Source organism: Cynocephalus volans, chromosome 1 (assembly GCF_027409185.1).
Source record: "Cynocephalus volans isolate mCynVol1 chromosome 1, mCynVol1.pri, whole genome shotgun sequence".
NCBI classification, from domain to species: Eukaryota; Metazoa; Chordata; class Mammalia; order Dermoptera; family Cynocephalidae; genus Cynocephalus; species Cynocephalus volans.
The window spans coordinates 161,261,671-161,333,759 of NC_084460.1; positions in this window are offsets into that span (position 1 = coordinate 161,261,671).

The window sequence follows — 72,089 nt, forward strand, 5'->3', positions numbered from 1 at the left end:
TTGCAACTATGTTTTAGCTTAGAAAAGAAACAGAGGTAGAGATATCAAGACACAGACTCAGAGACAAAAACAAGAAGTTGTTACTATTACCGTAATAGTAAAAGAAAGCACTATTGCTTTCCCCAAGGTATTTCTGACTTTATTTCAGATAACGTGCCATTGGAGACATTTCTCTCTGTTCCTTAGAGACTTTTGAAATAATTACATTTAGATTGCCCTTCTTTTATCAAGAGGCTGAAGATGCTATCTATCTATTTCTATTCCATAGAGCTTAGAAACCTTCAGTGGAATCTTGGATGTTTTATAGCAAATATCGTGGAGAAAATACACACCATAAAAATGTTCCTCCATTAATCTTTGCAGTGTTTTGTCCTGGTCTGATCATAGTTCTTGCAGTGATATTACAGTGTGTTTGCTGTTTGGAGTCTAGTTTCTAAAAACTGATCCACAGTATGCCAGGGCATGTGGTAATTCTGTAGATTTAGGGTAAAATAAAATCATACAACATAATGAAACAGTCGGTGCTACCCAGCTAACACACAGAGGAAAAAAGATTACCCTTTGAAGGAAAAAAAAAAAAAAAAAACTTCAAGAAAGTGTTTTATTTCTCCAGTAGAATGGACTCCCTTCTTTTCCAGAAAACTTATATTCTACCACTAGGCACAAAATTTATACAGCATGTATACAATACATTCTAGTGATTAAGTGATTGTGTTGGAAAGAATCTTAGAAGATATCTAGTCTGACCTTTCTCCAAATAACAGGATCCTATATACAACATTGTTGAGAGACAATGATCCTACTTAGACAACGCCTTCCTTCTACTGCTGGGCAGCCCTAACTAAGATAAAGTTACTTGTAGTGAAAGCAAACTTGATCTTCTAATATGTATTTTGTATTTTCTACTAGTCTGCCCCTATCAAACAAGGAGGGGGAAAAAGTCTATCTTCACATTTATACAATAGTCCCTAAATATTTGAGAATAACTAGTACATCTCTTATTATTCTTTAATTACTATGCTAAATATCCCTAATTTCCTCAGCTGTTTCTGTGATTTACAGACCTCCCATTTTCCCTAGCTCTCTCCTCTGGGCAATCTATTCCTTCAGTTTTATCCTTTATGTGTGATGCTCTGATCTGTCCACCAAACTCTCCTTTGGAAGAACATTGCATAATAGGACATTCAAATTACAATGTTAGCCCATATACAACATATATGCAACTAGAAACTCTAGGGCTTTTCACTCAATTAATTGTTTACTTTTGACACCTCCGTGAAAGCACTTAAATTTTTTTCTGGGTCAATTTCATGTTGATTTTGATTCTTGATTCCACATAACAAGTTTATTTAAAATACAGTTGGAGAGGCTATCAAAAACATGCAAACTTGGGCTTGAATACTAACTCCTGAGTTGAGAGTTACAACTCTAGGAATTTGCTTTAACCTACATATTTAATCTACATCTTTATTGTCTTCATCTGAAGCTTGATTAAAATGTTGAAGACAATAAAAATAAAGCCCTTGTACAACTTTGCATATAAACTTTTTAGAAAGATTATCTCCACTAATAAAAATGTTTAGTATGGCCATTCAAACAAGTTATAAATCCACTCACATGTTTCAATCAATTTGTATCTTTCCAACCTGTTTATAAGTTTGCTATGTGAGGTGCAGAATGCCTTGTTGAAGTGCAAAATTACATTTGCATGAAATCGCACAATTTTCCAGCCTCGGAAGGTTGATGTAGCTTGTCAGTTTAACATAGCCTGTTTTTCCTGAACCTGCATTGGCTCCTCCTTTTCAACTTTTGCTCATATAAATGTAAAAGCTATCTGTAGGCTGATTTATAATTTTTCTAGGAATTAATGTTGACCTTCTTGGTTGATGGCTTTCAAAATGTAACTGTCTACCGCTTCAGCTAGCAGGCCAATTTTCTAACTAGACAGTGCTGTACTAATTGCAAACTCTCTATAGCACAGTGAATAAACAGAGTCAAGATTTCTACACAACATATACCCACGCAAAAGTATGGAAACTCCTCAGCATTTGGGTAGCATAACTATAATAAAGATTAACTGGAGTAGGCTGATCCAGATTCAATTATTAAAATGTTTCTATTAAAAATATTCAGTATAAAATTAAATTAGAAAGTATAATTAAGCAAAAATATTAGGCCAATAAGAACATAACTATTAAATTTCCAAAATAAAAGTTACGTTGAATATTGGTCTTTTTACTCTGATTAATGAAGAACTGAGGTTTAAAAAAAGGTAATTTTAATATAAAAATTAAATTTATGATATCTTATTCAAAAGGGAACTGATATTCAAAGATATGCACACAGATGTTCACCATTTGGTTGTTTTAAGAGTATAATTTATTCATCAAACATTAAAGTATGATGTTTAATAAAAAGAAAGTCTTTTTTTGGCTGGTTTATGTTACTAGTAAAGCACAATTATCCACATACTGCTTTTCCCGTCCCAAAATATATATCTCTAGGATTATTTAAAATGCTCTTTATGTGTGCTATAGACACACAGCAATTTCTTTCTGCCCTATCTTTCTCATGCTCAACATTCACACCAAAGAACTATTTATTTAGTAACAACATCTTCACAATAGAGTGAGGAATTCAAGGAGATGAGGTGAGCCACAGAACTTGGCATCTACTTATAGAATCAATTATTGAATCACGGCCTTTTACACATGCGATCAATTTTATTTTAGTGCGGAGAGACCATCATTGACGTCTAAGGTCAGTTTAAGTTTTTTTCCCCCTGTAAACAACTGTTAATTATCATCTGAACTAAGACTTTCAGTGCAATTTGTAAGGACTCCAATACATGCTGTACAGGTCCATCTTTAATTTTGACTAGAAACTATAAAGCAAATTCAGATTAAAAAATGTTTCCAAATGTTTCCTAGATGTGCCAGTGACCATCTATACCAGTGAGCTATTGACATGGGCTCTTACTTCCCTTTGTACATGCAATTCCAGGCAACTAGATAAGCACACATGGTATGAGGCATGTAGCATCCCACATGGAATAACTGGATTTGTTCAAAAGAGCAGACCAAGAGCCTGTATAAACACCACTCATAGACAAGATATAAAAACACATTTTTAGAGGTTTTATTTTGAAAAAACAAAACTCAGGGCATCTTTTTTTTCCCCCTCATCTAATTCATTAATTAAAATTTTTAAAAAACAATGTTCAATATAATTCTTATCTTGGAAATTTAATAGGTATATCCCTTTTGGCCTATTTTTTTCTTAATTCTGTTGTCTAATTCTTCAAAAATTGGGCAAATATTTGTATGGTTTAAAAAAGAAATTTAGATAGCTCTGCTGTTCTATTTTTAACAGAGAATGATTTTCAGATGATTTATAGCACGTTTGCTTTGGTAAGTTAAAGTACTTACAGAGTGAATTAGAGAGGAAATAGAAGAGGAAGATGTATGAGGGGAAATGTATCCTTAATTTGTAACATCAGCCATATGTTCTCATTTTGGAAGAAATGGAAATTGTGCTATGAGATTTATAATGTTTTGGTAAATCATTTTCAAATCATTAATGTAGAAGGTTTTAAAATTATTTTTTGTGTATATCCATCAAATGGATAGGTCTTACATGTACAAAGTAATTCAAGGTTGTGAGTCACTTTTGGCTGCCTTTAAAGGGTTTAATGACAGTCATGTACAGAGTAATGAAATTAGACATGTTTTTCCATCTGCTGTGTTCCAAACAACTTTTTTGGTAGCTGTTGCTTGGTCACAGAGAATAAAGCATTTAAAAAGATTATGGAATACTAATTGACAAAAATAGTTTTGAAGAACTAGAAATTAATTCCTTAATTACTACATTACCATATTTTTTTACACATGGTAATTTACAGTTTTTCCCCTATACTTTTTCCCCCATCTGAATATAATTGGGTCCTTTCAATTTTATATCAACAGGCTATCAATGCAATAAAACTTCACCATTTACTAAAAGAAAACAAAACAAAACAAAAAAAACCTCCAAGGTATTAAGACATTTTTAATTAACATTTTTATTGTGATTTATAGATTCACATAGAGTTGTAAGAAATATTACAGAGAGATCCTGTGTACCCTTTACCTAGTTTTTCCCAATGATAAAATTTTACAAGACTATAATACAAAATCACAACCAAAATATCGGCATTGGCATAATTTACTCATTTGATTCCAATTTCCCCAGTTTTACCTGTGTTTGTGTGTGTGTATTTAGTTCCATATAATTTTATCACATGCTTATCCACTACCACATTCAACAGCTCCATCTTCTCAAGGGTCCTTGAATTGCCTTTTGTTAAAAACATCCACCTTCCTTCTGTCTCCTTCCCATTCCCTAATCAGTGAAAACCATTGATCTATTTTTTACTTCCAAAAGTTTGTCATTTAAAATATGTTATGTAAAGGTAAATATAAAGTATGTAACCTTTTGGGCTTGACTTTTTTCACTCAATGTAATTCCTTGGAAATTCATTCAAGTCATTGCCTCTATCAATAATCTGTTCCTTTTTATTGCTGAATAGTATTTCCTGGTAAGTACATATGACAGTTGGTTTAACCCATTGAAGGACATCTGAGTTATTCCTAGTTCGGGGCTATTATGAATAAACCGTAAATATTCATGTGCAGGTTTTTATGTGAGTATGTTTTCATTTCTCTGGTATAAAAGACCAGGAGTGTAATAGCTAGGTCATTTGGTAATTGCATGTTGTGTAGAAAACTGCCAAACTGTTTTGCAGAGTGGCTGCACCGTTTTTACATTCTCAACAGCAATGTATGTGTGATCCAGTTTCTCTGCATCCTCAAGAACGCTGAGCATTGTCTATTTTACCCGCGGTGATAGGTGTGTACTGATATCTCGTGATTTTAAGTTGCATTTCTTTAACAACTTAGGATGTTGAATATCTTTTCATTTGCCTATATGTCATTTGTGTGTCTTCTTTTGTGAAATATATGCTCACGCCTTTTGCTCATTTTAAAAATCTTTTTGTTTGGTTTACTGTTGTGTTTTGAGAGTTTTTATACACTTTAAGTACTAGACCTTTGTTGAATATGTGGTTTGCAAATATTTTTTTTCTGAACCTGAAGCTTTTCTTTACGTCCTCTTCACATGATCTTTCACAGAGCAAAAGTTTAAATTTTAATATGGTCCATTTTATTAATTTTTTATTTTATGGACTGTTCTTTTGTTTCACTTCTAAAGAAATCTGCCTAATCCTGGATCCTGAAAAATTTCTTTTGTTTTCCTAAATATTTAATAGTTTTACATTTTTTGAAATCTTACTATTTGACTCAACGTTTGTATAAGGTTTGAGATTGATTTACTTATTCTCCTGTGGATGTCCAATTGCTCCTGCACCATTTGTGGGCTAAAACATTTCAATATAAATGTTAATATAAATATTTTTATCCACTGATGTAATACAGATAAACTTACTACCAAGTTGACAAAGGGCTTTAAACACTTTTGTTACATTTTTATTTAGAGCACTTCTTTTAAATTGATATGTCAATCAAGCCATAAGCAGAAATTTGCTAACATACAGTATTTGGTATTATAATGATAACTGCTAAAATTGATGTCTCCTACACCATCTTTATTAATGGGCCACCACAGTGAATGGGCGAGCAGATTGTATCTTTCTTTTATGAAGGTAGAGCACTTAATCCAGGAGGGCTAAGGGATACCAGAATGCTGTAATTAAAGACAGTCTGTGGTATTCTGACCACATTCTGTTGATTGTCTAGAAATTTCAGTCAAGCACCAATGAAAGTGAAGGAAAAATTTGTTTTGAGGGCCATCTGTGTTTTCTAAGCTTGTGATCTTTACCTGCATTTAATACATGATGAAACCAAGGCTCAGAAAGTGGAAGGACTTGTCTCACACTTGTCTAGTCAGTAAATGTCAGAGATGGTTCTACCTGCTGCCAAAGTCCTCGATTCAATGTTCAAAGCACCTCTCACTGGATTGCCTAGTGTCTTTCCTGATTCCTACATGTGCTGCTCTTCATAGTCTATATTTAACATGGTTTTCTCTCTGATCACTGATGATGATACTGGTACCATTGATTGTAATCACATAATAATACTCTAAGCATTGTCCCATTTTACTTTACTTTCCACTAAGATTTTTGATAATGGAACACCCCATAAGCATATGAAAATTCTACCATTCTAAAAGAGATTAAAAATAAATACAAGGTTTTTTTTGTACTTATTCTCAGGTTTATAGTTGCCTTCTGTATATAAACACTCATTACAACAGGGCCTTATTTTTCTCTTTTAATCTTGAAACAATGCATCTTTTATTCCCAAAACACTTTCAAGAAATAAACATTCACTGCCAGAACCTATGCTTTGGCTTTGAAGGCAAGCTTTGTGTATATTACAGCAGCCAGTATGTTAAAGCTCATTATCGACCTGAACTGCCTCCTCATAATTACAGAACATAGTTAGTGCCTTTGTGGTTTCATGGATTAAACATTCAAGAGATAAATGGACTGTGTGGCTCAGAGACATATGGAGAGATGACTGGTACTAAATTGCTGAATTTCGAATGGATTATCCAAAGTTGCAGGATACAGTTCACAAAAATCTGTGTAGTGTGTTTCTTTGGGTTCCTTTATGTTAATATTGCCCCAAACTTGCAACACTGTATTTTGATTCATATTTAGAATTCCTACATTCATAAGGCAGAAATAATTTTACCAAAAATTGTTCATCAGTAGCTTGACCTTTATGTATGATACATAAATTTTATTTAACTTAACATGCTATCATTCACATATAATCTTTAAATGTTGTTTATGTTTTAACTAGACATTTGTGATACTATTATTAACAAAAATATTACATGATTTTTTTTCTTTGAATGGTCTGTTCTTTACTATTCTTGGAGTCACATAGGTACAAATGTAAATCTTGAAATGGATGCTATTATTTGATAAATAACAAAACTCAAATATAGTTTTTGTGAAGAATTTATTCCTATATAAAAATGATATACATGATATATAATGCCCATTTTAGATGCACACATCATATTGTAAATACTTTCCCAGTTTGTGTTCCCCAAAACATTTTTTTATGTATATATAGAAATATGTTTATAGATTTTCCTCACATAAGTTGTATTCTGTCTTAGTCAGTTTGGGCTGCTATGACTATCATAGACTGGGTGACTTAAACAACAAAAATTTCTCATAGTTCTGGAGGCTGGAAAGTCTAAGATTAAGGCGCCTATATATCTAGTGTCTGATGAGGACACCTTGCTGACTGCTCTTTTTTCATTATAGTCTCATGTGGTAGAGAAAGAGAAAGATCATCTCTCTGAAGTCTCATTTTATAAAGGTACTAATCCCATTCATGACAGCTTCACCCTCATGATCTAATTACTTCCCAAGGTCCCACCTCCAAATACCATTGTACTAAGAATTTGGGCTTCGACATATGAGTTTTGGGTGAACATAAATATTTAGTCTATGGCTATATTATAATTATTATTCTGTGGCTATTTTTTTCACTGAAAAATAGCTTGGCCACTTTTTAGCTATCTCTCTGGGTTTTTCATCTGTAAAAGTTAGCAATATCCAACTCAAAGCAAAGTTGGAAACATCATTTATTCATTCATCGAATAAATAAAATTTTTGATGGATTGAGCTCCAACTCTACACTAAGCATTTTCTGCCCTCATGGAGTTTATATTCTAATGGTGGCAGAGGAGATAGTAGAAAAAATTCACTCAAATAAACAAATTAGTAATTATGATTAAAAGTAAAGTAAAAGAAGGGAATAGAAAGTCACCGGAGGAATGGTTGATGATAATATTGTGGACAGGGTCCTTCAGGAATTATAAACCAGATTTTTGATATGATTCCACTCTCAAATACCTCTGCAACCTTAAGAAAAAATGTCTCTTACTATATTGGCTTATTCTTCCTGGAAACAGGAGCTAAATGTTCTTAAGTGTGCTTACAGTGGATGTGCTTTAAGTATTCTCCCCATTCTAAACTTAAATGATTTGATAGGATCAAACTATGCTACTGCTTTACTGTAAGATTTCTGATAAAATGTTTACAACACACTTTCTTCTGTGATAACATGCTGCTTTCTTAGCAATATCAGTATTATTCCATCTCTTCCCACCTTTCCTTTTTAAATATATTTCTTTATGAAAAATGAGGAAGTTTAATTTCTGAGCCCTGTATTTTTATTTCTATACATTTAAAAATTACAATAGCTGCCGCTATATAATTGCATTAAAACATAATTCAAAATATCTAGTAAAATGTCTTCAAATATATAAAAAGCAAACATTAAGCAGTCATAAAGAACATTTAAAAGAAGAGAGCAATTCAACTCTAGTTTTAAGTTCTGTAATTCATGTGTACATCCTTAAACGTCATATTTCTTTTCACTATTGTTTCTAAAAAAAACCAGATGATAAAGTACATTAATTTTGTATAATATCCAAATAAACGTTTTAATTCTGAAAAGTCATGATGAAACCACTTAATTTTTGAAAACCATTAGTTAGCTAGCATGCTGATCAATAGCTCTTGCTGTATATAATTTGCATGTTCTGCTCATCCATTTCAAAGTGATTAACAGTACGTTCAGTTATCTGATCAGATTATTTAGTATGTAAGAATCATTTTCCAATTTCTTGAAGATGCCGTTAAGATCCTGGCACCTTAAATGCAGCTGTTTCAGAAGAGCTCTCAGATCTGAACTGATGGTCTCATTTTTTTAAGCATGCTTGGAATATTTCTATGTCCTTTTCTAGGTCATTAGCCAATCTGATGATCTATCAATGATTAAATCCAACAGCTCTGGAAAGAAGGCTGTGATTAGAGCATTCTTAATGTCACACACACACAATAAAACATATTGTTCACTTTGATGATGAACTGCTGGAAAACAGCCATAGTTCCATTTTTAAAAAATGGAACTAAAAAGTTAGAAACTGTGTTTTCACCATCCAGCACAGTGAATGGTACTAGGGGTTTCACAATAAATGCATGGTGAAATATGGTCAGCTGTTTTACTAGCTGACTTTATTGCTTAGATTTGTGACTGTGATACATTTGTAAACTCATCTCTGTCAGAGCAGTGCTTGTGCTATGTTTGCTAGCGCATCTACAATGCTAGGTATAATGATTATTGCAAGGCATTATTTAATAAGTGTTTGTTGAGGGAATTAGCAAGTGCATATAAAATATTTTCAACATCTTTTTTTCCTCTTGGTTGGTAACAGTGAAGAAAATGTGACCTCAGTTCTATAACCACAAGGAGCTGAATTCCAGCAAGCACGACTTTGGAAGTGGATTCTTTTTCAGAGCATCCAGAATAAATCTCTGAGTGGCCACATATTTTGTGAAACCCTGAGTATTCACTGAGTAGTGAATACTGAGTAGAAAGCCCCATGAACCTAAACTCAGACTTCCAACTTTTAGACATGAGAGGTAATAAATGGGTGCTGTTTAAAGCCACCAATTTTGTGGTACTTTGTTATAGTGATAGGAAACTAATACAGAAAGTGTCTGGAGGCATATTTTTTCTGGTATTTTGATAAAATTTTGTTATAATGTTGATCTTGTTTATATCTCAAAGTCATTACTGAGAATTACATTTGATCTCTAAAATCATGTTAAGAGTGACTTTCATAAATATTCAGTATGAACAAGACAGCATATATTTATGAATGAAATCTTTTAATCTGTTTTGATATTATTTGTGAGCATCTCTCTGAGCAAGTTTCTTAGTGAGAGCAGGTCTTGGTTAGGTGAAGGTTACTCTCATCAGAAATGTGCTCTCTTGAGGGTCATAGGGAACTGGTTAAAAAGTACAAATTATATGTACTGAAAAAACTACCCTAAACTGGTATGTCCTGACATCATATTTAATATTTGAAGGACACATTTTCTATTCCATCTTGCAATTAACTTAATCTAAGAGAAGTAGCAGTAGGAAAATTAAAGTATACCGGTACTTTTGCAGTTTTCCTTAGCTTTTTTTTTTTTTTTTTAACAGAAATGTTCTCATTGTGTTTGAATCTACTCTATAAAAATTTGACATCTTCTTATAAAAAATATTTACAGTATGTCCTAAGCTATTAACTGACGACTGAATTCTCCATGTATAAATACAAAAATGGCATTAATATTGTAGTGAACCAAGCTCTCTGTAATAAGATTTGTACAGCTAAATCCTTATATTTCATAGCCTGGCATTTTGATTAATACCATGAATTCCAGAACACTTAAAATTTCCAGAACATGCTCATGCAGAGAGTTCAAATGTGCATCACTAAAAAAGTAAAAATAAAATTAAAAGAAAAATCACATTTGAATACGGTTCTTAAACATTTTTCTGCATTATTGGGTTGGGGAAAAAGTTTCCAGTTAGTTCGCCTGGTATATGCTGAAAAAAAATGCACAATGATTAGCTTCTTATTTCTTAAAAATTAAGTTGATAGCCTGGCTCTCAAGGAAAAGAAAGCCAAAGTAGATTGATTGAAATGCAAGGCTTACTATTGGTAGGAGTTCTTAACCTAGGTCCACAACACCTGAGGAGTCTATAGATAGAATTCAGGGGTCTTGTGTTATTGGAGAGGGGAAAACTCATCTTTATTTGCACTAACATCTATAAAAGTAGACAACAAGCTACAGACTATTAGGTGTATCTATGGCTTAGACATTACTGGTATTTTATATTACGGTTATTAGATTATACTATTATATTTTATTATTTTCCATATACAATATAGAATATATATTGTATTATTATAAATATACATAAATGTGCACATGTACATACCAGTATATACATATGTACATACAAAAATATATATACATATAATTGCCTAAAGGTGTTCTATTTTGAATATTTAAGAACATTATTTGAAGAACGTGTCTATAAGCTCTACAAACTCTACAGGACTTCCAAAGTTGTTGATGGTCCTAACAAATAAAAACAGATTTACAGCCCTTATCCTATGCGCTATTTTTCTCACATTACCATAGTTATGATCTTTTTCAAAGAGTCTTGGAGAGATTTCTAAAAACATCACCAAAAATCTATATATCCCGTGGGTACATAAACATGATACAAACTTTCAACTCAAAAGTTGAAGTTCTTTTCTGAATCAACTCAAACATCTTTCCCTGTCATTTAGTTGATGTATTGCTGTCTGAAATGTAGATTGATGGTTGACAGAACTGATGTTATAAATTATGCATGCCAATTTAGTGAACACAATTAAACTGAGGCAGTATGGGTAATTTAAATAATTACACGTATAAATAGTATTATTAGTCTTGTCAGAATCCGCACCTATACTAAATGTCAGCATTTAATATCAACAAAGAGTGTTAAGGATTCAGGATTTTGCATAAGTATGGTTGGGAGACTGATTTCAAGTTCAATTACTTGTTAAAATAACATTAGCATACATTTGTCTGACAACTTTTGTTTTTGACTTTTATCTGAAGTTTGAGTAAGAATATAAACTCTAAAATTTTGGTTACTTCCATTAAGCTCAATGGCACATACAGGCTAAAAATTGCCATTTATAATACAAAGGAACTTGCTACTTAAAAGTTATATAGTTCTTTTCAAAATCCATGGTATTTTACCATATATGGGCACGTACTATTAATCATATACCTACATGTTTTGCCATTTCCTTGGACATACTCTTTATTGCTACTCTCCTGAGATCCTCCTATTGTCTACCTAAAGGTGGAGGATAAAGAACTTTTTAGCCAGATTAAATTTACTGTATTTGAATATATCACAACTACATTTTTGAAGAAACTTCTAGATGTGGGTCGATACTGTGAGTAGTAGTGAATCATATGTTTCAATTTTGGGACTATACTTCTAGGTTGTCGCGTTGTGTTGACTGGCTCTTGGATTTGATACTGATTTGGCTTTAATAATGAAGAGCTGTTGTATAGTAGAATATTCTTAAAGATTATTGTAATTAAACAGTTGAGAAAAAATGGCTTAAAGAATTTAGATATTATTGTAGTTCAGCACTAGTTATCTAGGTAAATAATAATAACTTATATTAATATCACACTCCTCCCCATTTGAGGGCTATATAGAGGATATTGTTTTTTAAAGGATTGTTACATATGTCTCTATGCACTTCAATGCTCTAAAGGGCCTAGGACAAGTGTTTATTTTTTATTTACTTTATTTTTAATTTTTTTCAGCTTTATTGAGGTATAATTGACAAAATTTGCATAGATTCAAGGTATACAGAGTGACGTTTTGATGTACAGATGCATTGTGTAATGATTACCACAATCAAACTAATTAACATATCTACCTCTTCACATAGTTACTTTTTCTGATGTTGTGAGAATACTTAAGATCTACTCTCTTAGCAAATTTCAAGTATGTTATACATTATTAGTGTTTAGATGGGTGTTGTTAAAGTCAAGATTCCTAAGCTAGTCTTGAACTATCTGTTCAGAGAAGTTATGTTAAAATTTTAAAAATATTTATTTACCTAAATGTTAGAAACTGACCTCAGATAATTTGGAATTCCAACATCTGTCGGTTTCATTCTGTTTGTCCTGATATATTTTAATGTAAACCACCACAAAGACAATAAGTACTTTTTACATTCTAAAAGAACTTATATAAGGATAAAGACCTTATATAATGATAAAGAATATCGCTTGGATAAAATAAAATTCACTATGAAAGTAGATGACTTAGTAAAAATTTGTTACTAGCAATTTTCATCCATTGAATTGATACTTACATAATGTCAAAGTACATTTTCAACTCAAAGTTTTACTTACATATCAAATAAAATGCCTCTATGCATGTATCTTTACCTTAAATATTACTCATAACATTTTCCATGGTATGTTTTTAAAAATCAGAATAATCCATATTAAAAATGTCTTTGTTAAATATTATATTCTTATATTCTTTTTGATATGCTTTTCAAAGAAGTTTTATACATATTTTAAATTTAAAGATAATAATTATGTAAGCAGCTATGGAAATTATTGTTGCTTAATCTGTCCTCTATAAGACTTTCATAAGTATACTGATAAGAACATTAACATTTCAAATCACAAAGAACAAGTTAGAGGACACTGTTTGAAATGCAGAAACAAGTCCACTAAATGGGAATTTATCAGATTCTTCCTTTAATCAAGGCCCTGAATTATGCCTATCGGGATTTTCTTACAAGTTGGTAATAACATCCATACATAACAGTCACATTTTGTTGCAAACTTGTATATTTAAGTTTCTAAATGACTGATACGGCTATATATATAAGATCTTGAAAAAATAAAGATCAAATGTAATCTGGAAATGGGCTTGACCTTGTAGATGGGTAAACTTTGAAGGAGGAAAGAAGGATCTTTTCTATCTAAAATCCATGCATGATTTTACACACACACGTGTGCATGCACTTAATTTTATAAATATAACATACTATAATCATTCCAACAGATCTGTGAGGTAAGTAAAGTCAGTCAACTCCCTTCAGTAACTAAGTTGGCCAGGACATGAATTACATGGAATTGCCCAGCACAAGTGGGTAGGGAGGGCTGAACATCTTCACGATATACCCTATGCTTTGTCCACCACACAACAGATGAAGAAAGATATAAAGAGAGAACTAGTACAGACTGTGTTTTAAAGAAATGACTTGGAGAAAAATATTTTCTAATGTGGAAAGAACTCATTCAGATTTTTTAAAAATTAATTCATTTATTCAATTGGTTATCTATGTGCCACTACATGCATTAGGGATACAGCAGCAAATGGGAAAGTGAAGGAAAGTCCTTAATATTGTGGAGCTCACATTAAGTGGAGAAAAGCAATAAAAAGTAAAGAAATAAAGAATATGATTTCACATAGGTGTTACACAATGGCAGTCAGGGCAGGGAAGCTGTTTTAGATGGAGGCACATAGTAATGGTAAAAGCCGAAGGAAGTCTGTCTACCACCCTCCCTAGTCCGGTGGCAGATAAAGGGGCAATTGTATCATGTATTGGGGCTTAGTAACTTAAAATGAAGCAGACTCTAAGTTCTGCAAAGTTATAAAGCTGATTTAAAGACTGTTGAAGTCACAGAGTGAATCTTGTCAAAATGCATGTTCTCTAACCATCTGAACACTAGCCTCCGAGTTGATTATCCTGGCTGCTCTCGAGCGGCACTGTCAATCTGACAAAGCCACTAAAACCTGTGGCCATCTCTTTGCATCTGTGAATGGTTCTCCTGTTTTAATAAGTGTACTTTCAACCTGAAGTAATATATCTTCTCACAGTCCATGACAAGCGCTTGCAATTGTCCTTTCAACCCAACAGCACATAAGAGGAAATAACCCATATGATGCTGTCCAATATGCTAGCCAGAAGCACATGTGACTATTAAGCACCTGAATTGTGGCTTGTATGAATTGAACAGTGCTGTAAGTATAAAATATGTACCATAATTTAAATTTTTTTAAATATTGGGCTAAGTAAAATATCATTAAATTAAATGAGCTGTTTCTATTCTTTTTAATATGACAGACAAAATTTGAAGTTTTATATGTGGCTCACATTACATTTCTATTGGATAGCACTGGTCTAGAAGGAAGGGACACAAGACTTAGAACTAAACCTAATCTCTTAAAACCCAAGCCATTGCTGGATGGATCTAAATCCTGAAAGATCATTCCAATAAGAAGTATCACAGCCACTTCATAATTGAAGAACTTGAAACCAGTCTTTTAAATTACATGTATAATTATGGTTAAAACACACCAGCTACAAACTACAACTTACACAAAACTCCTCAATGACCATGCGAATGTACCTATTGCCATAAACATATTTAAGATGCTTGAGGTGTATACTTTTGCAGTAGAGGGTTAATTTTTTTTCTAATTGCCACTCTCATTTTGCTATTATCCTGAATGCTTTATAAAAAAGTACTGAGGTTGGGTAAAGAATATCTTAAAGCGGCACTTGGATCCCTTTGATCCTTTCTAATTCATTGTTGAATACATCAATTCCAAGTTTATCTATATTACTGTCTATATCCAGTTAAGGACACTAGGGGGAGCCTCAGAGAGAAATGAAGTTTTGAGAAATTTATATGCCTCTTTTAAAATGAGGACAAATTAATATGATGCTGTTTTTTTCCCAAATAATAAATTTATAAAAAATGAAAATGCTCCATTAGAACCCCAAATTTACAAATTAGATTGCTTTGGATAATTATTTTATATGTACATGTTTAATAACATACATACACACAAATATACACAGAAACAGGCATTTTCCCAACTAATAACAAATTTTGCCCAAAGAACTGAAATAGGAATGACCTCATGTGCACAGCACCACTAACAAACTGATCCACTGATCCAAGTGGCTTTTCTAAAGGTACCAACTGGTTGAATATTTATTTATTTATTTATTTATTTTGTGACGGGTAAGGGATTCGTAACCCTTGGCTTGGTGTCGTCCGCACCGCGCTCAGTACACCGGCCATCCCTACATAGGATCCGAACCCGCGGCCTCGGCTCTCCCTGCGCCGCTGCACTCCCAAGTGAGCCACAGGGTCGGCCCTGAATATTTATAATCAGTCTCTTACACTATTGTCTTTCCGTCCCTTGGTGATAATGGCAGCATTTATAGAATTTTGTTAGGTGTGAGAGTTTTTAGTTGATTATCATGGATTGGATCAGTGGTTCTCAAAATGTGCTCCCTGGTTCAGCATCAGTATCATCTGGAAACTTCCTGAATATGTAATTTTAGCCCCCAGACCTACCAAATCAGTACTCTGGCGGGGGAGACCCAGAGGGCTGTGCTTTGACAGTCTCCAGGTGATTCTTTTTTGTGCTGGAGTTTGAGAACCACTGGATTAGAGGAAAACTTCACAGTGTGATAAATTGTTAGAGAAAATTTTTAGTGAGCTTAAATGAAATAATTTTTCAGGTTAATGTGGCATTGAAAGCCACAATCAAAACTCACAATATGCCTGAAGAATATTTTTGTATTAACTTTTTCCCCAAGGGAATAAACACATCACAGAAAAAGAAAGTCTCCCTCATTTTCCACTTTTATGATTTTTTATCATTGCTCAGAGAAGTTGCATAAGTCCATCAATAGAAAGACAGCAAAGCTAACGATTCTATCTGTGCTCAGAACAGTGCCTGGCACATAATAAACACTACGGAATTATTAGCTATTATTTTTATTTTCATTGTTTTTGTTACTGTTTTCTACAGGGCATTCACAAGGTGATAAACTGCAGTTGAATGAGAAAAAACTTATAATGAAGTACTTTCATTCTACCAAATGATGTGAAGTATGTTTGCTAGTGGATTTAACACAAGGCTCTAAAAATACTGATGATTACAATTCTACAGGACTTGGAATTCTCCCCCGAGTTGCCATTTGAACGGAAGAAGAGAAAAATGAGTTCTCCACAGACAACATATTATTAGCAAGGCAAGGTGGTTAATGGTATGTACATATGTTTGTGGCAGTGGTAAAACTGGGAGTTATCCTAGTTTGTGAAAATTGGGAGTTATCTTAGAGTCCGTCATAACAAAGTACCACAGACTAGGTGGCTTCAGTAACAGACACTTATTGTCTGACAGTTCAGGAGACTAGAAGTTTCAGATCAAGATGTCAGCAGGGTTGGAACCTTCTGAGGGCTGTGAAGCAAGATTCTATTCCAGACCTTTCGTCTTTGCTTGTAGATGACTGTCTTCTTTCTATGTCTTTTCACATTTTCTTTCTTCTATTCATGTCTCTATGTCCAAAGTTCCCCTTCAAATAGGACACCAGTCATATTGGATTAGAGCCCCACCTAATGACCTCATTTTAACTTTATTACCTTGGTAAAGACACTATCTTTAAATAAAGTCACATTGTGAGGTAGTAGGAGTTGAAATTTCAACATAGAAACTTTGGGAAGGGAAGTGCACAATTCAACCCATAACAGGATTGGTAGATTTGTTTTTTGGCAAAATAGATTGCAATGAGATTATATAGCATCTTATATACAATGCCACATTTGTACCTTTTCCTTTTGCTGATAATGCATTATCAGAAGGTTTTAAGGAAGGATGTGCTCCGTGTGCTTCCTGGGAGTCACAGGCAGTAAGAATCAGAACAGGAGGAAGCTGAGACAGGCAAAGGCTGGAGCAAACAGAGGCTGCTTAACTAGAAGCGAGGAAGAGAGTTTGAAAAAGGTAGTGTCAGGGGAATTTAAGAGCTCTCTTAGATGAAGAAATGTGTTCAGATGGCTTTTTAAATAGAAGAAAGAGCAAGAAGCATTTTAAAATAACTGCTAAAATTTTAGTTGAATTTACTGGAATAGTAATGGCAATAGAGACAAAGCATGATGAAATAAAGATTTTATGAAATTGGGTATGGAATAAGAATTGAGATCCAGCGTGCATTTGGAAATAAAGGCTTGTGGCTTAAAGTAGATTTGGAACTAAAAACATCAATTTAGCACGTAGTAGGGATGGAAACCGTAGGACAAAAATAAGTATACTCAGCAGAAACTTAGAGGAGGGGGGGAAATGGGCTGAGTAGGAAACACTGAAGAACTTTACATCCAAAGAGCAGCTATAGAAAGATAGTGAAGTTTAGAGAAAGTGGTGAGAGGAAGGAAGACTGGCAGGAGAGTTAAGTTTGGAAACCCCAAAAGGAGAGTCCAAGAAACTCTGTGATGCCTAGACCAGAATACCTGAAACTAGGTAATTTATGAAGAAATAGAATTTATTTATTACAATTTGGAGGCTGGGGAGTCCTAAGTCCAGGGAACACTTCTGATGAGAGCCTCAGTGGTGTCTCTACAGCGGCCCGGGGTATCACATCGTGAATGGGTTGGTCAAGAGAGCTAACCTGCTGGCTCACTCTCCTTATAAAGCCATTAGAACCACACCCATGATCACCCATTAAACCATCAATGGGTTAATCCATTTATGAGAGTACAGTCCTTACAAACTAATTACCTCCTAGATGCCCCTCCTTTCAAATATCATAATTAGATTTCCCACCCTCGTAACACTGACACAGTGGTGATCAAGCCCCCAGCACAGGAACTTTGGGGGATATATTTAGCCCCCAGCATGAGAAGTCAGGTATTTTAAAACCTAAGAAGGGGTTACTCTATTATGTATTTAAATTCTAAGGACTGCAATGTAGAACGTTCCAGAAGCTTTTTGTTTGTGTGAGTGTGTGTGAATATGTGTGTTTCTATCACATATTAGAGTTGTATAGTACTCTGGAGAAGAGTTTTATCTAAACATTCTTTAGTCCCTGTTCCATTGCAATTCAACTTCATTCACTAATTCATTTGTTCGACCAAATATTTAATAAGCATCTATCATGAGTCAAATACTGAGACAAAGTCTGGAAACACATAATTGAAATATTACAGTCTCTGTCATCAGGGAGTTTTCAAATTCATGTGATATTTACAACAGAGAGGTGTACTTAGGTACTAATTTGTTGCCTTCTGGCACTCTCAGAACCCAAACTTGCTTTTTGCCTGCATCTGAATTGCATACTCCAGGAGACAAATCACGCGTTTTATTTTTGGTTTAGAAATCTACCTCAAGGTAAAATTTTATTGTTGTGACTCTTCCTGACATTTTAGAAACTACATGTCCCCCTCCTCCCATATTGAAGAAGTGAATAAAAATAGAGTTGTCGTAAAATAGCAATCTACAGGCTACTAAATCTCAAAATAGGTTCATGCATTAGGGAAAGTCTCTAGCAAATGTTTGAGTTATCTGAAGTGGTCCACTTAGATTCTGAACGTGCTACCTCCCAGTTAATCCATCCAACACCGTGACTACCATCTTAAATGTGATTCTAACCATATTGACCACCACCACTGTTATTAAACACAGAAAACCAAAAATATAAGGATTCAAATATCTGACATCATGAATTGGAAAGCATCATCCTAAACTCATATATACACTGAAGTAAATGAAATGAATTTCAATAAACTGTTCTGGTCTGATAGCAGTTTTTCATTTTCCTGTTTGTTTTAAATTTTCTATAATTTTTTTCTGAGGGAGAAGGATTTTAAAAAATTTACAAGTAATATAAACCATGTATACAATTACAGCCAACTGTTTCAATTAAAGAAAAAAACATTGCATGACATTTTTCTATTTCACAAAGAAAAACAGAATTTTTGAAATATTGGATTTGCCTATGTAATCTAGTAGAGTTCTTTATCCCTGAATATACGTTGCTTCATAAATATTACTAGCAGGCTAAGAAGCTGGCATTTAAATGTCATTACTATAAATAAACCATAAAATCTGATGCCTGACTTAAAGGGTCAATGTTGTGCAGTAACTGGAGAAGAATTATTTTTAAAGGAGAGAAGCAGTTTTGGATTTATGGTACCAATAATTACTCTATTTAAAGAACCCCAACTATTTAATTAAAGGTTAAGGATAAAATCCAGGTTAATTTAGTCCTCAGGAAGGGTCAATGGCATCACTATTTTCCTGGTCACTTTGGCCAGAAACCCAGGAGTCACCTTTGATTGTTCTCATGTCCTGTCAATCACCAAGTTGTATGTCACCTTCACAAGGACCCTTTTCAGTTCTACCAGCCTTGTCTAGGCCATACTCACCTTATACCTCAATTACTATAACAATTTTTAACATGAATTAAAGTTAGAGACAAATTTTATATCTTGAAATCATTGCAGATATCATGAAACTTTGTACATTTAGTGTATTTTCTTAACCAATCTTGTAATGGCTCAGAATTGTGCATAAATTAAGGTTAAACTCCTTGGTCTAACATTTAAAACAATGGGATAGCTGCTTTTATCCTGCCCAATCATATTTTTTTCTTCTCCATTATTCCCATGGCTAATTCTCTGCTTCATTCAGACTATTCCTGTACTTCCCTGAACCTTCACTTCTCACCATCTGGGTACGCATTTTGCACATTTATAACGTACATTTATTCTCCCCTTTTAATTTCTATCAAACCAATTCTTATAATTTTGAAAAATTAAAAGTATCCTGGGCAAGACCTTCTTTGCAAAGCCCAGCCTATCACGTTTTCTCTTCACTTAAGTACATTCAAGTTTATACCATACAAATTAGCATTCAAATCTATATTTCTTTATACATGGACTTCTTGCTTTTTCATGCATCTATCCTATTATATTCTCAATTACTAGACCTCATGAGTACCTCAGTGGCAGTACTTCCAAACACTGCCACAGTCATTTGTTATTTTCTTATGAACTATACGTATTTGGAAAGCTTTGTCTAACCAACTACACTCACTAAGTAAATGTCTACTTTGCTTTTTCAGTAGATCATCAGAATTACCATTCTGTTATTGACAATGTTCTAGTCTCTGGAAAAGACTCATGATGCTTTATCTACTGAAGTTCTAAAAATATAAAACTAGCCCAAAGACTCCCATTTTTTATCTTTTAGAACTCTTAAGCCTTTGGGGAGACTGCTATGGAAAAAGGCCACTTCTTACCATTTTTGTTATATTCACACTAACAAGCAAAATTCCAGATGCTCAATGGGGGTTTAATGCTCTGTCCAGCCTAATGATTCCTAATGGGCAACTAGGAGAGAAGAGAGTAACCCTGAACCCTCAGGGAGCAGAGGTCTTGTGATAAATAAATTTATATCTTTCAAACATGGACTTAGGTTTTAAAAGTTGAGAAATACTTGATACTTTAAAATACAGGGCCTCTCTTTTTCTGATAATGACATATATATTCTTGAGGATTAGAAGGGTGGTTGTTAGGCCAATAGGAGGAAAATTTAATTTAATCATTCTACCAAATTCTTCCTTACTGCTGAACTTCTACATATCATGTCCTTATAACAGCAGAGTCTCTGCAATATAGAGTAAAATATGTAAAGTGAATTACCTTAGCAATACAGAGTAAAATATGTAAAGTGAATTACCTCAGCTAATAAAGCTTAACAGATTAGTTAAATGGCATGATGAGTTATAAGCGACAGATCAAGTGGCAAAATCAATGGAGAATTGTAGATCTGTTAGATCAAAAGAAAAAGAAATATAAATTAGGTTAAACAAACATTTTTATAAGTTAATATAATAACGAGTAATGACTTTGATAAGAAGATTAAAATAAACTACAGTGACTACAAAAGTGATACAGCAATAGACCAAAAGAGAAGTCTCCTACTAATATCCTGATTCAGGAGCAGAGTACAGACAGGACATGGTGGATATTCAAGCTGGCCTGCTCAGTTATCCACCTCCTTGTTTTGGGAGCCTCTTTAGGTGGCCTCTGGCGAAAGCCCAAGGATGAGGGATAAAGCAAGACATCTGATGCCTAAGAGCAGGCCCTGACTCAAAAGAGTAACGGAGTTGGTTTTTGAGTGCCTGCTGACATTTTATGTCACATGTAATTTCATCTTCATAGTAGCTGATTAAGGTAGGTGCTGTTGTACTCATTTTCTGTCTTCGAAAACGGACTCAGAGTTTTTCCATTAACTTAACCAAAGTCATAGCTTTTTTGGAAGGAGCAATAAAAATTTATGCCCCATTTTGTCTGCTTCCAAAATTCATACATATGGCTCCAGCTGACCTCCATCTGGTCCTAACAGGTAAACAAATTAGACATAAAACTTCTCTTCAAACATGTGAACCAAGAGTATAAGTGAAGATTTTTCAAGTAACTAAGATAAAATTTCATTATTTCATTCTTTCTCAGGTAATATTTGCAGTATAGAATACTTTATAGCACTTTTCCATGTAAATGGTTGTGGAAGTTCCCTTCAATCATTTATTCATGTCTTCAATGATAGCATTAGAGATTTAGTGAAAAAATGTTATCTAATTTCATCGTACTTACAGTTTAAGAGGAAAGAAAGTAATTTAAAAATATAATCATAAGTAAACATAGCTGCAAACTTTGAAAAAAAAACATGATGTAAAAGAATAGAAGGTTAGTCAAATAGTATATTAGAGAAACACTATGTTGATTGGAGGAAAAGAATTCCATTCTAAAGATTTTATTTTTCCTTTATTATGGTTGCAGTAAGAAGCCAATGAAAAAATTTTGCACAGGAAAATAATATGATCCTATTTCTCTTTTAAAATGATTATTCTGGCTGTTTGCGGGGAAAGGATCGAAGATAGAATTAGAAGCAGAACTAGGAAGAGAGGATGGGAAATCATTGCAGTGGTCCAGGAGGAAATCTGAGAGGATTGGACTAAGGTGGAAAGAATGACGCTAGAGAGACTTGGATGAATTTCAAGAGATGTTCTTAGGGAAAACTGCCAGGTTACAGTGATGAATTTTACATGGGTGGGAGTCATAGGAGGCTGTTGTTGATTTCAGCCTCTCCATGTATAGAGAGGCAGTTTAGTAAAATGAAAAAGGCTAGAGATATTAACAGTGTTGGGAAAAAAAGATCAGTAGCTCCAGTTTAAATATGAGGCATGAAATGCCTTCAGATGTCTAGTTGCAGATGCTGGGTAGGATGTTGAATATATTGACCTGAAGCTTGAAAGAAGAGGAAATGGGGGGTCATCCACTTTTGGCTGATAGCTGAAGTGATGGGACTCATGAGATTGCCGGGGTAAGAGTATAGTGTGGGAAGGGAGGAATATCGACTGTGTTAAATGCTGCCAAGAGGTCAAGAAAGATGATGATTGTTGGCCATGATAACAAGAACAGTTTCAGAAGAATGCCTGGGGAGCAGGGAGAGAGAGTTGGAGGGTGTGGAACAATGAATGGGAGGTGAGAGGTGGGGCCAGCCTGTGTAGACAACTTCATTGGAAAGCTTGACTGGGAAGAGAAGAGACATAGGGCAGGAAAGTAATGTGGTTTGATTTAATGATGTATACTACAGCATATATTTGAATACTAATGGGAAGGATTCAATAACAATAAAAATAACAACTAATATTCAAGGGCTTCCTGTGTGCCAGGCGTTGCTCTAGATGTTCACCCATGAAAATTTATTTCATACTCCTGACAACTTTATGAGATAGGTACTACTGTTTTATATTTATTGATAAGGAAACTGGGGCACAGAAAGGTGAACTTTTTCAAGTTCACAAGCTGGTAAGTGACAGAGGATTGAAATAGTCTCATTCTCGTTTCTACTCTTAATACTCTACAATATATTAGTTTCTCAAGTAGAGAGGAAAGTTGAAAGTTTAGGAGAGAAAACAACTGATGAAATCTATGGGAAAGAAGAAAACAGGATCCAAAACAAATATAGAGAAATTGAATTTTATTAGACAGAGGGCCTGTTCTCTGTTGGATTTTTAAGTGTCTGAATGAGCCAGGACTTATTTATTACATCTCATAATCTGTGAATGAGTCTTCAGATAATAATTGTCACAGTAATCCTTCTTTTTGAATACAAAATATATAAGAATTATGATAAAGTTAAAATTCGCCAATAAATACTAGTGGTTTTTACTTCCAAATCCAAGTGGTATATTTCAGAGACTGAAACCCTCAATCCAGATGTCTTCCCCAGTTCCCCTAGTAGGTGTTAAATTGCTTCTAATTTGATGAAGTACAAAAGCGATTATGTGGTGTTGCTGGCTACATTGCAGGTGTGGCTGGAGCATATGTAAAGTGCTTTCGGATATGCTAACAACTCACCAGTGTAAATTAAAGACAATAATATACTTGGCTCTTTGGAGGGTTCCTGCTAGGACGGTTTAAACAATGAAATACAAAAAAAAAAAAAAAAAAAAAGGAGAGAGAGAGTACAAAAAAAGCTGAATTTTAAGCATTAGTCTCACATCAGCAAACTTTGTTAGTTTTCAAGGTGAAAACCACGTAAGCTCATAGCTTACAGACCCATGAAATTCTTATGTTTCCCAATTTATGATTGAGATGGCTATGGAGAATAAGGGAAATTAAAAAGAATAGGAAAGAAAGGCTTCTTTTATTTGCTGATAGAGGGATTTTTTATGCAATCTTTCCCCAGATTATTAATTAATATTTTTAATGTGAGAAATATAGTTTTTTAGGTTAAAAAAGGTACTATATAGCAATATATAAAGGTATATTGTATACAAGAGATTTGTTTTCCATTATACTCTGTCCTGATTATAGATGAAGCCTCAGTAAAAGAACCCATTCAGGAGAGATTTACACCAGGGCTTCTGTTTTAAAGAATATTAACAAACTGCTTTCCGTCATCCTGGGATGGATCGAAAGAAATCATGTTTAATTTTCTCCTTTCCTTTTTCCTCCCTTTGCCACTCCTTTCCACTTTTCCTCCAAGTACAATTACTGTGTATTCACAAGGTTTAGTAGCCCCAGAAATGTGAAATATGATAATCCCTATTAAGTCAATAAATCTTGAGGAATAATTATCAAAGAATTGGTATAGAAGATTATAGAGAAGATTATTTCTAATTGGGATTTCATACTCAAAAGTAGATCCCCCAAAAGTAAACTCTTTTTTGGGTATCAAAATAGATGGGCACATGACCAGTATAGTCTACTATTGTTTAAATTCCAAAGTAAAAAATGATGGAACTTTTGATATCCTAAGTTCCTTTCATCCTTACACTTTGATGTTATCATTCAATGACAATGAAGAACAGGACTACATAACTGAAAAAAGTTGCAATCACCAACCAATGGAAATTTGGAAAGTATCCACTCATAAAAATGATGGTAGACACTAAAATTTTAGAAAGAAGGAATGCTTGGTAGATTCAAAGAGATAAACAACAAACTAGAAATGTGAGAGAATTAGATCAAGCCTAATGAATAAGATTTCCTACAGAAACTAAGAGCAAATTACTTGGTCACTTTTCTGTGAGAAACTTCCTGCCAAGGCAACCCCATCCCCTGTTAAGGGCTGTTATGAGAGTTTGAACCACAAAACAGCAGCCCATTCATCCCCAATTATTCTAGGAAATTGAACATTAAATAATCCTTCCTCTTTTGAAATGTCCCCAAATAGCTCACTTGCCCCTTGCAGCCAACCAACAACTGTCAAATGTGCCCAAACATCAATTAGAAAGTCCCCCTGCCTCCAAAAGTCCGACCTTAATAGAATGCTTCCAATTAGAGATTGTGTCAGTGTTTCCTCCCTTTACGTATGAAACTGACTCTCCTATGTAACATCTTTATAGATAAAAAACCAACCTGGGGTTGGTTTTGTCTGTTTTTGACCCTACATTACTGCTTTGGCCCAGGCACTGAATTGCCTGCTGCTGCCATGACAGGCCTCCTTCCAAGTCATCTCCATTCTGCAACCAGTGAGTCCTTGTAAAACTCGAACCTGATCATATATCTTCCCTGTTTAAAGCCTCTTTTAATGGTTCCAATTGCTTTTATGATAAATCTAGGTACTTACTTCCTTGAATCTCACCAGTATCCACTTTCTTCTTCCAAACCGTGTTCTGCTCTCTCTTGCCTCTGGGTCTTTACACCTGTGCTTCCTGTGCTTAAAATAATTGGTGCCCCCATTGCCATTCCTCTCCTAGCTAACACCTATTATTCTGTTCAATTTGCTGCTTAGAAGCATCTCTTTTTGAAAAGCCTCTTATGCCCACCTCCCTCCAAGTACCCTAAATGGTTCAGTAGCTCCCTCCAGTTATAAGCTCCTGCTTTATATGACACCCTATTGTAGTATTTGCTTGTTTCTTGTCTGTAAGACCCCCTAGATTGTGAGCCATCTGACAGCATGATCTGGTGTCCATCTTACTGCTTATTATATAATTAGGATCTATCATAGTCCATGTATATGTATGTAGTCAATGAACATTAAACTAAGGAACAGATAAATATGAAAATGATTATTCTCTGTTTTTTCTTATTTATATAGTTTAAAGGGTTACGATTACTTTTCAAAAAATGAATCTTAAAAAATACTTATAACATATATGCTCAATCTGATTTTGAAAGCATTTAAAACCTCAGTAAATTGTAGACCATCTGATTGGTGATTATACCAATAGTCCACAGGTGATATGTGGGCCATTGACAAAATGGAAGGCATTGTAGCGCTACAAAATTAGATTACAACAGAATAAACTCATTGGATTTAAAGATTATATAAGATCACAATCTCAAGGCTCTTGCATTCCAGAATTGCCAGTAGTGAGAGCATTATAGCATCAATAAACCAGTCCTCCATGTAAAGAGGTGCATGAGTGATGTGGGCTTTGCTGACACATAGAGTTCAGAGCTCCAAAGAAGAGTTCATATCAGTACATTATGTGGCTGATGCATGCTATTGCCTGCTGTTGGCATGCTATATTTGAGTTCAGTAAGTAATTTAAAGGGAGTTAACATGAAGCACACTGCACATCATGACAGGCGCTCTTTAATTGTAGTAATTCCTCCACTCAAATAAACATACTCCATACATGGACTAAGAATGACTGTATGATTAACAGATTAATGACATATTGTTAGGTGGTAGAATTCCAAGCACATACCCCTCAATATATATTTATGCAAACTCTACTTTATGCTGAATAATTTGTAAATTTATTTTAATGTATTATAAATTCTTCTACTTCCAAAATGAGAAGTAGCCATTAAAATTCACTCTCTCTCTCTCTCTCTCTGTCTGTCTCTCTCTCTCTCTCTCTCTCACACACACACACACACACACACACACACACACACCCCAAATCTAAAAACTCAACAAATTTTAATTTTCTCAGATCTTTTACTGAGGAGCTTATTGTGGAGATTTTATATGATTGACATTTTCTGAGCTAAAATATGAATTTTAAAAGAACTGCCTCTAGCATACTAACATTTGGGTTTGACAACTAAGTTATAGATTTGACCAGAAAGAAATATTTCTCTAACCTTTCAAAACAAAGAAAGAATGAATTGCTTGTCTCTCTATAGAGAGCAACTTATACTTGTTGGTCTAAAGAGGGAAGGGGAAAAGGCCCTTCTCAAACTTATTGTCTCTTATACTTTCAAAGAGACAAAGATATTTCCCTGTGTAAAAGGCCACTTTATAATTTCCTGCTGTCCTATTTGAACATTTAAAAAAATCAGATAATGACCATGGTAATTACAAGGTATGAAAGTATATGGTCAGTTGTTTTAATATTATTATGGAAATTCTATACATAATGCTGAGTAGTGACAAATAAAATATTTACTAGCTGGAAATAATAATAATAATATAAAGAAATGAATTAGGAGAGAAGCAAATATAGGAGTTCACCTCCAATAATTTTTCATTTTTAAAATAATCTTCTAAATTGTACTACATATTAAAGATGAACAGAAAAGGGAAGAATGAAAATCAATTGCTAAAGATAGACGAGTGTAGTAATGTCGAATTTTTCATGATGTTTTTCAATATCAGGAAGAGGGCTAATATCTATAAAATAAATTTTCTGTTTTCCCCATTTTCACTGAGTGAGAGATGGAAAGATATTTTTCCACACCCTATCAAGTTCATAGAATAGTAACAGTAAATTTTGAAAGGTTAGATAGAAGGAACATTCAAAGAGGAAGGACAGTTTTTAAATGGGTTTTCTAATACCATTCTTCAATTTATGGTCCATGGACAGACAGCATTGGCAGTATCTGGGAGCTTAAGAGAAAGCAGAATCTCAGGCTCTGTTCTAAACATATTAAATCGGAATCTAGGGCTGGCTGGTTAGCTCACTCGGTAGACTGTGGTGCCGACGACACCAAGGTCAAGGGTTCAGATCCTCATACCAGCCAGCCACCCCCCCCAAAACAAAACAAAATTAGAATCTGCATGGTAGCAAGCTTCCCCAGTGATCTGTGTATATATATATAAAATTTGAGAAGTTGTATTCTATTACACATATGTATATAATTCATTCCTCCTTGAGGGTCAAAATTTGGCATACCTCATATTCATAATGATTCTCTATGAGAGGAAGAGGGTATGCTCTAAATTTACAGACTAAAAAATTTGGCTGCATAAAGGGTGTCATTTACCATATATTACACTGTCAGTGATAATACATTTGTTCTGAGCAATCACTTATTCTAAAACTTAAAGGTATACAGGGAATACTATTTTAGGTAATAAAAACAACGACTCTTGCTAAAACTGTTGAGTTTTTATGTAATTAGGAGTCATATGCTACATAATGATCTCCAGAATGAGTTTACTTTTTACTATTATTTTAGCTATAAGTAATTAAAGCTTCATAAATCTATGTGGTTACATAATAAAGAACTCTGTATGTTATCCATTTTCTAGATTTCACTGATGATTAATTACCTGTTTTTTTTTTTTTTTTTACCTATCCCCCCAACCTGGATGATTTTTTTTTTTTAAATGAGAAGTTTAATTGGTTCATTTCATAGCTTTTCATGCCTAATTCTAATAAACAAATATTCTACACTTGCTAGGTCAAAGCATGGTTTGGGGAATGGTGTGTATTAAATGATAAGCAAGATAAAATCTCCTCTCTCAAATACACTTTAGTTCATCAGGGGAGTTAAGAAATATACGCAAATAACCATGATTAACTTCAATGACACACACACACACACACACACAAATGCTGTGGGAACTCAGCAGTCACTTTTGATTTGTGAAATTAGTTAAGACTTCCTAAAGGAGAAAGCATTTAAACTAGGCCAAGGAGGATGGTTGGGATAGTAACAAGAGAAATCCTAGTAAAGGGCATTTCACAAGGTGAAGAGAGCAGGAATATCTCCATGTGGTAGATTATTACAAAAAATGCCCAGGGAATGGGGCAACCAAATGATTTTTTTAGCATTAACTTAGCTGCTTCTATCAAAAAGTACAAAGCTGAAAATATACCTCTCATAAAAATATATACGAAGAACTCCCATCAAAGATGGAAAAAAATCTAAATTAATGAGAGAACTATCAAGATAATAAAGCTGGTTCAAAGGAGAATAAAATAGGCTGCTCAGCATAAAGTCAGTGGGGAGAAAAATCTCTGGAATAATGTTGCAAAATTAGATACAAGATTGGTTAACATCCTACAGGGCAATAAAAATATAACATTTGAGGGTTATCTTTTCCAGTAGACAAAAAGTACGTGTTATTTGTCAGTCTTCTAAAAGTTAACATGTAACTTTACAGTCTGGTTCTGAGTAATAGTAAAAAGTAAATCAAACACAGTTACAATTCCCTAGAGTACCAACTGACTTTTACGTGGGTTAGTTTGACTATGCCCTAACAGAACTTCAAAAGGGCACTACTAGATAATTCTTAAATTGATTTGTTAAAGCTGCCCTGTTAAGCAGCTATTAACATCCCCAGTTTGTGAGGAAACCGAGTCTTAGAGATGTCGAGTAAATGGCCCAAATTGCATAGCTGATACACAAAACAATTGAGATTCTAACCCAGATCAAAGCTATTGCCTTCACACTATCCAAAAGAAACAGTTAATACTCATCCTGTCTCAGGCAACATCTAAGTGCTAACTAATTAAAATCAATTCATTCCTTCAAAAACAAAACAAATATACAAACAAAAATCCACGAGTTTGCTGGATCCTTACTACACAAATGAAGCAACTGATACTCTGAAAAGCAAAAGAAGGAAGAAAAGTTGATACAATTAGTGGCAAAAGGCCTGGGGCAGTAGCTGGGACACAAAATTCTAACACTGCATAGTGTCCTCAAAGAATAACACACTTCAGTGTGTCCTAACGATAGGATGAGCAAAAGCTACAGAAATAGGTGAGTGTGGATGGAGATGGCACTTGTATTCTTCCCTTAAGAAGCTGGAATTTCCTTTTTGCAATGCATAACCATTTTTGTATCATACAGCAAACTGTGATTCATAATAAAGATATGGAGTCCTTCTCCTGACACAGGTATATCTGTACTTATGCACGAGACTTTGCAATCATCCTCAGAGGTTTATACACTTGTTGAAGACATTAAGGGGAACAAGGATGTACCCAGATCCTAGGTACCTAGATGTGGGCAGTAAGGACTCCTATAAGGTTTTTAGACATCAGATTAACCTGTTTACATATTGTTTAAGCACACTATTTAAGTAAATGGAATCTTCTTTTTATTGGTTATGAATATTCATGGGGTACAAAGCTGATGGTCACCGCTTGTGTCCAATGTGATGGCCAGATTCATACTGGAAATGGCATCTTGACTAAAGTATGCAGGGTATAGAATAATGCAATATTTAGCTTCCTCCAGTTTAGCACCAGGACTAAACTCCTTAGTTCAGACTGATCTAATTCTAACCTCATTATTTCATACAAACAAAAGCAACCAGCTGTTTCCCAAGTAGGAGTAGAAAGATGAGCATAACAGAATGGTTAAAGGTACAGACTCTGAAGCAACGTGCCGAGGTTTAAACATGTTTCCCTAATTTCTAGCTAAGTATGATCCTGGAGGGTATTATTATTATTATTATTATTATTATTATTATTATTTTATATCTCTGCTTCAGTTTCCTTATCTGTAAAATGGGGATAAAGACAGTACTTACCTGTTATGAGGTTTCAATAAGTTTGCATTTAAGTTTTTACAGTAGTGTTTGGCACACAGTAAGTGCCATATGAGCATTTGTTAAATAACTAAGTAGACGCATATACACCCCAACTTCCACTCCCCAGATTTGTGCGTAAATCATATAGAAAGTATCTCTACCAAATATTCAGAATACAGTATCAATTCTTAAAGTGAATAACATTTTTCTGACTGTATTTTAGAAAATATAGCCTCATATCCAGGTCTTCAAAAATCTTTAGAATACATAAATAATATTCACTGATGATGCTTTACAAAACATCAGCCTTACAAAATATGAAAAAAAAGAGATTTTTTGTTCCTAAAATGGAGAAATTAGCTGTGAATTATTTTCTTTCTCTACAGACTAATAATACAATTTCACTTAAAGTTTTCTGGTACTTCCTAACTAAGTAATTATATAATGTTAAATATGAGTTTCGGGCTCATTGGAGAAATATTTAACTACTGTATATTCTTAACTCCTGAGCTTTATCTTATTGTACTTTATCTTTTGAATTATTGAGTTAATAAACTCCACTATTATCTTAATCGGGGTTTCACACCTTGATGATTCTATCTCATGAAATTAATTACTGTTATGTTCCTCAGTATCTTGCTACAAAAATATTCAAGTCCCATAGCTACTTTTGGTATTTTTATTGAAAAGATATTTTATGAGTTTCTATATTTTAGTATTTGTGATTTAATCACAATTGGAAAAATTCTATATGTTGTTTTAAATAAGGAGCACTTTGAAATTTACTCATTGCCCCAATAAAAGGAAACATTATTGCTCACTACATTAATTCTGATGAGGAAAATTTTGTCTCAGAACATCTAACTTGTCCTAGCACATGCAAATTTGCCTTTGAGAATGTTTTCTTCTGTATATTTATTGCTGTATTAACATTTCTAGGTTTCTTTTCTATAATACTGGATAATACTTAACACTTATTTAACTCACTCAGGAGTTGTGAGTCCTCAAACATCCTAAAGATGAAAAGACCTTATATAATTTTACATGACTCATGCAAACATGATACGTTGCTCACCTTCTGCAGTTAGGAAACACATCATATTTTAAGCCTTCTTTAATATCTGTTATGTAAGTTTTAGAATTTTTAAAATATTCTCCATGATATAGTTTTATCATACATGGACTGAGCAAGGAAATAAACAGATACCTACTAATAAAGTGGAGAGAGATTTGGAGTTTTGAAATGAACATATTTATGTATCCATATGCTCTACTAAAAGAGATTTTTTTTTTATTATTGAAGAGCAGGACTATAAAACTAGATAGATGACTTTAATGAACACAGCAGGAAATTCACATTTTGACTGAAAATACTATTCTTGCACCGATTATAAATATAAATCTTTAGCAGGTTGTATGTTTCTGAACCAGATTCTTAGTGAATTTCAATGAGCATTTTCATATTTGACCACGAGAGGGAGCTCTAAAAAAGCTTAGCAATAGAAAGTTGAAAAGTAGCAATTTATGGCCTAAGTAAAAATTACTGAAAATGCTTGAGTCATAAATCAATAAATTAATTTTATTTCTTAAAACTATGTACTTTGTTAGGTGCTTTAGATGGGTTATATGTTTGGTTCATTTTTAATATTTTTCATAATTGTTTATTTTAAAGGGCTCTACACATACAACAATTTTTATTGTTATGTACATTCCATGAAGTTTTTGAATAAATTTATTTAAACATATCTAGAGTAGATAGATATGTTTAAATATCTAGTAGTTGGTCCTTTTATATGATCTATCCTTTCTGTTTTTTGTATGCTACAGATGCATTTATAGTTTGTAGAAACTGAGACAATTAAGTCACCAAAAACTTCATCTTTCCAACTTTAGCTTTTCTTTCCCTGTGGGTCTAGTCAGAACTGTACTGGAAAAAATGTAGGTCCACAGAAGCCCACAACTATCCAATGGCTGCAGCTAGTTGACCAACAATTGGTATTAACTGAGCACTTACCGGAATCTTAATGCTATTCTTGGTACTCTAATATATATAAAAGGAATACAACCGAGTGAAAGCATTCTCAGCCAAATGAGGTAGGTATATTGGCAGGTGGAAAGGATTTAGGATCAGACCTGGGTTCTCAAGGCTGGCTGAGCTTTTGAACTGAAATACTATTCTGATATAATGACTCATCCATTTTAGGATCAGTTTGAGGATTCTGTGACATAACAAAGATAAATATTTTTAAAGTATACTGAATTACAAATACCCCCTTTTGCATGCATATACATCAGAGCTAGTAAATGTACACAATCTATTATCCATAATTCCAAAATCTAAAAATCTCTACAATCTGATATTTTTGTTCCAATATAATTCACTTTGTAGCTAAATCTCGCCTGACTTTAACTCATCAACAAAACGTGATTTCGGGCTGAGCCCGTGGCGCACTCGGGAGAGTGCGGCGCTGGGAGCGCGGCAACGCTCCCGCCGCGGGTTCGGATCCTATATAGGACTGGCTGGTGCACTCACTGGCTGAGTGCCGGTCACGAAAAAGATAAAAAAAAAAAAACAACGTGATTTCAATTAATGCATAGCTAGCTGCGTATAGTCATAATTTGTACTCCTTTGAACACCTGTCATTTTGCTGAACATAAACATGTTTGATTTCTAAAGGGCCATCCAGACCCCTAGATGAGTGTTTCATAACATCTAGTACATGCATTCTGTTATTGTTCTAGGCCCTGAAAACTTCTGAGCTCTAACACAACTTGCCCCCCAAATTTTGGATGTGGGATTATAGGCTTGTACCGGTCTCCAAATTGTTTTCAGTATATGTTGATGATTATCTTTAACTTACAATGTCAGAAATTATAGATGGGTATCTATCACGCAGAGAAGATCCAAGCAATAACCAATCTTCAGATGGGCCATCACACATGCAAGGATTTATATCTACATCAAGCGACTGAATAATTGGTATCTAAGTTGTATAAACATCTTAGCAGCATTGTGTGCAACCACTGTGAATTCTTGCTGACCATGGAGACTACTTCTTTATGACATGACGACAGCCTATTTACTTGTAGACTTCTCCCATAAATTCTGACATATATAAGGGAACTTTAAAAAGTTTGAGGAAAAATAGAATTAAAAGATAATACAAATCTTTCCATGAACTTTTTGAAGTACTTTCATATTTACATCATTTGGTAGACATAGAATTCTAGGAGCCTCCATATTATAAAACACTGTAAAACCTATTAGATAAAAGGTGACAAATCAAAGAAATTATTCAGATTTTAGAGAGAGGACTAATGATAAAATAATTTACAACATATCAATTAGGTTTTTTTAATGATCCTGGTTTTTCTCTAGGAACGAGTTTGATAGTCAGAAATACTACCAGAATTTCTCTGAATGAAATATAAACACTGCTTTTAAGAACAGCACCATGGACTATTTTCTGTTCCTGATAATGACACATAAGAAAATCAGAAAAAATAAAAGCAGATATCAATGGAAGTGACCCATCTAGACTTTAGCAAAAAACTCTACTAGTAGTTTAGTATTATGCAGGCAGTTCTATTGTCCAAATGTTTTTAAAATATATGTATGTCAATAGTTTTGATATAGCATGAATATAGCCTAATGCATACAAGCATATTCTTTACTTATTTTTACATAATAAGAAATTCTTTCCCTCCCAGAAGTTTCCAATGTCAGCTCTAAATGCAATCCTGAAATCCAGTTTCAACTGCTAGGTAAAGAAAAAGTATGTTAAGCTACTTTTATAATGATTCCTGAGATATTACATAAGTAACCAAGGCACATTTCCAAAATTAGATAAGTATAGCACTGGCAGGGTATGAAACGGCATTGAAAAGAATGGCCTATTAAATAAAATTTATGATTATTAGTTCAAATATCACAGAATAGAATGCTTTTAAATAAAACAACATACTGAATACATATTTTCTCCTAAAAGCACAATCATGCAATTTTCGGGAAATAACAAGAATTGCAGTTATTTCCAAGGTTAGCGCTACTTTTCTTCTTTCTTTAATGATAGACCACTTTTGCCGGTTCCTGGTCTCACTTTCTTCTTTTCCCACTGTGGGGTTTGTTTATTTGCTGATCACAGCTTTATTTTGGTTTTCCCTGCTGTGTTGGTGTTAAAACAAATTAGTTTAATATATTATCCTAAAGGTAGCTGATTTAGACTTTTTCTTTCCCAAGGATAAAGATATAAATGGTTTAATAAATGTATTTTAAGGTAGTTGAGTTTTAGTGCCTCTGTGACTTAACTTCCTGCTGAGGAATCTCAGTGTGCCACAGTGAAATATTTTGAAAGATGCCTGAAGATTTGGGCTGTTGTCTCATCTGATGAGTACACTGTTATCATAGAGCTTTCCTCTCTTCTTTTTCCCCTTCTCCTTCCTTTTCCCTTTCTCTTTCTTCCCTTCCTTCCTCCCTCCTTTAGTCCTCTCTCCTCTATTTCTTCCTTCCCTTCCTCTATTGCAGTTATATTTGGAATGTCATTAGGATGCATTTTGTAGCCATTAGTGACTACAAGGCCCTGTTACAAGTAAAGCCACTTGTGTTGCTCTTTTCCTGTCTTAAATCTTTTATTTTATAATAGAATTGCCCTAAGTGAAGAGCATATGAATTTTTAAAACTGATCTAGATTCCTTATTGAATTTCTACTTTTAATTAGGCTGACTTGGGAGATTCTCAAGATAAAATATTTTGAGCAATAGAAAAACAGGAAGTCCAGGCACTATTCCAGGCCTGCGGAGGTCCCTGGCCCAGGCATCTGGGACTTGGAACTGAGTGATGTACTAGGGGCTACGATAAGGCCTCTGTGTTATGCCTCATGCTGTTTCTCTACCTGCTCTGGTGCTATAGCCAGAGTTTCTAATTTTAGAAACCCCCTGTTTATTAAATTTTAATGTTGAGCAAATAAGAGGCACTCCCTGCAGAAGGAATTAAGAAGATTCCTGAACAAACTGTAGCATGTCAGACTTTTTTGCTGCATTCCTTGGGAAGGACCATTGCTATCCAACCCCGTTCTGTGTCTATTCACCTGAAAGTGCTCTTGGGCCTGCCTTAACACAGCATCTACACTTGAGATAAGACTCAGTCTTCAGATACCCCCTGGTACAAGCAAGTGCTGCCATTTCTGTATTTCAGTAGAAACTTGGTGGACAAAGTAACCTACGTGTTCTTGAGAAGAAATCTTGATTTCTCCCTTAGTGCATGCTCACAGGGACAGTGAACTCAGTGAAGAGAGTAGACAGCAATCTTTTGTTCTCAGTTGATAGAGACAGAGAGGAGCAGGTGATAGACATAGACTGACAATGATGAGTCGACTGTGGAAGTTAACACAGTCATTCGGAGATTATTGTGAACTCTCCTGCGTTCCCCTGTATTTGACTATCAACTCATTGTGAATGTAGGGGAAACCTAAATATGGATCATCAGGATGTAGCCAATCAAAAGAACATCTTTCATTATTTCTTTTCCAGAAACAATCAGAATTGAAAATAACTTCCCCTTTTCACTGAGTGAATTACATTACACAGGGTAGTCAACACTTAAAAGCTGAGAAGTTGGGCCGAGCCCGTGGCGCACTCGGGAGAGTGCGGTGCTGGGAGCGCGGCAACGCTCCCGCCGCGGGTTCGGATCCTATATAGGAATGACCGGTGCACTCACTAGCTGAATGCCGGTCACGAAAAAGACAAAAAATAAAAAAATAAAATAAAATAAAAAATAAAAGCTGAGAAGTTAAATCTTAGTTCACCATAGGCAAGGGACTAGGAGAGGTGACTATGGCTGTATTTCATTTTTAACTTCCAATATATGCAGTTTATAAATGCAAATTCACAAGTTTCTTTTTGTTTGTAACCTTTGGAAAGGAGAGTTTGGGAAAATTTTGTGTTTTAACTGCAGTACAGTACTATAGGCAGTTTTACTAAACTTGATGCCATGAAACTGGAATTCAAGATTTGTAGAATTTTCCTTACTATCTTCACTATGGATCACCAATGTTTATGAGAATTTTCAGGATTTTGATTCAACGGCTATTGTATGTCAATGACTACACACACATTTTATCTTTGAGTTGTAATGAAAAATATTTACATATTAATGTGCAATTCCTGTTGAGGTTATGATCCTACAAAAACATAAAAGCAACCTATTTAATAAATAATTCAAATTACACAAATTGAACATGTGATAATAGATCAGAAATCCATATGGAATTTCTCTGTGCACCACTCTCAGTTTAAGGTGTTGAAATCTCTTTACAGTAAAGAGATGGGCAGTAGTGAAGAGAGGAGCCACCTTTACCCATCTGAGTAATTCCAAGATTATTTTGGTTTCAGATGGTTGATTGTTATAAGCAAAGGATCAGCAGGTGTCTCAGCTTGCCTGGGATTGTCATTATTCACACCATGGTCCTGACTTAAGTAGCCCTTTTTGTTCTCAAAATCTCCTAATCATACAATAAATTATATGGCCATCCTATACATGTAATACTTTTTATGAACTTACAAAAGAAGTTATAAAGCACATATTAGATGTCTGAGTAAAAGACAAAATACTACACTATGCCAATTTTGCGTTATTTAAAAATAGCAAGAGACAAAGAAAGATCTGTTAAGTAGGTACATTTGTGTGAAAGAAGATAAACAGAGGTTACCAATTCTCTGCATTTCTTACTTTTCTATAATTTATTGTTGGTTTGGTTTTCATAGAGATTATGGCAAAAATGACAACTCTTGCTAGACAAATGTGAACTGTGAAACCTAAATCTGGTCTGTTTCCACCTTTGTGTGCTTGGAAGATGAGTTAATAGTTTCAGGCCAGGAAGGTTCCATTTTGTTACACTTGAAAAGGTCACAGCATCCCAGAGCCTGAAAGATTAACTTGTGTTCCAAATCTGAGCCATTAACTTCTTGCTCTCTAACTGACTGACATGTGGGCCACATAAATACAATTTGAATAGAAATGTGAGGGCAAAATTCTATTGAGGGACCTGTGATTATCTTCCACGTAAAAATTATTCCATATTACCACAGGGTCATTGCAGGCTTAGAGAGTGGTGCTGAATTACTGTAATCAAACATGCATCAGTGGAGGCCAACCGTACAGGGCAAATAAGATAGATGCTCTTCATTTATTAGTATATATGATTTTTCTTAGGCTCATAAAATCATTTAAGATACTTCTTCAATACAAACTAAAAACTTTTACTAATGTTTTAGTTAAAAATATTAATTTGGGAAAATTTAAGGAGCATAATACTTAGATGATAGCATACTTTAAGATCATATTTAAATTTTAAAAACAGGAGAACCACTTGTTTATAACTTGGATTTCACAATATGTAAGTAAATTATCACTGGGTCATTCTTAAGTTAAAAAAATTGCTCAGTATACAGTAATTAGTAGTGTAGACACTGAACATTTACTTTCTCATGATAACATATATATGTCACATGGAAAAATTGATAATACCGTGTCTTAGGGACACTGGCTATGTTAGGATGTTTAAGTTGATCTACAGTCAACATATTTGAGTCCTCAGGTAATTGATTCAGGCACATCTCAAACTTCTTTAACCTCACCACTCATAAAATCAGATAAACAATTGACATCTAAGAAGTAAATGTAAAAGATCTGGGAATTCAAACTGATTATTTTCCCTTATCAGAATTAGCCCATCATTTTCCAGAAAGGACAAGAATAATAATAATAAAAAGCCCATCTTTGTCCTTATGAACAAATTAAGAGAAGCATTCTAAAGGTTCTCGACAAGCAGCAATCAAACAGATGTTTTGAATTGCATAATGTGGAAAAGGTGTGGCAGGGTGGTGCTCTCAAAATTATCACAGTTACTGCCTTCCTAAAAGCCATTAGTATACTATCAGCACTATTAATACAAATTACTGAGGAAAATCTCACTCATAAAAGAAGGAATTAGCAGAGTGTCTGGTGGCCGAGCCCAAATACCCATTTTGTTTTCTAGTAGAGAAATAAGACAATTTATTAATGGACTAATTCATTGCATCTTCCCCAAATTTTCCAAGGCATTCAGCACAGCTTAATAAAAGATCCTTTAGAGTGGGAAAGGGGAGGCAAACCTTCAGAGATCATGACACAGTTGTCCTTACTCCTTCCCTTACAATCATTATAAACCATTGACTCAAGTCTGAACAAAAAAGTAAACAAATAGCTGAGGGGAGGGAGGAATAATGAAGAGGAAAATACACAAGGATGCTGCTCACTGTGCCAATCAGGTCTTCCACTAACAATAAATATTCACGGAATTGAAGGTTGTCACTGGAAATATGTATGTCATCACACAGGTAGAAGATAGGTGGAAGCAGAAGAATGCATTTTAGTCAAAAACCTTATTCTTAAGGAAGAGCACAAAGAAAGACATGACAGAAATGTTATTTTAGGTATGATAAACTGAATACCATGAACAGTGAAAGCTATAGTCCTTAAGGCAAAAGAAATCTGCTCATTCAGAATGGTTTAAATCGAGGATGGTGACTTTTGATCTCTGATGGTTGTTTTGTAAGAATAAAAGAGCCTCTGAATGAAAAGGGACAGCTAAGACTGAAAAAAGGATCTGACCAAAGAGGTAGTCTCTCCACTGGGCTGATCTCGGTAATAGACACAATGAGGAAAATGCAAGAGGTAAAAGAGATGTGTGTGCCTTATAAAGTAAATATATCAGTAGGAAGTTTGAAAGACCCCAAATAATCCTAAAATATTTATGACTAACATCAGGGATTGCATCATTCATTCTAATCACAATATCTATGGCTATCAATTATTGAGTATCTGCCACAAGCCAGGCATCATAGGCAGTATCTTACACCTGTGATTCTCAATTTTCCTAAAAATTCTACAATGAGGATAAAATTATGCTCATTTTATACATGGAGAAAGTAAACCCCAGAGAAGTTAAATATCTCATCCAAGCAAAAGCCAAGAAGTGGTGAATCTAGGATTGAAAATGTGGTCTGTCTGCCTCCACTATATGACTCGTCAGTCTGTTCTGTGACTAGATTTCCCAGATGGTCAGTTAGATGCTGGGCTCAAGAGATAAATAAGGCATGTCATTAAATCCCAAGAGACTCAACACTCTGGGAGATGTAAATGGCAAGCACAGATGTTGCCCGCGTACTGAGCTATGATAGGAAGATGCCAGAAGACATCTGTATGAAAAGTATCCTAAAAGGGATGTGTGTGTCCTGAGTTATAGAGAAGGCCTGACAGAGTTGAGTGAAGTGAGGACTGAATTACATAGATTTTCAGGTGGATGAACAGCAAGGAAGAAAGTCATGTTATTATGAGTGGGAGACTAAGGACATTTGCTTTTTTTGGATAAGAGGGACTGTATCAAAGAGTAAAGAAATAAGAGTTAAAGGGATGACAGTTAGCTCAGTTGGTTAGAGCAGTGTTGATAACACCAAAGTCAAGGGTTCGGACCCCCATACTGGCAACGAGAAAAAAAAAAAAAAATTAAAGAGCAGGCAGGAATTTTGAATGTAAATCACATTCTCACTTACTTTCTGAATGTTTGGCTTATCCCAGCCACATCAGAATGCTTTTACTGTCTAATATGAAGTATGTCCTGTATCTTCTACTCACTCGACACAAAAATGCTTACTTATTCTCTTTAGATGCTTGTTCTCTTTAGATGCTTTTTGATGCCAACTAGAGATTATATTTCTCATTTTTTAATATTCCTAGTTTTACTTATAATAGATGCTTAACAATAATCAATTATTTATGGAAGCATTTTCAGTTCAGGCTGATCCTATTAAGGGAAAAAGGAAAGGTATTTGCTCAATGTTTGTTTCTGTGAGATAGTTCCTCAAAGTAATATGAGCTTGAGGTAATAACTGTTTAGAGGAAAATATGATCTACATTGTTAACATTTTCTAATTGTATGCTTTTAAGGCAAGCAATAAGTTTGACTGCTTTCTTCTTTCATTCCCTCTTCAACCCTCATTGACTGAATTAATTTATTTTAGAATCAAACCAATTATCTTATCAGTGATGTGCAGATGTGTTAAAAACAATCTGTTTAAGAATATGCATTATCTAGTTAAGGTTAGGACATGAAGGATACATGGACACATTATATATATATATACTTTTTTCTAGTTTTTTTTTCTAGACATATCATGGAATCAGTGACTTATGACAGTTTAAGAAAATAAAGGCAGTATAAAATGAGATATTCAAGCATGTGATACCTCCATGTCAAATAACTAATTTGACACAGAGTCAGTAAATCAGCTTGTCTCGTGCATGGCCAAAAATAGATTTTAAACTAATATGCTAATAAATAGACTGCAGTGGCAGGCACTTTTACAGTTATTTGAAGAGAGGCTATAGAATAAAGCAGCGATGTGTGTGTGTGTGTGTGTGGGGGGTTCTTCTTGACTCTAAGTTTACAGGGAGTCAATGATGTAAAATTTTTTTCAGATTACAAATGTAACCAAAGTAGGAGTAATAGTAATGATGATAGTAATAAACAATAATGACAACAGAAACAAAAGCTACTGCCATTACTGGGTGCTTGCTTTGTATCAGGCACTGTGCTGAGCTGTTTAACTCTCATTTAATCTTCACAATGACACAGGAGTGTAGGTAATAGTACTCTTTTCTCCAAAAGGAGACATTGAGTCTCAGGAAGGTGACATGAGTAGTCAACCAACAGCACACAGCTCATTAACATCAGAACTGGCATTTGTACCCAGGTTCATTTGACTCAAAATCCTGTAAACTTCTGGTATTTACAGCAAAGAAGTCTAGCTCCCCCAAGCTCTTTGTAAATAGGTACGATGAGAGGCTCTCCTTTATTATGGGTATTGAAATTTGTAGACATTGTTGAATTGGTGTATGTTCTGAGAAAGTGGCAAAATGATGAACGTGCCTCAAAACAAGGTTTTGTGGAGCTGAGAAATGTAACTAAGAGAATTCATGATAGCTTCTATTAAAATTACAGTTGAAGGCTAATTATGTATGTATCACCTGAACCTTCAGAACTAGGTCTGATGCAATGTATTAGGGGAAGATAGATTTGGGTTTCATATAAGGAATATTCTGATGACTGCTACTTTTGGCAAATGAATAATCTTGTGTCTAGAAGTACTAATTTAGATCATGTGTTGCAACACCATAGTGTATTGTGATCAACTGGCATGGGTGTATTCGGTGGATAATATCAATTGGATGGGAAATTCAGAGAAAAATGTGTAAGAAGGCAGAAAGATATCCATTTTAGCTTGGAGAAAAAATAAAAGAAAAGCCAAATTAATAAATTCAGGAGAGAATATGTGGCTGTTGTAGAGAGGAGAAAAGGCCAAAGAAGAGAAATCAAGCCAACCTGAAGACTCCTTTGCATTACTTCTAAGGAATTTAAAACGTAGAATTAAGGTTTTGGACAACCGCACAGAGTAAACCCCCAGGTGTTCTTACAATGAGAGCACCCCTAGTGGAAATAGCATTATGATGAGAAAAATAAGTGTGATCTTGGGGAGAAAACTTCTGGAGAAGACTTGGGAAAGGATTTGTGCCCTGGAAATAAAATGAAGATATAAAAAAAAATATATATTTAAAGTACTATATAAAAATGTTAGGTCAGTGTAAGTAATAAATGCATAGTTGCTTATCTATATTCTATCTTCTGTTCTACTGGTTTACATCCCTTCATGGAAGGAGATCTCAGGAACCACATATGCACTGGTGCCCTGTATGGGAGGACCTGGAAAAGGAGGAATTATTACACCCTCTGCTTATATTGCTCATCCTGCCTGACCAGCATCCAGCTGGTTTTAGCCAGAGCTGGGAAGAGAAGAACATGAAATAAACTCTGCTACAGCCAAATAATTATTGACTTCAAAAAAGTTTGTAAATGATTTGCAAAGAAAAAACAAGAGATTCGTAGATTTATTGTTACATCTATTAACATGTGACTATCATTCACTGACATACAAAAATCCACGCATCATGTAACAAAACCGAACAAAAATTTCTGTTGGCTTATGTCCCTGTGCCTTATACTGATGGGTGGGAGAAGAGAAAGAATTCAGAACAACATATGTCTACAGAAGTGCCCTGTATGTAAATGTCATCTGTTTTGTGTGTAGTGATTAGAAATAAGAATTGAAGATACTACCCCAGATGTGTAGTCTTTAAGAACAGGAACCTTGCTTTTTGTGCATTTTATATCTCTTGCCAATAGTCCAGACTCTGAGATATCAAAGATGTTGAATACCAAAATAAATGTTTGTTGAACTGAACCCATCTTTGTAAGTGTTTAAGCAGGAACTTGACATGAATGTTTTAGAAGTTAAGTTTGTTTCTTCCAAAAAAACGTTGATTTATTCTGTTAATCAATATATCTATATCTATGTAATAGTCATGATTGTTCAACGTTTCAAATGTTTGTCTACAGTGAAGAAAGTTGTTTGCATTAGTCCTAATACAATTGGGAAAGATGCAATCCATTCTGTATCACATTTTTAAAAAATCTGTATTTTTGGAGGAGAATCAAAGTGTAAATTCAAAATCGTAAATATAACTTCTTGTTTTGCATAAAATGTAAGTTATTCAGAAGATGAGGAAAGGCTCATGGACTCTTAAGAAATTGTTGTTAAAGAGGAAGCATCATTATCCTAATGGTTCGGTGTGCTATTATAACATTATAAAATATTTCAAAATTGGTATTGCCATAGCTTGAAGCAACTTATAACTTCATTATGATATTTTCTTTCTCAAAACACAGGCAAAATATGTTTTTTTTCTAATTTAAGAGATTTCAAAACTCCCTAAATAGTACTTGAAGATTTTCATGCTTCTTGGAATAAATTATGTTCTTTTATTCTGAAACTCTCATGAAATCATTGAGAAGTGTCAGAAGAGAAATGAAACCCTAGGGAAGCTATTAACAATTTATCATTTCCAGTTCACATGGGAATGTGAGTTCCATCTGCCAAGGAGTTTATCATTGATCTATTTAGCATGAAATGCAACTATCACAACAGATAGAGTTGATCTTATTAGCTGCGTTTGTCTTGAATACATAATCTCAAACAACGAAAAGGGACATGCTCCTTCACTTTGGGGTGTTTTTATGGTAACTGTTATTAACTCTGACAGAAATTAGTCTAAAATAGTTGTATACCTCCCTGTTATCAGCATACCAACTATTTTGAAGCTTAGAAGCTCCACTGCTATATTTAAACCAAAGTAAATCAGTAGATTAAAAAAAAAAAATTCAGCAAAATAAAGCTGAAAATCAGGAATGACAAAGGCACAGGATATACCAAATAGTGAAACTAAGACAGGAATTTTTTTAAAAAAAACTTCAAGTGACAGAAGGAGAAGTGAGCAGTAAGTCTAGAATACTAACAGTTCAAATTAGAATAAGAAGTCAGTGAACTCCAAGAAGAAAATCACAGGAATTCTATGTCTTAGGTTTGATTGGAAGAGGTCAGTTTAGAAGTAAAAGTGGAGATATTTTTCTTTTTAAAGTAAGAAAAATGGTACCAATTACAGACATAAAATAAAAATCAAAAGCCTCCCAAGAAAATCATGTTGCAGACAGTATCAAAACCAATTGAGCTATGATTTAAGCAACTGATGGCATGTAAGAAAGATAGTCCATTTCACCTTTAAGCTAGCATCCTTTGAATGGTACAGAGATTATGATATTGAGCCCACTGAGAATAACATAAAATCTTAAGCACACTAAGATTAAATATTACAGAAGCAGTATTTAAATGTTTATAACTCTCAAGAGTCTTTTTGATAGATTTCAATTTTTTGGTCAAGCAATGAAAGCAAAATTATAGCTACTGTAATCTATAAAGTGTTATCCACCTTGACAGTATAAAAATAAGAATACACTACAGAAGCTAGAAAAAGGAGAGGAAGTTCTGAGACAGATGAAATGATAAGGTGCTAATAGTGTCATCTTATTTAGTGAACAGTTTCAGACACAGCGAAAAATTCAGGGGACAAAAATGTAGGGTCTCTGGTGTATTGTTAAAGCTATAAATTAATTAGTGGAAAGACTAAAAATATTAATGTAACTGTCTAAAACTGGAGGCAAATGAAAGATGGAGTTGTAAATAAGCTAAATGATCACCTTTTAATGCAAGAAATAAAAGAAGATAAAGATAATAAATCAAGTAATAAAAGCACAGCATATAATTAAAAATTATGGAGATGACTGAGAACAACAACAAATAGAAAAGGTAAAAAAATGGTTTCTACTGGGAAGTATATTGGAGTGTTTAAGTCAGGGTGTTGTATAATGTATTTACCTCTTAATTGTTTGCTTTGATAGAAATAAAGTATGGATAATAAATTGGATTAGTACACATTCCACTACAATATAGATCTATAACACACATGTGTATTCCACAAATACCAAAGTCACTGTCTGCTTCATTTTTCTTTTGAGATAACAATGGCTTTTGAATAAATTAACATATCTTTAAGTCAGATGAGGTCATAATATCAAGCATAGAAATAAGTAAATTCACAAAAAATTCAGTCAGCTGGAAATGCTTAAATAACTAAATCCCAAATCAAATACCACCCATTCACTTTATAATATACATATGTACCAATTGTCACAATTCAGCTAATTTCACTGAATCTAGTATACAAATCACTTACATATATTTTGGCTTGCTTTCTTTCAAATTCAGCCTCCCCTCCCTTCCACTTTATACAGAGCAATGTACTGGTATTTTTTCCTTTTTATTACTTTGATTGGATATATATAGTCTTTGTAAAATACACAATGCTCTTTCCTTTCTGAGGGTTAAGAGTTATTAGGTTAAATACTCGCCTAGCCTCCAATTTCCCCATGCCCAAGGCAGAAACCATATGGAAGATGAATTTCTTAATACATATAGCTTGAAAATGTGCTACTAATTACAGTGATAGAATTTCAAACAGGAGATACTAATATCTTCTGAGGGCTACAACCCATGGAGTTCTCTCTCTGGGTGTTACACTACCCTTCTCTTTGAGAAACCCTTAACAAATTACTGGCTGCTTTTATCACACTGATAGTATAGTTACTTTTAGAAAACCGTTAGTATCTTAGGTTCAAAAATAAAAAGGTTGACATGAACTTGAGAGACTTCATTTCTTAAACTAAGTAAGGGGAAATTTAGAGTCAGCTCAGTAAATTTTATTATTTTTTTACGTTACACCTATGGAAAGCACTTGAGTTTTATTCTAATTGACATCAAGCATACTTCATAAACTGAATTCTTTATTCTGACCATTTTCAAACCAAAATTAGGAGATTTTTTTTTTGGATAATATGTTTTGGGGTACCTCTCCATAAATTTTTTCCATGTCCTTAACTTGGAAAACTCGTGATCCCTGCATATATGAGCAATCTTCAAACAGTTTGTGGAAAGATTTGTATTATCTTTTAATTCTACTTTTTCACAAACTTTTTTTTATGTATCCTTGTATTATTATTAAAAAGTGCTCTGGAAAAGTTGCAGGCATTTATTATCCTATTCTACTTTCCACCCCTTCAAATTGTTTGCATAGCTCCTGAAATAAGCAACGTATTTTCATATCACTTCAGTTCAGTTTACTCTATTTCATAGAGAATTTAATAATACTGACCTTGATTTATTTATTTTTAATTTTTGGTAAGGATTTTCTGTAAAACAAACTTTTCACACGGTTAAATATAGTTCATTTTTGCTGGTGACAAAATTAGATTCTAACCACCTGCTTGTTGTGTGCAAGCATCAACATCAAATTCACAGTTCATCATGCCATAAATACTCATGCTTTGGGAATGTGCCAGACACACGCCTTTTTCAGTAATGTGATTGCACCCTGATTCCCCACTCTAGAATTGTAACTCAAGGGAGCAGCTAAACCCTTCAGAAGAGACACTTAGAAATGTGCCTTTGATATAAAGATGTGCATAAGATCAAGGCCCTGCTCATTTTTAAAGAAATTTAAATCAATTAAATACTCAAAGCCTATCATTATATAAAAGAAGTTTCCCTACATGGTTGTCAATTTTATTTTAGGTGAATACTGGATGATGGAGCTTAAGAAAAGTGGGGCATGCAATAAAGTAGAGGAAGATAAGAAAGCAGCACATAAGCAGTTTACATAGTGCTGCTTGCCTTTAGACACACAATGGCAATGTAGGGCAGCGAAATGGAACATGGAACAGGAGCAGCAAGAGATCATTAGAATGTTTAAATAAAAGCATATGTTATGAGACACATGCCTTTTGTTTCTATCTTTATTTTTGTTATTGCATACATAATACACACTCATGTTTTTAAAAAGCACAAAGAGCAGAAAAAAGCCCCAAAAAGAAAATTAAATCTCCCACTGTCCTTCATATCTTCATATCTACTCCTGGATCTCTATTATTGTTAAGTTTTGTCTCTGACATTTACTGTGATATGTGTGTATAATTTTTTCTTAAGCAGGAAAAAGCTGCTCATGCTCTTCAGCGAATTCCCTTTTCTCAAATATTTTTCCATATTACGTCTATAGATTCAGCTCATTCTTTTAAACAAATTATTAAGTATTTTATCATGTGCCTCTGCCAAACATTTTTTTGCTAGCCTCTCTGCATAGATATGTAGGGTAACTTCATTTTTGTGTGTGTGTGATTACAAACCAAGCTAAAATAAGATGTGTGTATGCATGTGATCATGTTTTCCCTCACAGTAAATTCTTCACAGTAACCTCTCTGGGTCTTCTGGTATGCATATTTCAAAGTTTGCTAAATATACCCAAGTGTTTGCACTAAGAAAGAAGGTGTAATTGCCCCCACTCTATTCCAATGCCTGTTTTCCACACCTTTGATGATGGGTATTATCAAGCATTTCAATATATGCTAGTCTAATATAGAATTTTATTCCTCAGATGAATAGAAAATACAACTTTTCAATGTTCAAAAAGTTCAGCAATATTTAATGCAACCACCTTCATTTAATTCATCATTATAAACATGATAAATACATTCACATTTACACTGAAGCAGAAAGCTCTTAAGAAATGTACAGACTAATTTGCTGATGATCACAGATTTATTCTGATAATTTTAAATGTATAAGGACTCATAGTGATGAATTATGTCAACATTTTTATTTCACATAAAGGTATGAAAACCTAAGGTTTTAAGAATCCTGGCTAATGTCAAACAACTAATTAGGAAAACATAGCTTAAGATCTAATGTCTGTTTTCTCTAGTCAGAAATATCTTGCTTCTGATTCCAACACTCCACTAATACTCCAAGTTCACAATGACCCTCTGATCAGTAAATCTACTGGTCCCTTTAACATTGTTATTAAAATCTGGGTAGCATGTGATACTCTTGTTCACGCTCTCCTTGACAGTCACCTGCCCTTACCTTCTGTGGTTCCACATTGTTAGATTTGCTCTTGCCATCCTGGCTGTTCCTTCCTTTTCTTCCTCTACCCATCCAGTGCTCTATTTCTCACCCGTTTTCACTCTGATTACAATTCCTGAAAGATTGTTTTCAATCTCCGTCCTTTATTTACATTTGTATGGGGATGACCTCCATCTATGTCTTGATCCAAGTTTTCTCTCAAGATCTTGAGTTGTCACTACGTCCTGCAGTCCTGCACATTTTCACATGCACTGAACTCACCAGGTGTCTAACTCGCCACTTGTCTGCTCATCCATCCACCAAACCTGCTACTGAGGGTAATTAGAATGATCTTTTTCAAATCAAGTCTTCTCTTACTAACATCTTTTGATGGCTTTCTATTGCTGTTATAACAAAGTTCAAAGTTACTTAATATGTTCTACAAGACCCATCATTATCTGTTTCTAGACTACTCTCTCGTACTTCCATTATTAAAACTCTTAGTAATGTAACCAAGTAAAACTATTTTCAGGGATTTGAAAGGTCCATGCCCTGTTGACTCATCCTTCAGCTTAAATTGAGATATCATCTCCTCTGGGGTTTACTCAAATATGGATTATATACTCTACGTGGGTTCACAGTAGAATTTATGAATATAATAGGTACCATACTGTACTATAACTGCTTGCTGAAGTGTCTTCCCCCTTCCGTAGACTGTTAAGGCTGTGAAGGCCTTGTTGTTCTTTGAATATCTATCATAACACGAAGCACAAATAAGTTGTTTAATAATTAGTCATGAATTAATTATATGAAAAAGAAGGTTGAAGCTGAAGCTGAGCACTCCGTGATAGTCTTTGGCTACTTTCTCTAAGCTGATTCCTTCTTATATAAATTATTCCATGTTTATAGTAGTACAAGATTAAGGGTCAGAATAAATGTTACCGAGAGAATGCTCTTTGAATATGCATTGTCCTTTATCAATTACTTTTATTCATTTCATGCTAACTTGGAAATATTAAGACAATATTATCATAAAGATAATTTAAGCTTTTCTTCCTGTATGCCGTGGATGAATTCCCAAAAGACTATGTGCATTAGACATGTGACACACGAGAGAAAATTGGTAATATGCAGTGATCATTTTGTAAGACAGATGAAAAATGTTTACTAACTACTATGGTGAAGACACATTGTGAGATACAAAGACAGTAACATAATAAAAAGCAACACAACAAAATGATTCACTGAGACTACATCCATAACTTTATAATACAGTCATATCTGTATGTCGATTGTGTCATTTATATTTAATATTTTAAATTTAGTTAGATTATCAGCTATTTGATGGCAAGAAATATTCTAAAATCATAAAAAGATAGAAAGAAGGAAGGGAAAACCATCTTCAGAGTAAGAGAAATGAGTTTCCTTCTACATATATGGAGCTTGAAGTGATGGTGGGATTGGATGCATTTCAAATATTTGAAAACTGCCCGATAGACCACATCTAAAACTACCGGGTGGAAGTTTTCAGAAGGCAAATGCCAATTGAACCCGAGGAAGAATTTTTAAAAGATGAATTCGTTTGAAAATGAAATAGGCTGCTGCTGGAGGAAGTGAATCCACTATCACTAAACATTCTTCAGTACATTATTGATGGTCACTTTTCAAGACTGATACACAGGAAATAGGATAAGCTATAGGAAAATGTATATTGATAGAATATTCTGAGGTACAGGGATATTTCCTGCTCTACTTGCTACATTAAATATCAACTTGATTACAATCACTACTTTAATGTAAAAATTCTATCAGCAAAGAGATTCTTCTCAGTGGAGAGTTAATGGCTTCCTCCCTGCTGTTACTCTGGGCCATGTCTCAGGAAAAATCTCAGTAGAGGCTATGGGATTGCAATGCTTTTCTAATCATTATATATAAGGATGAGGTAACATTTTATACCATATCCACTGTGATCTGCACTTTGGGGCCAAGATTTAGGAAATGGGGGCATCCAGATTAAAGACTTTGGGGAAAAGGGTTCATACTAACATTGCAAAAACTTGGTACATTCGTTCACATGAAATGTCAGTGTTGGAGCAAATCTGCATTTTACAAAAATTTTTAAAACTTAGAATGAAAATGGTATGGTATAGATAATTAGGGTTTTAATAATGTCAAATTATCACATTTGCATTTTAAAAAAATATTTCTCTCCCCCCAATCCCAAGTAATATTGTGAGTTATGTTAGTGACCAGTAGTGTCATGAACATCTGTAAAAATTTCAGAGAATTTAAAAAATTTATTGGTATGTTGTTCTATTACTGCCTTGATAATTATATACCACCTTAAATTGTTACTAGTCTTTGAAGCATTAGCAATTGAGTTGCACAAACTGGATTTGCCTGCACAGTCTACACTCTAATCCAGGGCAGGGAGTGGGGCACTGCCTATGAACTGCTTCCATAAGGATACATTTCTCTGGTAATTGAATGCTCCTTTATTTAAACACTTTATCTTTCCTTTGTAGTGTCCCTCCCTCACCTACCATCCAATTCTCAATGTAAGTAGATGCCAAGATCTCTATACTATGATGGAGAAATAACTGTTACCTCTCCCATCTTACTCTTTGGCTTTTTTGCTTTCTCCTTGGCTACTTCACTTAATTTTACAAAGTCCTCCCTCTAGTTCCCAGCAATAAATGTGATGGAAGATGAAATTTCTTTCCATATTTATTTCTCAATATTTCAGTATTTATTTCTCAGTCTCTTCTTTCGAAATGCCCAACCTTCATCACTGCTACGGGTGGAAGCCTGGAATTCTCATTTATCATTTCTGTTCTGCTGTGGTATTCTTCTCTTCCCAGTTCTCAAAGACAGGGTGCAGTCTGCTCTGTCAACCCCTAATCTCTGTGCCTCAGTCTTCTCTCATATTTTATTCTATTTCCAGGGCTAGAAGCCATGCGTGTTAAAATTCAATCAGAATGAAAAAACCCAGAACAAATATTTACTACAAAATTTCATTTTGTTCTCAGCATATAGAAAATGCCAGACCCATAGTCAGCTCTCGATGAATGTTTGTTGAATGAATTAAATGGGAATAAACTCTCCTTTTAACTACTGTTTCTTTCCTCCTGGGAGATAGAAGAATCAATATCAATTAAAAGAAATATTCTGAACATCCAAACACTCCATGATAAATTTACCTTGGTCAATAATAGAGTAGTGAGTTTTATATGCACACCACTCTAAGTAAAAAGGTAATTGATTTAAGAATACGGAATGCTATTAAAAAGATACTGATCTTTGCCATGTGACTTGTTTCGCATGACATTAAAACAAATAATCCAATCTTACCAGGACTGTAACAGCGATCATATGATGTCCATCATCAAAGATGTGCAGTTCTTATCCCCATAGCAACATCTGTAGTGCTTATGCTAATCACTTCAAATTAACCTTGATATGAGAAAAAAATACCCTAGAGATAATGCTGTTGTTGTGGCAATTCAGATGAGTAATGTGATTTTCTAATAAAACTCCACAGCAAAAATGAGGGTGATAAAATTTGCTGTTAGCAAATTTTCGTAACATGCTTTGGCTAAACCATAGCACCAGTGCTTGCATAGGGGTAATTAGAGATATCAGAGATAATGAGCTACCTTATTGATTATTGCCCTGTTGCAACCTAGCGTAGTTTGAGTAAAGGAATGTGTTTAGAGTAATTTGCAGTTTAAAAACCCAATATAAATAATTTTACATTTATAACTTTAAATTTCAGTATGAATTTAGTGCTCTTCCTTTTTTTATGGGAAAATTTTTAATAGTCAGTGGAACATAAAAACAAACTTCACTCAGACATAAATCCATTGCTTAAAAAAAGGTGTGTTTTGTAAGACATGCAGTATTACACAAATGAAAATACATGGGCTTTAAGGCAAGGTCACATGTTTTCATCATGGGTCCAGTGAAATAAGATAGTGCTTTAAATGCAACAAAATTTATTTGGAAGTTCATGCAAAAGGGAAAAATAAATATGCTAGCAGACTTTGCAAAATGCCCAAGTGAAAGACCACTTAATTTTAGTACAAGTAAATTATGGAAGTTTCTATTAAATATAATTTTAAATTTTAAATATGTTTTAAGGGTGTTTTAATAAAATATGAAATAAGAAATCAAGTTATAGTAGCTGAACTGTAACAGGTAAATTAGAAGGAAAAAGTTCTGCTTTCTGAAAATTAACCTAACTGCTTCTGTGCATTGAACTTTGGAGATTCTCTAGAGTAATTAAGTAATTAGGTTTTGCTCCTGAACTGGATTACTTAAATATGGGGTAGCTAATTTTCAACTGTGAATCCGAGCATTGCTTGGCTCAAGAGACTAGCATCTAAGACGAAAACGTCACCTTTTCAACAGTTTGGATTTGGTCTAGGTCAATGTATCCAAGACATAAAGACAGGTATGTGAACTTTTGTGTTGAACAAAATCAAGTGTTAAACTTCCTTACAGTAAAAATAAAAATAATTTACTTCCACACACTAAAGATGGTGGTGATGTATGAGGTAGCATATTAAATGCCTGTTGCTAGTACAACAAATTACCACAAATTCAGGGGCTTAAAACAGCACCAATTTATTATCTTACAGTTCCAGAGGTCAGAAGTCTGAAAGTCATCTCACTGGGTGAAAATCAGTGTGTCAGCAGGACTGCATTCCTTCTGGAGGCTCTAGGGGAAAATCCACTTTCTTGACTTTTCCAGATTGTTGAGGAGTCTATGCACTCCTGCCTCATGCCCTGATTCCTCCACCTTTGAAGCTAGCAGCAGTGGGAGAAATCATTTTCACACTGATGTCTCTCTGGCTCCCTGCTGTCCCTTCTTCCCTCTTAAGGATCAGTCTGATTACATTGGGATCACCTGGATAACCCAGGATAATCTCCCTAATTTAAGGTCCGTTGATTAGCACCCTTAATTCCATTTACAACCTTAATTTTCCTTTGCCATGTAACCTACTATATTCACTGGTTCTGGAATTAAGATGTAGTCCTCTTTGGGCAGCTATTACACTGCCTACCACAGGTGAAATTGCCAAAAATCATTGGGTACGTGGGGAAGAATTCATTAAGTCATTTGCTATGCTTTGTAACAGATAATGATGCAACTATGCATTTTCATTGAACTAAGTTTCATTTGTAGAATTACAGGGAATTAAATTTGCATAACACTACTTAATGCCCAATAACTATTTAAATTTCTGATGGAAGAGAGAAATATTTTCAGATTTATGTTGTATATAGCTTTGTAGATGGAACACTCTTGAAAAATATTACTAGTTAAGGATTTATAACCATTTTACCATGGAACTTCTAGATATATTCATTTGAGCCATAATACTTAACTATCCTTACAATAAAACTTCATATGGGAACTTGGCCACTGTCATTCACTCTACTGTGGGAAGAGTCAGGAACAACAACAACAAAATACTCTCCTGTATTATATGTATTGTATTAGTCCATTTCTGTTGCTTATAACATAAATACCTGAAGCTGGGTAATTTGTAAGAAAATTAAATTTATTGCTTATAGTTTCAGAGGCTAGGAAGTCCAAAATCCAGGAAACAAATCTGGTGAAGGTCTTCCTTGGTAGTAATGCAGGGGTCTCCCATGGCAGAGTGGTGGAACAGAGAGACAGAGCACCTTATGCACTCTCCTTTTGAAGCCCTCAGAACCATGACCAGGACCACCATTATACCATCTTAATCAGGTGTTCAAGGCCCCACCTTTCTTTTTTTTGGTCTTTTTTTTGTGACCAGGCACTCAGCCAGTGAGTGCACCGGCCATTCCTATGTAGGATCCGAACCTGTGGCGGGAGCATCGCCGCTCTCCCAGGGCCACACTCTCCCGAGTGCGCCACAGGCTCGGCCCCAAGGCCCCGCCTTTCAATTACCATGATAGGATTTCCCACCCCCAGCAGTTATAGTGGAGATTAAGTTTTTGGGGGGACATTCAATCCAAGGCATGTATTTTTAAGTAAACTTAAATTCCTTTCAGTATATGGAAATGTATTGCTTTCATAATAAATTGATCTTGCCTTAATACAAAGGATTTAAGTTGAATAATACGTTTAAGTATATGCACAGCTATCACTAATATATTAGTAGGTAGAATTAGGCATTAATTTGAAAGAAGAAAAAATCTATAATAAACTATATTTTTTGATGAAGGATAATAGGATACATTAGAAAATACAAAACACTCAAGAAAAAGGTCAGCATAACCTTGGATAATTGAAATCATATTTATTATGAATTTCAATTTATGAAAGTAGAAAGATATTTTGTAGGAATGTATTTCACTAGAGTCAAAGTTAAGGCTATAACTGAATATGATTAGAACACAGAAAATTAACAATGTTAGAATCATTAATAGGAAGGCTATTGAAGACAGCACACATAATTCTTAAAGCTCAAGGAGAATCATTTCAGTTTCAAAAGTAATTACTTATAAGGTTTATCTTAAGAAAACTTGCACATTTTCAAAGGAAAATGTATGTCACTTTGACAGAAACATGAAAAACTCTTTTGTCTGAAACTTTTAGGTCATGACATAACTGACAACAGGTATACAGTATACAGGTATATAGTATTAAGATTTTCTTTAATTACATTCAAGTTAGGCCTTTATTTGTCCTATATAGATAAAAATAGACCCTGAATTTCACTTTACACCTCAATGAACCACATGCATTTCAGGACGTAAACTTCACATGTATGTTGCCCAATCATTAAAAGGCCAGGTGCTCTAAAAATGATCAAAGTCACCACTTAAATCATGTCTCTCTACCATAGACTTCTGTAATGGCAATAGTGAACAGAAATAGCAGATGCATAAGCTCAATCGATGTTGTTATTTGACATAGTATGGAGTGAAAAAATCAAGTTTATTTGACCACTTTTCCTATATAAGTTTAGGCCTGGACACTGACATCTACTCGATATGCAGATGTGAAGGAGGGTCATTACTTGTTCATGGACTTGTACAACTGTGTATGGGGAATCTAAACTGGAAATGAAAGGAATTGCTTGCATCAACAAAAGGGTGGCAGCAAAGCCTTTTAAACTAAGTAGCCAATGTCTATTGAGTTATTATTTTGTACCAGCCACTCTGCTAAGAGCTTTATCTTCTTTCTAATTTAATGGTCACCATGACACTGTGAGGTTACTAATGAGAAAGAGTAGATTAAATTATTTGCCTATAGTTGACGCTGGGATTTGAATCTGTAATGTTTGTCCTCAGCATCCATGCCCTTCCTCATGTGGTATTTAAAGCCAACATTTATGTGGACAGAACCATTCTACAAATATGACTATTTTAAACTACATAAAGTCACCTTCTGATATGGAGAAGTAGAGAGATGTATAAAGAAAGACAGATACACTTGAATTTAAAAAGCCAAAGAAGGAAATGGCTGGAGGAAAACTTTTAAATAGCATACTATTTAAGCTTAGATACTACTACAAAACTCTAGTCAAAACAGATTTATCCTAATGTAAATAAATGGCCAAATTAATTATCTTTGACTTTCAAAATATGTATATATTTTCATTTAAAAGATTATATATAGATGGATCAACAGACAGTGAAAGAAGCCTTTAAAGATTATGGACATTAAGACCTAACCAACATCCATAACTAAGAACTGACAATTTTGAAGGATGAGTTGTCATTTTCCAGGTGAAGAAAAGTGGAAACGATGTTGGTAAACAGCTATTGACTCTTCTGGGCATGAAGAAACCAGCATAGTCTCAAAAAGGTGAGCTCAGTCTTGTCTGCACAGTGGCACTGTGTCTATAGGTATGTTAGAGAATATTGTGAGAATGAGATTTTTTAAAAATCTTGTATACAATGCTAAGAAATTTGGATTTGTTTCCTTGTAAGCAGTAGGAGGAGTATTAGAAGAAAATGAGGAGAAGGTGTTCAATTTTTCTCCAAAGATTATTTTAGATTTTATTCCCCCCCCAAAGACAAATTGAGGGGGATGAAATGACTTGTAGAACAGTATAGAAAGAGGGGAACTGAGAAGATAGCTGAGGTGAGTTATGAAGAATGCTTGATCATGATGGCAGGGATTAAAAAAAAATGATGGTCTAGATTCAAAGATATTGCAAGGTATAACTGAGAGGATGTGGAAATATTTAATATGATGATGATAGTAGGAGTTAGCGTTAGCGACTCTTTGTTAGGCATTCTACTCCTCCTACCAACCCAATGAGATGGATATTTTTATTATCAACACCATTTTCATAGATGGGATATGAAAGTTAAATCATTTGCCACGGCTGCAGAGCTAGCAAGTGGCAATGCTAAAATCTAAGTACAGGCTGGTTGTCTTGGAGCCTTCACTCACTTACCACAATGCTACAGCTTTTCTCTTGTATTAAGTATAGTAATAAAAAAAAAAAAGATGACTTGAAGGTGTCTAATTTACATATATATGTATGTATATGGGATAAATGTGAGTCCCAATAGCTTCTTGCTGTGTCTTCACATGGCCTTCCCTCTAGTCATGTGCACTGCTGGCGTCTCTTCCTTTTCTTACGAAGATACCAGTTATATTGGATTATTGTCCCACTCTTATGACCTAATTTAACATTCATGTCACTTTAAAGGCCTTATCTCCAAACATAGTCAAAAAGTGAAAAGCAAAAGCACATTAATATAAAGAAATAGGTGGATCCCCTAGTTTCTAGTCCCAGCTGTATAAATCTCTTAATACCTTCCCAACTACTTACACCCACATCTGAAATCAGCTCCTCCAGGAAGGCTGTGCCTCTCTTACATGCTCCCCACATCAGTGAGATCCAAGAGGAACTTATTTGCTTACTTCTCTGCCTTTGCCATCTGAAGGCTGTGGCCTCTCCTCAGCCACATTGTCATCACATTGTCACTTGTCTTGTCATCCCTGGCTTCTCTCACAGGGCCTGCTTGGCACAGAAGAGTACACAGCACAAGCAGGTCAAAAAACAGTAAATAAACACTCGCCTCTTCACAATTAAAGGAACTAATGTGTTTTAGGTAAGTGGGAGAATTGATACTGAGAATAACATTGCCCTGAGAATCAGAACACTTGAAAATGTTTATCATTTTAGTCTGAGACGGATAAAGCTAGCTGCGTCACAAATTCCTACATGTTTGACAAAGATCCCAAATGAAAACCAATTTAAAGAGTATTAGATGTTGATCTCTTTGAAAACAGGCCGTCTTACTTATCAAGCCTAATAAGAGGTAGTTATTCAGTAACTATTTGTTGAAGAAATGAATCCCAAGGAATGAATCAGTGCTAGTGGCAGGAAGATGACTGACACTTAATATATAATTATTTAATTAAATTAAATGGAAAGTTGAATAAAAATGTTAATAGTACAATTTTCTTATTTTTGTATTCATTATACCCCATGGCCCTTCTTTTTGTAAATTTCAAAATTCAAATAGAATAAGGAAAATGACAAGTGAAGGATAGTGTTCATTACATGAACTTCCTTTTACCTCCCAACTTAATATTTAACTTTATCTGGAACAGAAATTTTGCATACGAAGGACATATTATAAAAAATTAGAAGTAGATTAGTCTCTGGATGGTAGTTTACAGGGCTTTTAATTTTCTCATTTTTGCTTACTTTTATCTCCTAGTATTTCTGCAATGGAATTAGTTAATAGTAAAAAATAGTGTAATACTTGTCAATGAACAAAGAGTTAGAATAAAGTGTCAGTCAGTTAGACCATGTCACTAGTAGGTTAATAAAAATAAAGTGATTCCCTTTTACCTATTGCATTAAGTTCATACTCCGCTATTTAATCTAGCTCCACCTTCTCTCTAATCCCATTTCTCACACATTCACAAAACACAATTTGGCTCCAGTTCCCAGGAGAAGCTCTAATTATCCCTTATAGTCACCACGTCCAGATGACATTTCCCTTAACTTTTTCTAATCAATATTCTTCCCCTCCTTCAAGGTTTTTGACATCCCACCTGAGTCCCATCTCTTCCAACAAACCTCTTTTTGGTTCTTTATGCCTACTTAGTTACCAAATGCCTTTTTAGGTGAATAAGTACCATTAAAGCTTATGCTGCATTCTTAGAGTGTTGTCTTAATGGGAAATATCTATATTAATAATCTTGGCTGAAATGCAAGGTTAGCTGCTCCCCAGCAGGGTCCAGAAACCGAGTACAGATCTCCTCAGGTATATTCAATTTTTCATGATGCTTTGCATTACAGTTGGGCATTTGCTTGAATGCCTTACACCAAATGTTCCTCTTTTCTCACCTAGAAATATTCTCTTATCATCTTCTGGATCACTGGCCCGATTACTAAAACTCTGTCAGAAAATTTTTGATGGTTACATTTCAATGCTATAAGTTTTCCGACATAAAAAAGTAGAAAAGCCTCAAAAAAGAATAGGCAAATTCTGTTACTGTCTGGCCTACTAGTCTGTCTTTATATTTAAACTTTTTTTCACAGACTATTTTTAGTAAAATTCCTTTATCCCACATTTTCTGAATAAGGAACAAAACCAGATAATTCTAGGTTTTTCTAAAGTTTTAAATATCTAAACTTTATATTACTACTTATATGAGATGGGGAATACATTTTTGTGTCAGGGAAGAATAATTCTCTGAAAATGCCACTTGATTTGTTTAGTCTTGAATTTTTTAGCTTTCTATCCATGAATGAAACACAATACACTATTTTTATTAACAACACTCCGGCTTCTTACTAGAAGTATTGTGGATATTAAAAGGGGAAAGACTAGTTTTCAAACCGAGGAGCTCATAGTCCCATGGGTGAGAGGTTTAGGCATGTTCTATCTCAGAAGGTAAATGAAAACAACAGTCAGAAAACGGTACGGGGTGACAATCCATACCTGCTTTTAAGCTGTATCTAATTGAAATCCTGAGTGTCATAGGTGATTAAGGTTATTAATTCAGAAAAGAAAAAAATAAGTTTGGATCAGAAAATTTTAAAGACAGCTTCTTTGTGGAAGTTATAATCTTGCTGGACCCTACAGGAACTGACTACATAGAAAAGAGAAGGGAGAGGAAAAAATAAATATAGGAAATGCTTGTACATAGTTGAACTAGAATTCTTATTTTTCCTCTTCTACATACACACACTTGTCCACATGTGCATGAATATGCTGTGTGTGTGTGAGCACGTGTGTTTACTTTGCCTTTTAGATGCTTTCTTAAATTATGCTTGTGTCTGGATGATATTTTTATAGTCTATTAAGTATGAAATAAAATATTAACATGATGTGACTTTATCATGAGGGAGCTGTGAGCATTTTTTACTCTTAAACTTATATAGCTTTTGCCGGTCCTCAAAAGAAAAGCACTTCATAAGAACAGAGAATAAATAATTTCAAGCCCTCTTAAAAGACTCCTATTACTCCAAATGCTATATGTATCCTGAGTAGGGAAGTTATCTTCACAGAAATAAAAGAGAAGAAGAAACATCCTCTCGGCTTCACATTGTCTGCCATGCATTATGTTTAATCCTCACGTCCCAAGTTGGCATTTCTCTATACCCATGTCTAAATTTTGTGGCATCTGCATGGGCTGAAGACATTTATGCTTCCCAAAAGTTATTTTATTTAAAGGCATGCATAAATTTAAAATCATGGCAATTCATTATTTAATACCCTCTCCTTTGATGAAATCCTCTTTTAGGAGATTTTGAATATTTTCTCAAAACATTATTTTATATAAAACAAGATGAAAGTGACTGGATATGTTCCAGATGAATAGGATGGATTATTTTCTTTCAACTCATATCTAAAATTTTCAAGAGCTTCTTAGTTTCTCAAATATGTATTGCATTTTAAAAATTGCTTCAATTGTATCTTTATTCTGAGGACATAATGTAAAAATGACCCTACAGTTCTCAAAGTTCATAATGATGTTCGTGGGGACAGAATGAGAATAGATGTTTTGGCTTTCTTTCTCAGAATTATTAATGTAGAAGTTTTCTTTTTTCTTTAGTTTTATGGGAGCACAGAAGCCTCCTTGCTCAGAATATGCACCTTTTTAATGAAAGAGATATATCACTTTTCCACATGTCAGTCATGTTACAAAAATTACTTTGAGTTGCTGGAACAGTTGCCTAATTTGATATGAGGAAAATCACCCGTCACTACTGACAAAGGATGTAAAGTGGCAAGGTCATAATGGTACATTTTACTTATAAGGCAAATTGTTATATCAATAGTGAAAAGTTAACCTATTACTGAAAAACTTTAATGACAAATTCTTGCTATTTTGATTATACCAAGGGACAGATTAAGGTATGTACAATCACAACATTTAAAACAAACCACTTATTTCCCACTCATGACTGTGCTCAGTTGTAGGGCAACATACAAAAGCATGGATGTAAAGGTCTTGGTATTCCTAAGGCTGCTGGGTAGACCTGTCATAACTAAACTGTAAGTGTTACAGTTTTGTGCTTTGTGACTGTTTCCAACCAATAAAGAAATCAAGTAGTGACTCTTTTCACCAAAAGAGGAGATTATGAATCCAACATTCAGCTCTTAGGCAGAAAAACTGCTTGCAGGGAAGAAAGGGAAACAGAATAAGACTCCAAGTGGAGAGAAGGAAGGTGGTGGAAAAGGAGACATGTAGAGAAAGTCATGTCCTGTTTAAGTGAAGAGGCAGGATGTTGGAAGAAAACTGTTTTCCTCTTTTGCTAAGAACTTGGGTTCTAGTGTCAGAGAGAAATGGGTTTAACTCCTGCTCAGACCCTTATTAGATAGTTGACCTTGGACAAAGTACTTCTTTGATCTTCAGTTTTCTTATCTGTAAAATGAATATTAAGATAAACCTGTCTTGGGAATTGGGAGAATTAAATATAATAATGGGGGTAAAATATCCTACATAGTACCTGTGCATAATACACATTCAGTGAATGGTGATTTTAATGTTTATCACTAAAATAAACCTTAATAAACATATTTAAAAGTTAAGAAAATAGTGTTTTTGGTTTTTTTTCAACAAATAGTGCTAAAAGCCTTGATACACTGTGCACCAATGTAATTGGACCAATGCTGAATACCCAGTGGACAGAATAAGCACATACTTAGGATACCAACAACAACAAACAACCAAAACAAAACAAAAATCAAAAGAAAGATCACAAAATCTATAAAGCAGATGTTTTATTGTTATGATGTAAGTTTTATGTCATATTTAAAAATAAAATCATTAAAATCATTAACAATTAAAAATAAAATCATTATAAACTAGTCCAGTGAAAAATATGTTGGTGAAAATATAATAATTTTAACATTTATATCTTCTAAAGAATTTAGTAAGATTAAAAAAGCAGGGGACATCATAAGATACCCACTGAATCTAAAGGAAGAGAATTTCAAAACAAATTGAACTCTTTTCATGAGATCCTTAGTGAAAGGAAGTGAAGAATGCTGTTATCAGAAACTCACTCTAAAATATGCATACTATGCTGTATATGCATATTAAATTAATGAATGGAATTGGTTCAATTAATGAATGGTAAAAATAATACAGTTCTCATTTTAAAATGAATTTTAATTTATTCTCAAATGATTTTCAAATTATTTTTATAAAGTCACAAGTTCAAGAACCCCTTGATATATACCTAATTCTTTTTCTCCAGAGTAGGGCAAAAAAATCAAATTGAAGTCTTATCTCATATTCAGTGGAATTCCTAAGTTTTATGACTTTATTTGCTGCAAAACCTCAAATTCTATTGGGAGGCAAAACTTTATACATTAGTAATTTTATATCTTAGTATACCTGAAGTTATAAGCTTTTGTAATGAAAATAAGTAGAACATACAGTAAGGGGGGAATATAAGCATGGGAGGTGGAGACTCTTCTGGTAGGGAGGGCAAGCAGTGCTTCCAAAGGGACTGAGGGTAAAGAGTGAGGTTGAAGGTAACTTACAATAACAACATAAACAGCCCTGGTACTGTCTTTATTCATGAAGCAGGAAAATATCTTTGGAAATAGTATCTGCTATATATTTTATTCCCAATAGTTACCGTTTTTTCAAGCTCTTCACCTTCTGAAGCTTGTGCATTCATTGCAAGAAGATTATTGAGAGGAAAAGATGTTTTCAGGTTTCCAATCTCTATGGAGGTTGACCATAGGATAGATTATGATAGAGTAGTGAGGAAGAAGGCAGGACATGACATAGGAGGTTGTCATCACACAGGAAGGCAAAAACAGTTTTCTGTTCTGAGTTGGAGAAATAGGAACGATTCAGAGAGATGCAAGACTAGGATTTAAGTTGTTATCTGCATACCTGTTAATCAGTGTTTCCAAACTTCAAGGCCTCAATTCAGGGTAGGGAAGTCTGAGTGAAAATTTAAAATGAGACAAGTCAAGAGAATCCAAAATCACGTTTGGCTTCTGCTCTTTTTCCAGAGGAAGTTCTAGGGGGAAATGGCTTTGTAAGGAATCGGTATCATTATAGGATGGCCTCCACTGCTGCCAGGTGGCCCAGTGCACGCTCTGGATAAGTGGTGGCCATCATGACCCAAGTAAGGCAGATATGCAGATATAGCATTTTAGGATAGAAAGAGGGCCCTGGAATGTTTCTAGTTTAGCTGTGACCTAAACATGGCATGGGGAAAATTAGATGATAGAGTGTCTGCTGGTTAAGAGATGCCAAAGTGCTGAGAGGACACAGACCAGAAGGTCCTAGGACCGGGAGAGGAGAAATCAAGTGAAAAGATCTTATACTTAGAGCCAAATCAGGGGCCGTGGGTCAGGTATATCACCAGTGGATGCTAGCAATTATCTGAAAATTATGGGGACAAGACACCTCATATCTAACTATGTGGATATTAAGTAAGTTATGTTAAGTCATTCCAGGGGAGAATAGAAGAAGGTAGAGATAAGGAATAAACTGCAGATTGAGTCAACTGAAAGAAAATATGCTTCAAACTAGAAAACCATTGATACCTTAAATTATCAAAATCAAGTTTTTCTCTTTCCATTGGTAATATGAATGGGGACTTGAATGAGTAATTTTAGTTATAGACTGCTGTGGATTGAATGTGTTCCCCAAAGTTTATGTGTTGGAAAATTAATCCCCAATGCAATAGTGTTGGGAGGTAGGTAACAAACTTAATGTTGTTATCATGTAAGTGAGTTAGATATCATGAGAGTGGGCTTGTTATAAAAGTGAATTTGGCTCTCTCTTGCTCTCCCCCTCTCCTGCACTTCCACCTTATGCCAGCACAAAAGCCCTCATCAGATACAGGTGCCTTGATTTGGACTTCACAGCCTACAGAACCATGAGCCAAATAAATCTCTTTTTAAAATATAAATTACCCAGTCTGCAGTATTCTTTTCTAGAAGGAGAAAATGGACTAAGACAGAGACAATAAAATAATTTTAGTTACAAATAATAATAATTATTGTCTCATTGAGGGCCCATTTCTATCTTAATTCATGCACATTTTGAAGCCACAAAAAGAGTCTCATTTTTATTTAACTGTACTTCACACAGCAGTCCTTTCTCAGTGTGGCTTAGGTCAATAGCTCAAAAGCTGTACATTGTTTTTGTGTCTTTTCAGAAAGAGAAGTTGAGAAAAGAAGAGTTTTGATGCATGCATGGCAGCACTATCTCACTTCACCACAGCTGTAGGCAGAAGAACTGGATACTTCAATCCAGACTGGCATGCAATGAGGACAATGACAGGCTATCCTTCCAAAGAGCTGCGCACTATTCCTTTTTCTCACTCTCTCTTAAACCCATTCTAATTAGCCTTTTTACTATCACCACACTACAAAAACTGCTCTTGTCAAGGTGACCAATGACCTTCACATTGTAAATCTAATAGTTAATTCTGAGCCCTTATCTTACATGGCCAATTGGGAATATGAAACTGTTGATTTTTCCTTGAAATGCTTTTTTACTTACCTTCCAGGAAACTGCACTTCTCTGGTTTTGCCTGTCTCTAACTGCTGCATTTTAATGTCTCCAGATGTTTCTTCTCATTTCCCTAATCTGTAAGATTGGTGGGCCCTAGGGTTTAGTCCTTAGATCTTTTATATTCTTTCTCCTCTTTCCCTTGGTAATCACATCTGGCTTTAAATGCCATTTATGTGCTAATGAAAAAATCTACATATTCAGGCTAACCTGTCTCTTGAACTCCAGAATTTATAAATCCAAGTATCTGCTTGACTTTTCAAGTTTAATGTTTAATAGATGTCTTAAACTTAACATGTCTAAATCTGAACTCTATCTTTCCTGTCTAATCTCAACTCAACTCAATTCCACAATTGTCAACTAATTCTTTACAGTTGTTTAGACAAACTTGGCATCATCTTGACTTCTTTATTTCTCTCAGGCATCACATTTAATCATCAGGATAATTTATTGTCTCTATATTCAAAATATTCAGTATCCGAACTCTTTCTGCCACCTTCAGTTCTACCTATCTGATCTTTCCTGGGCAATTGTAATTGTTCCTAACTGTGACCCCCCACAAGCCTTTGCCCGTACATACATCTCATGCTGAACATCTCTCTGTACAGGGTTTCCATTAAAGGTAAGTCATGTTAGGTCACTTTTTTGTTCAAAACTCTGAGGTAAAAACTGAAACCTTGAGTTTACTAACATATTTTCAATGACTTGAACAGTGCCTGGAACCTAGTAGGAAGTTGGTTGGATGAGTTAAGAATTAATAAATAAATTCTCATCTCATTCCAAGTAAAAGATAAGATCCTTATAGTGGGGTATTAGGCATTGAAATGTTGCATTCCACACTTCATTTGATCTCTAACCTCTCTCCCACTCCCTCATTTTGGGTAGACAGAGTATTCCCTAAATCCAGCTTTGGGGACTGGATTTGGACTGGAAGACTGGATTTCCTTCTGTCTAAGATGCTCTTAGCTTAAGATGTCTTAACTGTGTGCTTTATCTTGCTATTTGTCTTTGGTAAAGGCTTTTGTGAATCCTTTCCTGACCATCTCATCTAAAACTATAATACTCACCCATCCCTCTTTTCTGTTTATTTTCTACCTAGTATTTATCATTATATAGTATGCTGTATGTTTTTCTTATTTTATTTGTTAATAAAATCTACACCACCACCTCTAAATTCCCTAATATAAATAAATGTCAGGATAGTGGGTATTTTCATCTCATGTTTTCACTTCTTTTCTCCCAATGCCTAGAAGAGTGGTGTCTGGCATATAGTAGGCACTCACAATGCAGGTGTTGATTTAATAGGTGAATAAATCAAAACAATTTGAAGAAGGCCTGATTTGAGTCACTGAGGAGCAGTAGATGGAAAAGAATGAATTAGAAACTCTGTAAGAAAAAATGGAATTAAATACACTCAGATATTACTCCTAATATTGCCACTAATGGACTATGTTATCTTAAAATACTCATATTTTAAAAATTTCAATTGCCTCATTTACAGATAAAAGTTGAGTAAGATAATCTATAAGATACTTTACATCTCTGATTTTTTTTTTCATGAAAGATTCTATAATCCATTGTCAGGTTCTATTTAAGAAAACAGATATTTGTAGTTATTTAATTCTATATTATATTAGTCTAGGTTTTGTCAGGATTATATGCAATGTAGCTTTTTTTTTCAAGTTTTTTACTCCAAAGTGATGATAACATAAAAAAGAAAAATACATCTCCACACATACATACAGCTAAAATTTATCAGGAAAAAAATATGTGAAGCAATCTCCTCTTCTAGGCATCTTTTCCCAGCTGGTCTAAGAACATTCATAATCATGGCTTCTAAATTTTAATTTATAAGGAACAAATATGGTAGTTTTAGAGGCCTCTGACCATGGAAAAATCACTGGTTGCAAGCCCTGTCTCCACAGAAACTAATCAAAAAGTGACACATTCTGTTAACTTCCCATTATACATTCATAACATCATCTTTCAATTCAATGTCATAAAAAATTTATGTAGGGCATTAATCATGCAAGACCACTAAATTGTTCTCATTTCAGTGATAATTGTTTACTCCTTTAAATGGTGTGTGTTGAGTTTCAACAATACAGCTGGATAAAATATATCTTGCAGAACTCTAAGTTGGAAAAGAAAATTAACCTATAGAGAGAAGAAACAACAAACTGAATGTATAATATGATTGGTAGAAAAACTAACATTTTGTAGAGCTGTTCTCTTTCTAATGACAATGACTGATGACATTGAGGATAATTCTGTAGCCTTCAATAGAAGGAATCTTGAAAAACAAAATGAAACAAAACAATGAAATCATGTATAATCAGCAAACATGTGAAAACAGACCCTGTCTAATATCTATATGACATGGTTGACTTCGAAATCAGGTAATGTATCTTGTAAATGAAATGCAATACACCTCGCTAGTGAAAGAAGCTAAACTTAATTAAAGGAGTGTCAATCATTTGCTGAGAACAAAAGAAAAGAAAATCTAATGGTAAATTTATTCACTATGGCCCTGTGAGATGGCAATGGCATGAGAACTGCAAGTTTTATATCCTGACTTCTAACCCTGGCTCTGCTATGCTTCTCTAACCTTGAGATTGACACCTAAACTCCTCCTGTCTCAGTGTTCTCATCCGTAAAATGAGCGCCAGACTTGATCGTCTTGTGAGTTTGTCCTAATACCAACATTTTCTGAGTTCATAAGGAAACTCAAATAATCAAGACTATTTTTTTAAAGCAATGATTTAAATGAGTTTTCATCTGTTTTTAGATTTCCCCAGTGCCTAAAGAATAGAAGAATAGGATCAATTTGAGACCGCTCTTTCAGCCCAAGGGTGCCGTAGCTAACCGGCACTATCTGTTCCTGCTTTCTAAATGGAACCCTACTATATGTAGTTTTTTTCTGTGGGAAAGTGTCTACTTTATGAGTATAATAAATAGCAATTGTCCTTTAATGGCAACTGTAGTTGTGACCATTATGGCACAATGTTAAGTGCTTAAAAACACTAATGGGAGTGATACAATGTTAATTATACTAAGGATATGAAGGCTGTACACAAGAACTCCTGCAAAATTAAGTAAAACCCTGGCTAATTCTAATTACGGTCTGTCTGGAAGAGATAAGAGAAATTAAGCATCCCCTTTTTTGAGTTCATTCCCAATATAACAGCACAATTTGCCCACATTGGTTGAGAAAACATTTCAAGTGACTCACAAAAGTGATATTCTGCAATAAAAGAATTTTGGTTTTTTTCCATTTAAAAGAGAAGGAAAAAAGATGAATTACTTACATAGAAAATGCATCTTTACTTGAAACAATGCTTACTTTTTTGCCTCTAAGCCTGAGGTAATTCACTTTTAAAAAGCTCATTCATTAAATTGTCAGACACAAATTTATATGATGGGAGTTTTGCTTCTTTTAAAACATGTTGTATAAACTATTTAGAAGAAATATAGTTGCAAAATGAAACCATGAAGATCCTCCTTCACCTTATCATCTGTGGAAAAATTAAAAACCTTTTTTAAATGGCCATTTTAAGTATTTTTGATTCTTTCAGAAAATATCCATGTCCAGCTCTCTCTTACTCTCTCTCTTTCTTGCCCTTTCCTCTTTTACTTTCACCCATTTATTGAATGCCTCCTATATGCTAGTAGAGATGTAATAAAAATGGGTAAGACAATCTTGCTGTCCTTAAGGGGTTTATAGTCTGGCAGAGAAAGACAGACTTGTAAAAACAAAACAGCAGTTTGTTTTTACACCTCAGTATGTGTTATTGGATAAATATTTTTTTATCTTTTTGTCTTCCAGATTCACTTTTTTAAATTCTCTTGGTTTATTCAGTATAAATTGATTTATATATATCCCTAACTTAATCAAAACTGAGTAGTAGAAATCAAGTTATTGATTTATCCCATTTCACTTATTTTTTTAAAAATGAGGAGCTCATGAGTTTTCAAGAAAACCCTCTGCTGGAAAACCTGGCACATTGAAAACTGAGGCAAATGACATCTCACAAATAATGAAAACAATCGGGTGTCAGTCTACAGTTTCCAATACATACATTATTTTAACGGATCATAGATCAATTGTGCTAGTATGATGATAAAAGAACTTCATTCATTTTTAATAAATGACAGTCCTAACTGATTGAAATTGTTTAATTCCATTGAAAAGTGTTCCATAATCTCAAAATTATAGGTATTAGGAGGTTAACCCAAGCAGTTACAGCAAGTATCTGGGTACTTAAAAATTGTCATCCTCATGGAAATCATCAAGTCGAAGGTATACCTGTTCCCCAATGTTCATCGCAGCACTCTTTACAATAGCCAAGAGTTGGAACCAGCCCAAATGCCCATCATCGGATGAGTGGATACGGAAAATGTGGTACATCTACACAATGGAATACTACTCAGCTATAAAAACGAATGAAATACTGCCATTTGCAACAACATGGATGGACCTTGAGAGAATTATATTAAGTGAAACAAGTCAGGCACAGAAAGAGAAATACCACATGTTCTCACTTATTGGAGGGAGCTAAAAATTAATATATAAATTCACACACACACATACACACACACACACACAAACGGGGGGGGGGAGAAGATATAACAACCACAATTATTTGAAGTTGATACAACAAACAAACAGAAAGGACATTGTTGGGGGGGAGGGGGGGAAGGAGAAGGGAGGTTGGTTTTGGTGATGGGGAGCATTAATCAGCTACAATGTATATCGACAAAATAAAATTTAAAAAAAATAAAATAAAAAATAAAATGGTAAATTTCAAAAAAAAAAAAATTGTCATCCTCACCTTAAGGCATTTATCATCTATAACAGACTTTCTAATTTGTCGATATGTCTAGTTTAAGTGACCCACAGGGCACATGTCAAATAGCTGCCTTGGAAGGTCATTTGTCATTTCTGCAGCACCATTTTTACAGCAATAGAATAGTTTCCACAACATTTAATCTGTGTTTCCTCTGAATAATTGTATCACTATTCCTAAGTATGTGTTTCCAACTATAGGATATTTTGTATACTCCATTTTTTAATATATGTAGATTCTCATTCTCTTCTGCTGCCAAGTTGAACTAAACATTAACAGGGTTTATATGCAATTCCAAAAGTTTCATAAGCACACCTTATGATCATTTTCTAAAATTTCCTTGTGTTGTTTATCTATTAAAAATTAAAGTCTGTAGGTAAGACTTTAAACATGAACATCCTTTTTCATTTTCTTCGGATTTTTTTGAGGATTTTTTCTGACATGTATAGACACACACACACACATACACACAGGGCAGATTCACTAACAATTTTCGTCCCATTTTTATTCACAGGTGGAGTCAATGTTTTCCAGATTGCTCCTTTGTGGTGATAAACAACTCTGCTTCTGCTTATATTTCCTTGCCATTTGCCTGTTTTTTCCCTCATACTAAATGTCATCATTGTAACCAACCATCTCATAATTTCAGACTCTTTACTGATAACTGTAGCATTTTCTACTTAGCATTGCCAGCATTTCTCACTAAGATTATTTATCCAATTGTTATTTACTGGATATGAGCATTCTTCTCCTGGCCAGAAAACAGATTTAAAAGTGAAGAACAACTTAGAGAAAGCATCAAAGTAGAAAGAAGGGCAAAGTAATGAGAGAAGGCGGACACCACACAGGGAGGTCTAGTGTTCTGGAGATGGAAAATTGTGGCAGTGGGACTCTGTAGAGAAGAGGCAGTGCTGGATCAGAGGAGCTTGAGAGGTGGCCGTGGAGATGGTAGGTGGCTGATACTACCACTCTCTGTGACCTTCTGTTGGGTGGCAGCTACCTTCCAGGCACAGATGCTTGCTACACCTAATGGCGACTGCTTGTTCCCTTCTTTGTTCTTCACACGTGTTCAGGATGGAGCCTGGAGGATGTAAAGGGGGAGTGACTATGGGGTCGGGTAAAACCTCACCCCATTTACGGAGCTTAGCATCATTGGTGCAGAGAGCCTTCCGGGCTCGTGGACACTTCACGATCTTTACTACAAGCATAGGCAGGAGCCATGCATGCACGCATGACCTATAGGGTGACTGGCTTGTTAGGTGGAGACCCCCGCCAGAATCCCCCGCCCATTTATGCATAAATATGTACGCTTTGAGTTGAATAAACGGAACTGCTTGACAGAACCCCCACCACGTCTGAGTGCTCCTTTGCCAGCCGGGTTGGGGCCGGTGGCTGCACTTGCCTATCTCCTGGGCTCTCCTGCCCCGCTCCCTCTTGCACGGGGAGGAGGAGGCAGGAATCTTCCGCCTCGTTCTCTTGAGCCAAGCGCGGTTTACTCGGTTGTCGGGGTGCTGGCGCGGACGCCGACTCCCCCCCACCCCAACAACCTTGGGCCCACCACTGGATTTCTCTAGCACTGTTTCTTCATGCCTAAAACAAAAAGTACCTTTGGAGAGAAAGAACAGAGAAGAAAGAACAGAGGTAAAAGGCAGAAAATGTATAGCGTGTCCAAGTAACAGAAGAAAGGGAAAAATAGATAAAATTAAAGGTAAAATGGCTAAAATGATTTAAAAGCCTGAACTTTATTGTATAAGCAACTGGTAGTTTATTCTAGAAATAAAATTATTCATTTAGTCTTCTCATTTAGATAGGCATACCACATGCACAAAAAACAGGGTGCAATTATGATAAAAATCAGTGTATTATTATCTCCCTGGGTTCTGTAGAGGTTAGACAAATTTAGGGTGTTTGAAGCTGGTCCTCTATAAAGGAAAAAGAGACCAAACTATTCCTCTGGTAGGACTATCTACAGGCTGGGAGAAACCAAGATGGAAGTATTGGGGATCTGACCTCTAGTCTTCATGTGATACAGTTATCCAGTTTAGTTCGTTATCAGGATAAAATTGAAGACAGATTTAGGGCAAGAAAAAGACAGTCAACAATCAATTCTTGCAGTCCACTGTTTTTTCTTATACAAATAAATAAGTGTAGTGAGTATAGCATAGATAGATGAATTGTCCCACTGAAATAGACATAAGGCATTCAATAGAATCTTAGTTCCATATACCACAAAGTTGGTTGTCTAAACTCACAGTTTCTTTTGGATTGTTGGCATCGGAATGACTTTTTTGCTTGTTGTTCCTGTGCTTTAAAACACAGCATTTAGAACTCTTTTATGAACAAGAAAAGAGTTTCTCTGATTTTATTTTCAAACTTGAAATTTCACTTTTGAAATGAATTAAATTTTTACAAATACTGCCTTAAGTCTCCTTTTGGTCAGCTGTATTTTATTGGATAGCTGAAGAGAGACAGCGAGTGATAGACAGACACATGGACCAACAGTTGGAGTTAGGAAATAAGCAGTGATGTGTATAATCCCCAAACATAGGATAATTACAAGGAAAATTTCATTTGGCTCTAGAATACACACAATGAGTTGTAGAGAATAGATTTACTTTTCTAATTACTCTGTGCTGTATTTGGGCCAATACTGAAATGAATTTACATTCCCTGGGCACACAGCAACTGTTGGAATGAGGAGGGATTCATAAACATACTGGGTACAGAGGGGAAAACTTTTTTTTTTTTTTTTGCATATAACCCACAATACAATGCCATTCTTAGAGATTTGTCTGCATTATGACGAAACTGGTCAGTTTCTTCAATTCTGATGAAGAATTAAACAAAATTTTTGAAAAAAGGGGAGGGAAAATCAAGCTGACTTTTTTTTATACTGAATAGATCACCAGACAAGACAGCTAACATCAAGCCACACACAACGATGAGGATATAGTCAAAAAGTGAATTATACAGTGATTTACAAACACTAATCATCTTTCTTAGTCCATAAATAAAAAATTAAAAAGTGATTTTTATCATATTTTTAATGACTGTATAAAGTAATACAAACTCAGAAAGAAGGGTTTTTGTGTTGTGGTTATTAACAGGTTGGTTTCCATCTTTATTATTTTTTTATTGGTTATGAATATTCATGGGGTACAAAGCTGATTGTCACCACTCATGCCCAAGATGTGATGGCCAGATCCATACCGGCAGCGTGCACATGACCACAAATTGTGATTATACCTCACGTACCCCCAACCAATTATCCTCGACCTTCCTCCCCAACCCCCTTTCCCCCACTCCACCTTGTATCCCTATGTATGCCCT